Genomic DNA, 72,089 nt, shown 5'->3' on the forward strand with positions numbered 1-72,089 from the left:
TTTGATTAGCGTATCTATTCTCCTTTGATCTGATACGTATATAGTAAACAATGTCTTGGAATTTTATGGGTTGTTATGGCGCTAAAAGCGTCTCAGTTGCCAAGGCGACAGAATACCCAGCTTTGATTGGTCCTCTCTAGCTTACATATTAGGGTCATGGGTCGTCTGATTCTATGCCCTTTTAGGGATTGGACAGTCTGCTTTTTCTGTCCACGGTGGCCGACGAGGACCAAGAAGGGAAGCATGGTTTCATGACTAGTAATTGGTATCTGGAGGCTATGGAAAAACGTGGCGCGCACGGTTCCATACGTTTCACTTCCTATTGCTTCTCTATATCCCTTAAAATGACTGATCAAGATAACAATTACATGCAAACTGTCAAGAAGCGGGTTAGTGGACCCACTAGGCCGTAGTGGGGAGGCAGCTGGCCAAACAACAGGAAACCCCAGCAATACAATGTCCCGCACAAGGGTACCTGGATAGTCGAGACAGTGGCCGCAGCTCTGGCACTGATGGAGATGGTAGCAGCAGATAACGCCAAACGTGGCAGATGACGTGCCGTAGGTTGCGCCAGACATGGTGGATTCCTCCGGACGTGGCAGATTACACAGGACGTGACGGATTCCTCTGGACGTGGCAGATGACACAGGACGTGGCGGATTCCTCAGGACGTGGCGGATTCCTCCGGACGTGGCAGATGACACAGGATGTGGCACGACTCGATACTAAAGGCACAGCACGGGAAACAGGAACAGGGAACAAGGCACGGGTAACAACTGGAACGGGAAACACTAAGGGACCATTTGCAAGACAGACTGGGAAAACTAACAACACTCAAGCAAGGATCAGAAGGCCTGGGGCCTTCTTATAGACCAGGAAATCGTGGCAGTTGATGATGACGATTTCCATTGTGCCCTACGGAACACAGCAGACCGGAGCGGAAGTGAGCGCTGGCGTCTCCTAGGAAGGAGATCGGGACCAGCGCTCGCGGATCCATGGCTGCGGGCGTTGGGAGGTGAGTAAACCCGACGGCCCGCGGCCATGGATCCTACACAAACACTGTATCTATATTGTGATGTTAGACTGTTCTCGCTGTACCGTTTTTCACTGTTCTAGTGTCTGGAAAGACTGTGTTTCTGATAACCAGTGGCGTAACTACCGCTGTAGCAGCCATAGCGGCTCTACGGGGCCGGCTGCGTGAGGGGGCCCGTGCCACCAGCCGGCACGGGCCCCCCCATGCCGCCAGCCGGCACGGGACCCCCCATGCCTCCACGGGACCCCCCATGCCTGGAGGCTCCACTAGCAGCCGCTATGTCTTCTACAGCAGTAGCGATGCCAAATTCAATAGTGTCTGCGTCCTTCGGACGCAGATGCTATTGATGACTATGACATAGCAGGGAGGTATCTTCCTTCTCTGCCATATTCTACTGTAACAGTGGCGTACCTCTAGGGGTCGCAACTATACTAGTCATGAAACCATGTTCCCCTTCTTGGTCCTCGTCGGCCACCGTAGACTGAAAAAGCAGACTGTCCAATCCCTAAAAGGGCATAGGATAGGCGACCCATGACCCTAATATATCAGCTAGAGAGGATCATTCAAAGCCGGGTATTTTGTCGCCTTGGCAACCGAGATGCTTCCAGTGTCGTAACAACCCATAAAAATTCCAAGACATTGTTTATTATATTCGTATCATTTGCTACTTTATTTTGTTTCATCACATGCCCCAATTAATTGTGTAACTACTTTAATACCTCAGTACCTAGTATTTTGTTTTCTTTTAACTTTGTATTAACTCATATATGCTTTTTTTTTTTTTTAAAGAGAACATGTCAGCTCTCCTGACATGTCTGTTTTAGTAAAATAACAATGCTGTTGCATCTTTTCTTAGGGTATGTGTACACGGTAGCAGGCTTTTACGTCTGAAAAGACAGACTGTTTTCAGGAGAAAACAGCTGCCTCGTTTCAGCCGTAATTGCTCCTCCTCGTATTTTGCGAGGCTTCTCTGACAGCCGTAAATTTTGAGCTGCTCTTCATTGAGTTCAATGAAGAACGGCTCAAATTACGTCTGAAAGAAGTGTCCTGCACTTCTTTTGACGAGGCTGTATTTTTACGCGTCGTCGTTTGACAGCTGTCAAACGACGACGCGTAAATGACAGGTTGTCTGCACAGTACGTCGGCAAACCCATTCAAATGAATGGGCAGACGTTTGCCGACTTATTGTAGCCTTATTTTCAGACGTAAAACGAGGCAGAATATGCCTCGTTTACATCTGAAAATAGGTCGTGTGAAACCAGCCTTAGTCATCTGCATTGTGCTGTTCCTCTGTTATTCCTCCTTGAAGTGTACTTAATACATTTTACTACTTGCAACTTGGTTTTGTAAACATAAAAGGTTGAAGGTTCATCACTAAGGCTGAATTCACACTATGTTTGCAGTGTTCGCTTGGCACATGTCCAGGCAAAGCTGAAACTTATTTATAGATCCCCATTTGCATCACATATGCCAAAAGAGTGTCCTTTCGGCCTCCATTGGGCTGGTAAATGTCAGAATAGCTGTTTTTTTCAACTATGGAATAGCTCAGTCTGCTGGACTATTCCATACAGAGGCATCCTGCAAAAAATCATATACAGCGCGGTATGCATTTTTTTTTAACATGGAAGCCTATAGGCGATGGATGCCACTGTTTGTCTATACAATGGCATCTGTCTGAGGAATACATCAGGAAATACCTACCATGATTGGACAGTGTTAGAATGTATAGAGACAGATGCCCTATTGACATGGGAAATGGTAACAGCAGTTGTCAATTTCTTCATACATTTCCAGGAGGGATAACAAAAGAACAGTACAATGCACAGTTCTATGAAAAGATGCTTCATAATTGTTATTTTTTATGGGACATGCATTAGTATTTAAATATATACGAGTCAGAAGAGCTGACAGGTCCGCTTTAAATAGGTGGTTTGTTTGGTAATGGATACAGTCAAAATATTATAATACATTGTTATTTTTGTTAATACATATTTTACATGACATCTCTTTAGACAGGACGGAAAAATTGAATTCATAAACGTTAAAAAATAACTACATAAAAGTTGATATTTTTATTTTAGCTGGTTTAATTCATTAAAAAAACAAAATCCATAAAGTTAATACTGATACTCACTGTTTATGTTACATTGAAACTTGCTTAAATACAGTATTAGCATATTGTTATAAAAACGTTTCATACTTTTCTACTAAACTTGTGCTTTGTAAATCTCTTCCCAAGCAATGACATTGCTTTATTTAGCTTGTCGCAATAAAAAAAGTTTTACATGCACACGTATAAAATTAAATAAAAAAATTATACTATGATGTTTTTGCTTTGAAACCCATGTACTAACATAAAAAGTTAGGAATAGAAGTTTCACATTATATAATATTATATACAGTTCAGCAAAAGATGTACAAGCCCTAGATAGATAGATAGATAAATAGATAGATAGATAGATAGATAGATAGATAGATAGATAGATAGATAGATAGATAGATAGATAGATAGATAGATAGATAGATAGATAGATAGATAGATATATTAGATAGATAGATAGATAGATAGATAGATAGATAGATAGATAGATAGATAGATAGATAGATAGATAGATAGATACAGTGATAAATATTAGATAGATAGATAGATAGATAGATAGATAGATAGATAGATAGATACAGTGATAAATATTAGATAGATAGATAGATAGATAGATAGATAGATAGATAGATAGATAGATAGATAGATAGATAGATAGATAGATAGATTAAGGCTGGCAACACACATGCAGTTTTTGGAGCCAAAGCCAGGAGTGGATACAAAAAGAAGGGGAAGTAAAAAAAGAAAGACTTATATGTTTTCTTCCTACTGGATCTACTCCTGACTTTGGCTCAAAAAACTGCATCAAAAAAGGCATGTGTGATTCCTGGCATACTCCTCTTGTTCTGATATGCATAGTGGTTGATTTAATAAGCCATGTGTACAAGGGCTAATACTTTCATATTGCAGTATGGATCACAAGAAAGCTATAGTAATAATAACTATAATAAATAGTGCTGTTAAAACTTGGCTTCTTCTATAAACACATAACAGCGTTTGTGAATTTTTACAGCATGTAATTAAAGTACAAACCGGGCCAACACCCATATGACTATAGTAAAAAAGTAAGTGCCCCCTGATATGGAAATGGAGAGGGGAGTCATCTAATGTGAAGAACTGCAAGCTTCTCTTCATTCAGGTTCTCTTTGTCTAATGTTACATTTTGTTTAAAGAGGCTCTGTCACCACATTAGAAGTGCCCTGTCTCCTATATAAGGATATCGGCGCTGTAATGTAGGTGACAGTAATGCTTTGTGTATGAAGCTGCACATAGTGATATAACTATATCGCTAGTGCAGTGTAAATGAATGGAGAGGAGTGCATGATGCCGATTGGTCAGCGTCATGCACTCCTCTGTACAACGCCCACTTGGTCGAAAGTAAAAGTACGCACATTTGGGCATTAAGAAAGCTCATTAGCATAAACCAAAATCGCTCCTAACGTTGTGAAAAAAGATCGTTTTTTAAAATAAGAAGCATTACTGTCACCTACATTACAGCGCCGATCTCCTTATATAGGAGATAGGGCACTTATAATGTGGTGACAGAGTCTCTTTAATGATCATGAACCATTTGATTTGCAACAACATCTTAAAAAGGGGAAAACCTCTTTTTTCCCACCACTACATATTCAGAAACTCAGATGAAAATTGATTGCATATTGGTCCTATAGGCATTTTATTTGGTCACCATATCTTTGCCCTATAAGACAAACGGACATTGAATTTATGAATGGAAAACAGTCTGGTCTAGTACAGATAGAAAGCTACACATGGAAACAATACACAACAAACAAATTTATTACAAAATGTTCAGTCTCAAAGCCGGCTTGGTCCCTGATCACTAGAGGCAATAGTCTTACAGTAAAATTGGTTTTACATGGGCAGATATCGCCCGTGTTTACACATTTAAAACGAGCGCTGATCGACTATACAGCTTGTTGATCGGCGGTCGTTTGCTCCCTTCAAACGGAGGCAATGATCGTTTAGTATGGGGACAAATGATCATTACTATGATCGTTGGTCCCCATACATTTTCATCCTGTTGGTAGCACATCTCCCTGTTTACACAGGGATGATATGCTGCCGACAAGCGACCATCTTTTTGTCCTCTTGAAAGATGCAATCATCTTTGCCCTGTTTATACAGGGCAACGTTCGGGAATGAGCATTCGTGTAAAAGGTCCTTTACTGCCAACATGTTACATTCATAGGTGCATATATTATAAATGTAGTAAATTTGATACCTGGCTCTAACAAGCTATATCACAATTTTCACCAAACAACAAGATCACTCAAATTGCATCCAATTCATTAGCAATTAAGAAAACAACGCAGTACGTTAGCTTTTCATATAGAAATCCTGATGATAAAAAAAAATTCTATATAGGCCAATACGATTAGTAACAATTTACCATGTAAACTGTTGCTAGGAAATATAAACCAATGGATCCAATTCCAGTTACTTACAATGATTGTCTGCATCTTATTTTATTTTTTTGTGTTTAGATATTACAAAATATAACCAAATATGTGTTGGAGAAAAATAGATGACTAGATCTGGCTTGTTAACCTGTTATGTTCAAATGACGTTTCCTCATGTTCTCCTTATGATAAGAGGGGTGATCTTGAACAGGAAAATAGACTAAATGATGATAAATAGTGTAGTATGTGGCCATGTAGGAGGAGATTGAGAGTAAGGCTGGATTCACACGAGCATGTTACGTCCGTAATGGACGGAATGTATTTCGGCCGCAAGTCCCGGACCGAACACACGGCAGGGAGCCGGGCTCCTAGCATCATAGTTATGTACGATGCTAGGAGTTCCTGCCTCTCCATGGAACTACTGTCCCGTACTGAAAACATGATTACAGTACGGGACACTTGTCCCGCAGCGAGGCAGGGACTCCTAGCATCGTACATAACTATGATGCTAGGAGCCCGGCTCCCTGCACTGTGTTCGGTCCGGGACTTCCGGCTGAAATACGTTCCGTCCTTTACGGACATAACATGCTCGTGTGAACCCAGCCTTATATTAAAATGATAGTTGATATAGTTAAAGCATCCAAATTAAAAAATGAAAAAACATAAAGCATTCCACAATATAGTAACCCATCGCATACAGCAGTACATGTGGAAGTATAGATTAATCATGTGTTTCATGTAACTATTGTACGTTCTCATAAATGTATGCATAGAAAAATAGGGTGAACTGCTTAGTTTGTGATAATTGTGTACACTTGACTAAATGTGATTATTTGTTCTAATCTCATCCACATAGCTGGGACGTTAATCCGCTGAATATATCTCGCATGGAAAACCTGCAGCATTTCTGTCCAGTATGCAGGTGGCCTAAAGAAAATTTAAATAACTAAAATCTTAATATCCCACAGAAGAAACATTCCAGATTATGTAACGGACCAGATCTGTAAACTGTAAATATGCTGAGTGATTATTCAGTGGTCTTGACACATGATATGTAATAGGCATTCCATTTCTAAATTGTCAATTTCTAGCTAGATACCAGTCTAAATCTCAATAGCAACCTTATAAACTGAATATTATGAGATCTAAAATTTTATTTTTGAAAATATGAAGCTATGTTTTTTATTTAATTCATATAGTCCAGTTCACAACCAGCATTTTGAAACTGTTTCTTGTTTTTGCTTGAACTAGGGACTTTTTCAGGGACTGTATTTTACACCGACTGTATAAGTATTAGGAAAAGATTGCACACTCAACTTCAATGCACAAAAGCTTTGCTTGTAACACACATGAAGTACATTGCATTTTGAGACATACACTGCCAGCTCTGGTACAGCCAGCTCTGCTATATATGAGGGAGAGGCAATTATATGCCTTCAAATGTGTTGTATGTCATCTGTGTGACAATTAAAACTTTTATTCACTCACCCAAAGTGACTAAGCAAACACAGATCCCGTGAAATGAATACACTAAAGGCATATTTATCATCATTTACAGGATTAAGCATATCAGATGAAATTTCTAAAAGATGAGACGGATTTCAAACATATGGACTGAACTTTACATATGCCAATGAAGATTAATATTTATTTGTTTGGTCTGAAATTGGTCCAAAATATTGTGCATGTAAACCAAGCCCTATGAGCGCTGCTTTTGACTATTTTCATTGGGTTTTTACAGGTCTTTACATTGACCAGGATCTTCAGTAGTCTAAATTCGTCCAGTTAGCCAAAAGCTAGCAGCCTTGAGTGCAAGGAATTTGTGGGATGTCACATAGCGGGTGAGTTCATAAACTACATAAACAAGGGTCAATCCATCAAAGGGAAGCACCTAAGACACTGTGTTATCTAAATATATCCGCTTTGGACGGTCTTTTGTTGTTAGAAGGGACCCCCTCTGCTGGGTTCCCAGGAATTAGCTGTAATCTGTGGGTTAGCCCATCAGCAATCGTTCAATTCCCCTGCAGCGCCACCACAGGGGAAATTGAGCATTACACTGTATCCATTGAATTCAATAGGATCTCCTTGTAATGCTTGGACATGATGAGTCCTCCAGCAGAGAGAGACTATTTGTAGCCTCTCTGCTCCAGCTGATAAACGAGAGTCATGAATATAGACAACCCTCTGTTAACTCAAAGTTCCCTAACAGGGTATTTAAAAATATGTTTTGTTAACCGGACAACCCCTTTAATGATGGCGTCTCTGTCCACTTTCATTGTGCACAGTGACAGTTGGAATAGCCTTTGTGACCATCTTGTTGGCTATATGCTTCCATGTTCCTAAACAAAATACCTTATAGTCCGCATACTTTTCTATAACACTTGTAGGTTTATACTTACAGCTCAAGTGCAAAATGTACTGGCCGTAATCTTGTTCAATGTCATACAAAACAAAATAACCTGTCAGTCATACTATAAAATTGACCCAACCTTTCCAGTATTAAACAACTAACCACACCACCCCAAGCATTTTCACCTCTGGACTTTGCTACGAGATAATGGAATAGCTTGTCTAACTTCATGTTGCAGTCCTGCAATAATGCAAAATATATGCAAATGGATAGAACATAAAATGAGAAGTGTATGGCTTCTATACCATATCTGCCGATAACTAGGACTATTTTAGTATGATTAGAACAAAGCTGGTTGTAGTGTATTTCTCAACTGTATAAAAGAACTACCTGAGTGCGTATTTACTGCAGATATTGGCAAGGCTTTTCTATGCATTTCTCTGCTAATTGTCTCACATACATACAACGCATATTGTTTATGTTCAGCTGTATAAAAATATTGATCCATAAAAATGCCAAAAGCTCAGTTTTACCCTGTTTCTCATAAAATATTTTCTGAAATATAAAAACAAATGTCCAGATATCAAAGAGCTCAAGCATCTGTAGTTGTTCCCAGATATTCCATCTCTGTTGATTTCAGCCCCTTGAGTTTTTTCTTGCGGAACTCAGCAGCTATCTCCTCAAAGGACTTCCCTTTTGTTTCTGGGACTTTAAAGTATGTAAATATAGTAAAACCAAACAGAAGAATTGCAAATATGATGAACACATACGGCCCACACGCGTCCTAAGGATAAAAGCAAAGAGCACAGTATATCATATCATGTATTTTATGTATTCTGCTAAAAATGTAAAATAAATAATTACAGTATAAAGCTGGAAGGGATTCATATGCTTTGAAATTGGAGGTATAAATCTTGGTTTCATACTCACTGCGATGTACTGAAAACACATTCCAATGATGAAGTTACATGTCCAGTTGCAGAATCCAGATACCGCCATAGCTGCAGGTCTAGGACCCTGGCTGAAAAGCTCAGCAACAATGAACCACGGGATGGGACCAGGCCCGACTTCAAAGAATATTACAAATAGGAAGATGGCAACCATACAAAGATAGCTCATCCATGCATGGTCATGCTAGAAGAAAAAAATAAGTCTTCATTACTTCATTTTTGCTGACCTTAACTGATATCTAATTATTAGCAGGTAATAATCATTCAAAATCATTTATGTTATATATTCTGTATAGTGTTCATATAGTAATCTGCCTAATTACAAAAAAAATTAATGCCATTTGTTAAGTTTAGCAGTTTTAACATATAGTCCCTAGTTAAATGAGTACTAAATAAATTATAAGTTGGCAATACAAATGAATAACAATTAGTGTTGTCAAAATTTGCTTTTGTTAGACTTTGTTCCCATTGCACTTGAGCCTTCCATCGGAGGTACAGTATATGCTGGGAGGATTTCCAGATGTATACCTCTGATGGAAGGCTGCGACATGCCACTATATAGGCATATATAATCCTATATTAATAAAAACATACTGTGCATTATATTTTTCTGCGGGATGCTTCTGTATAGAAAAGCGTAGTCAACTACTCATTTCTATACATTTGAAAAAAAGGTAGACCCACGTATACAGGTCCAATGGATGCCAAAAGGACCCCTTTTTGGCATCCATCCGGAGAATGGAGCTCTATGGATACGTTTGGCATATGCGCTGGTAGCACTACTGGCGCATACACCGAGCATAGGGCTGAAACACAAAAGGAACAGAGCCTTACCAATAGCAGCCCTCCAGATCACTCATTTAAAAAGATTTTTCAGAAATACAATGTTTTTCCAGGTACATCGTTGTGTCCATACGTGTAGCTTTGTCCGATACTGAAGATCAGTCCTATTTACTTTAGTGCTAATATACAGCCGAGACATATTCATGGCGCCTGTACGGAAGTGTATGGAGTTGCATGACCCCCTTGTGCTGATGTCCAGGCTCGTCTGGTGCCAAGTGTACATTGCTTCTATGGGAGAATACCTAAGTGCATACGGTTTGCAATTCTTTTTCTAATGGATTTATATAGAATTCAACAAAAAAAATCTCTGAATGCCTCTATATAAAATTGAAAACATATGAAGGTAGCCATAAAACAGCATGCGGCCTAAATGAGACCATTGTGTTAAAACTATTGAACCATTTCAAGTCCATATAACTAGTTTCTAATAGATCACGCTTTTTTAGGGACGTATTTTAATAAATGACATTGACTTCGTTTTGGGGGGACAGTATTGCATAACGAATAAAAAGATGTTGTCCAGCACTGTATCCTTGTTAACATGTTTCAGACAGGGTTAGCTCTAACTCATCATGGCTATGAAGTATGACTAAGGGCTAGTTTACCGTCAGATAGATGTATGCTTTAACGTGACTCCCGGGGTCTCACCTCTTTAATAATTCTTCTTCTGTGAGAATAAACTGAACTTACTAAGGAAGTGTTCAATATCATATGTGTGTAAAGTAAACTTGATATGAACTTGATATACATTGTATTTACACTTTTTCATATTTTGTTTTATATTGGAGCTTCCGGTTTCAATGCAGGCAGTTTATATTGATCTTACCAGCAAAGCTAGAGCGATAGTCATGATCACAGCACAAACAGACATTCCTGATAAACCAATGAGATAAAGGGATCTTCTTCCGGCTCTCTCCACAAGGAACACCTGTAATGTAGCATATGGGTTTGTCACCATTATTCCAATCTAATTCATTAACGCATCCTAAGCTGTTTATAGGAAGTGGAGTTAAATAATGAAATTATTTATGTCACCACTAGGGGGAGCTGACTACATGGATTTATTATAACGTTCAATGGAAGCTGTAGGAATTCCGATGCAGTGAACTTCCTCCTAGTGGAATTTTATCATGTAACCCTAGGACTGTGTAAAGGGAAGCAGGTGAATTTGAAGATCTGTATAATAAAGCCATGACCCCAAAAAGAATTGTAAACATATTTAGATTAAATAAAATTGAAATTATGGGTACTTTTTTCTGTCCTAGGCCACTTGTATTAATGTTTGTTACCACCCAAAACAGGGATACCAATCACACGTGAATTTTTGTGCTGTCTGTAAAATATGTGTGAGTGGGGGGGGGGGGGTATTTGGTTGTCTCCATTGTGCTTGGGAACCCCCTTTAAAAACCCTGTGCTTGCCCCTGTTAATCATACTTAAATGAATGAGTACCCAATAGAAAATCTCCAATAATTAAATACTACGATTAAGCCTATTCAACAATTGACCCTTAATCAAAATTAATAGTATAGTACCACATTTTATAATACAGTAATAAATAGTAATGAGTGGAATGAAGCGGAAACCAATCCTTTTTAATACTGTGCACAAAATAATTATTAATATTACTGATTATAATATCGGTTTAGTTGTTATGTATGATATTTACAGCTATAGCCAGCTTAAGATAGACTTTAAGTTTAGCGTGCTTTTAAGTTAGCTAACATAATAGATACAGAGCTTCTTTTTATTCTGTTAGTACCTTCCATGTTTTACTATTCAAATATTATCTAGCTTGTTTGGTAATAAATAACAGGCTGCCAAGTTGCTAATGCAATTTTGTATGTGTCAGCATTTGATTTGCGCTTGACCTTGTATGCCGAGAAAAAAAATAAAAATGCTTACAGGCTAAAATACAAGAGTGCTCTGCCAGGTGAACTTATAATGTCAGGAGAGTACCTAAAACTAATATCAGCAGCACTCATGACCTAGAGTGACAGCTCTCTGTCCTCTTGACTGCCTCAATGTAGCACAACTTGCACAGCTAACTATGGGAATTATTACAATAGCATAAAAAAGCATAATCAGTCATGCCTGTTAATAAAAGAATATGATGTCTTGCAGTAAAACTTAAAGAGGCTCTGTCACCACATTATAAGTACCCCATCTCCTACATAATCTGATCGGCGCTGTACTGTAGGGGACAGCAGTGTTTTTTATTTAGAAAAACGATCTTTTTTTACAACATTATTAGCGATTTTAGCTTTATTCTAATTAGTTTCTTAATGGACAACTGGGCATGTTTTTACTTTAGACCAAGTGGGCGTTGTACAGAGGAGTGTATGACGCTGACCAATCAGCGTCATACACTTCTCTCCATTCATTTCCTCAACGCATAGGGATCCTGCTAGATCAGTATGTGCAGTCACTTACTTACACATTAACGTTACTGAAGTGTTTAGATAGTGAATAGACATTCCTTCCAGCCAGGACGGGATGTCTATTCACAATCCTGACACTTCGGTAACGTTTCTGTGGTACTTACAGCAGAGCAAGCGTAATCTCGCAAGATCTCGCTGTAAATGACAGGTTACAGCGAGATTACGCTCGCTCTGCTGTAAGTACCACAGAAACGTTAATGAAGTGCAGGGATTGTGAATAGACATCCCGTCCTGGCTGGAAGGAATGTCTATTCACTGTCTAAACACTTCAGTAACGTTAATATGTAAGTAAGTGACTGCACATACTGATCTAGCAGGATCCCTATGCGCTGAGGAAATGAATGAGAAGAAGTGCATGACGCTGATTGGTCACTGATTGGTCAGCGTCATACACTCCTCTGTACAACGCCCACTTGGTCAATAGTAAAAATACGCCCAGTTGTCCATTAAGAAAGTCATTAGCATAAAGCTAAAATCGCTAATAACGTGATAAAAATAGATTGTTTTTCTAAATATGTTGGCGCTATATAAATAAAGATTATTATTATTAAATATAAAGCACTGCTGTCACCTACATTATAGCGCCCATCTTCTTATGTAGGAGATAGGGCACTCATAATGTGGTGACAGAGTCTCTTTAATAACTGTGCTAATAAATCTGCGGATATCTGGGCTTTTTGGTTTTGAGACTAGTATTTTTTCACTCCACATCCTTTGAATGACCCTTATGCCAACTCTTGTTTGCGGACTATGAAGTTCCTTTGAGGAGGATAGTCATGCATAGGTTTTTACCACCCATTAGTTAGGGAAAAAGACTAACTAAAAAAGGCCCCAAGCAGCCACATGGTCTGCCACTGGGGTTTGTATTCTTTTTTTTTGTATTATTAATTACATACTTTTAGAAATAAATGTCGGTGGTTAACCGCTTTAAGAATTAACAAAAAAAAAATAAATTCTTACCGAAACAATGGTGGAAATTGTGTTCACTGCACCAACTCCAATGGTTGCATACACAGGTTGGCTAATTCCAGATTTATAAAAAATGCTTGTTGAATAGTAGAAAATCTGTTAAAAGATGAACATGTATTAGGATTTACATGGAATATATGCTTACTGTGTAGTAAATAGGATTTGGAAAAGGCTTTCTTTAATTTAACAGAATCTGTGTTTTAAAGACTTTTGCCCGGTTATAGTCAGTAACACAAAGAGACAAGTTTAGCAATAGCTAAATACAGACTGCACACAAACTTTTGGGTCAAGGGAAACCGTGTTATCTTCTTGTCTCTCAACAAGATTCTTTCAGAAATACATTGAACAATATAATTATATATTGAATCCATTAACCCCTTCCTGCCGCAGCTATTCGGATTTTAATTTTCACTTTTTCCTCCCCCCCTTCCAAAAGCCATAACTTTTTTTCTTTTTCTGTCAATAAAGCTGTATGAGGGCTTGATTTTTTTATTTATTTTTTTCGTTTTTCAAGGCACCATTTAGTGTACCATATACTATACTGGGGAACTGGAAAAAAATTCTCCATTTTGGGTTTAATTTTTACGGTGTTGACCATGCAATATAAACGACATGTTACTTTATTCTGTGGGTCAATCCGATTACGGTGATACCAAATTTATATCGTTTTTTTTATGTTTTACTGCTTTTAAAAAGAAAAAAATAATTGTTAAAAATAATTTTTTTATGGTGCCATATCCTGAGAGCCATAACTTTTTTATTTTTTTCTGTTGATTTGAGCGGCATGAGGGCTTATTTTTTTTATTAGTCCCCCTAGGGGACTTGAACCAGCGATCGCTTCCACTGACATTTTATTGGTATTATTGGATCTACCACTCACCGAGCAGGAGACAAAGTATCCTAAATAAATACAACCAGTCGTTATTATCGTTCACATCCATTTTATATTATCGTCTATAGCCATTTTTATTCTACTCTGTTTACACAATGTATATACATCTACTTTGTTTAATTTTAATGTAATCCCTTTGCATTGTTTTTTTTATGCAAATTAATTGAATTCCCACCTAGATGGCATAGTCCTAAAATTCCTGGCGCCAAAACCAGGAGATATATGTCTTTATTATCTGTCATTGGTCATTCATCTCTGAAGGACCTTTGGTGTTGGCAGCATTCATCCTATATGAAAAAGCGGTACATAGCGATGTTCCTATTCTGCACAACCATCTATGGAGAGCATTTTAAATCTTACAATTTTAGCATTTATGTGCATTTGACTTATTCACCTCCTTCCCTTTCCTTTTTTCCCCCAAGTGCCACTGTGGACACAAGAGTCGTGTACTGAAACTACAGAGGCAGAAACTGGGTAAACATGTCTATAGATGTGTAAAGAGACATATAGATTGGTTAGGGGACAAATAACAGAGATGTTGTAAATGGTACATAATCAAATGGGCTAAAGTTAGCTGTGGGGGCGGCACAAGGATCTGTGTTAGGCCCAATTCTTTTTATTCCCCTTATTAATGACCTTGTGGATAGTATTGATAATAAGGTGTCAGTTTTTGTTGACAATGCAAAACTTTGTAGGATACTTAATACTCATAAAGACATAGATAAGCTGGCAGCATGGGCAAAAACATGGCAGATAAATTTGAATGTTGATAAATGTGAAGTAATGCACCTAGGCCACAGTAATAGTATAAATGCATATACATTAAATGGAATAAGACTGGGAAAACAACAAGAGGAGGACCTGGGTATTCTAGAAGTAAGTTAAGCATCTGTACTCAATATCAAGCAGCAGCTGCAAAAGGAAATAAGATTTTAGGGTGTATAAAAAGAGAGATAAATACCTGTGATCCCAATGTAATATTAACCCTCTATAAATCTCTTGTAAGGCCACATCTTGAATATGGGATTTAGTTTTGGGCTTCACATTGTAAAAAGGATATAGGAGAACTGGAGAGGATTCAAAGTCAGGTGACTAGATTGTTAAATGGAATGGGATATAACGAAAGGCTAGAAAAATCAGGCTTGTTCAGCTTGGGAAAAAAGAGGGCTAAAGGGCCTTTTACACCTGCCGATATTCTGCTGGTGCAGCAAGGGCCGATCAACGAGACATCGTTGATCGGCGCTCGTTTGCTCCTGTCACAGGGAGCTATGGATGGGGACGAGCATTCGTTACTCCGATCTTTTGCCCCCATACCTTATTATAATGCTGGCAGCGCGTCTCCCTGTTTACACAGGGAGATATGCTGCCGACAACGATATATTTAACTTTTTTAAAACGATACGATCAGCAGATGTTCGAGCGTTTGCTCGTTCATCTGCTGATCGCTGCCCTGTTTACACAGGGCAATTATCGGGAACGAGCGTTCCATGAACGCTTCTCTGCCCGATAATTGCCCAGTGTAAGAAGGCCTTAAGAGGTAATCTCATTTGCATGTATGAATATTTGTGTGGTCAATACAAAGAACTAGCACATGATTTATTTATTCCAGGGACTTTACAAAGGACTATGAAACATTAATGCGGGTGGAGGAAATGTGTTTCAGGCATCAATATAGGGAAGGGTTTCTGTACAGTTAGAGTACAAACTTTAGAATGCCGTACCCCAAGGGGTAGTAATGGCAGATGCTATGGCAACAGTTAAAAAATGGCTAGATGTTTATTTAATGATACATGGCATTGAGGGTTGTAACTAATCTAGCAATGAATGACGTGTAATATATTAAGTGTAATTGAACTTGATGAACCTGTGTCTTTTTCAACCTATGTAACTATGTATTCCAGCTATTTATTAAGTACATAGTGTTGTATTTGATTATTTGGATCTAGACAAGGTAGTCATGATAACACTGTGTATGACAGAAATCCAAAGGTGACATCACTTAGCAGTATAGCTCAGGCTTTGGGCCTAAAACTTCAAGTAATCATTTTAAAATAGAAGTTAAAAACGAAAAAAAAGTTTTCACATTTTTAACGTAATTTCATACTAAATATCACCTTCTTCCTCCAACTTCAAACAATTACAGTAAATCTTAATTTTCTTACCCCATTGATTCCAGAAAACTGCTGAGACATGTGTAATACTAGTGAGACGAGGAGCGGTTGTCTGTAATTTGGAGATTTAAAAAGCTGAAGAATAGAAACTTTCTTTTCACTGGCTGCCTCCTCCTTTTCCCTCTTCATCTCCTCGATGTCTTTGGAGGAATCATAGTCTCCCCTCAGTTTTCTCAAAACTACAATCAGAATTCACGAGACAAGATTGGTAAATTACATGAATAATAAAGTAACTAAATATAGTATGTAACATTCAGGAGAACCCTGTACTGAGAATGACATATAGGAGGCACTACTAATCTTGTACTACAAATTAAAAATCAATGATAAATAACTCAAAAACGTCATTATCAAATTACTAAAAGTCTTTGAACCCATTTTATTTATGTCTTAAACAGGGATTGTAATGACTGAAATAAAAGCCATGTTTTCAACGAGTATAGTGTGAAAACAAAATATTACTTCCTTTGTTTTCATGAATCCCTTGTCATGGGCAGTTGGGAACTGAGCAACAGTTAATTTCGCCATAAACATTAAATATTTTACGTCATTTCCACGGGACTCACCGACAATCTAGGGGCCTGTTCATATCAGCATCACCCTTCCATTTATGGGTTCCACTCGACCATTCTGTCGGAGAACCCCATGAACGGAAAGGCAAACCGAAACCATAGCTTCCGTTTGCATTACCATTGAATGCAATGGTAAGGCCTCCGTTGCAGATAGTTTCCGTTTGTCTCCGTTCCGTAAGGTTTCAGTTTTTTTGTCGGAAACACCAGCACAGCCGACTGCGCTATTGTTTCCGCAAAAAAAAGGAAACCTTACGGAACGGTGACAAACAGAAACCAAGAGATGTTGACTCAATCAGAGCCAGTCCTATCAGTGAAGCAATATGGTGTGGCATATTTAACATTCTATATAGAGGAAGGCTTCGTTCACATCTGCGCCATGGTCCCGTTCCGACATTCTGTCTGAGCTTTCCGTCGGGACAGGACCCTGACTGACACAAACGGAAACCCTAGGTTTCCGTTTCCATCACCATTGATTTCAATGGTGACGGATCTGGTGCCAATAGTTTCCGTTTGTCTCAGTTGTACAAGGGTTCCGTAGTTTTGACGGAATTTATAGCGTAGTCGACAACGCTGTTGATTCCGTCAAAACGACGGAACTCTTGCACAACTGAGAAAAACGGAAACCATTGGCACCGGACGCTGACTGAACGAAGTCGAACACTGTTTTTCTCACTTATCTAGTGAACCTGCATTCAGTGAATTACTTTCTAATCTTCACGTTTGCAGATTTGCACAGGATTACCGATCAAATATTTGCTTATTCTATTATTTTTTATCCACTCTACATACCATCACCACTCAACTAGTAAATTAAGAAAATGTAAAAATGTAATGCTCTAGTGGAGCAGGATGTGCTTACATGTGGGTAAGCACATACTAGAATGAACTGTCTGTTTCTTTCTGTTAATTGAAGAAAGCAAGAATTAATGTTCCATACATGACCACATTTCTGTGAAGAATATATTGTAAACTACTAACAAACATCTTCACGAACACTAGAAATGTTCAGTTGTTTTTTGTTTTTTTTTAAAAGGTCTGCTTTGCCTTAACCAGAAACAGCGCCTCTCTTGTCCATGGACTGTGTATAAGATTGCAGCTCAGTTTCATTCACTTGAAAAGGCCTCAGCTTCAGTACCAGATATAGCGCATGATCAAGATAACGGTGAACGCATGTGGTGGGATTGCTGGAGTTTTATAAGCCAGGAATTAACCATCAGGTCTACATTAATTGACCTTGCAACATCTTGAGAAGTTTTTAAAAGGACAGGCAAATCTGACATGTACTCTACTAAGCCAAAAAATCAACTCAGAAATTTCCTGCCAATTACAGCGCCAATAAAACTAAGGCCGGGTTCACACGACCTATTTTCAGACGTAAACGAGGCGTATTATGCCTCGTTTTACGTCTGAAAATAAGGCTACAATACGTCGGCAAACATCTGCCCATTCATTTGAATGGGTTTGCCGACGTACTGTGCAGACAACCTGTCATTTACGCGTCGTCGTTTGACAGCTGTCAAACGACGATGCGTAAATTGACTGCCTCGTCAAAAGAAGTGCAGGACACTTGTTTCAGACGTAATTTGAGCCGTTCTTCATTGAACTCAATGAAGCACAGCTCAAAATTTACGGCTGTCAGAGAAGCCTCGCAAAATGCGAGGAGCATTTACGTCTGAAACGAGGCAGCTGTTTTCTCCTGAAAACAGTCTGTCTTTTCAGACGTAAAAGCCTGCTACCGTGTGCACATACCCTAAGTCTATTGTCATTTGTAGAACCCCTAGTAAATAAAAATAGCCCTCAGATATTAGAAGATATCTAATCTCTCACAATTAAGCATTTGAAAAATGAGGTTAGAGTTCAAAGTATGTTACAGAAAAATAGTCTGTATTTAGTAAAATTATACTGTACAACAGATCCTTACAACTGATACCGGGAGGTAATACTTCCTATCAGCTCTCTGTGGAATGTCACTATTCAACAATAGATTTTGTTTTCATGGGGCTTACATAAAAGTATGGTCTGCTTGGCTTCTCTCCAATTCCTAACATGACTATATACTTATTATGTGGACATAGCTACTAAACAAAATCAATAACATTTCAGTCACTTCATGTTCACGTGGCTTAATGGCAATATATGAACATGATAGGGAGTGGCTCTGCGAGGGAGCATTTAGATCACAATTCCGACATAACTGATAGCAATGTGGAACATTCATGAAATCCTTTACCTAAGGCCTTCTACAAATATTTTCTTACAGACTCTTCATCTAAAATTAGAAAACAAAGTGCTGATAGTGACATATGTGGCCCCTCACAGATGTATTTTATTACTGCATATTTATCACATCAAAATATTTCAGGTATTAGAGAATCTGGATACCATAGAGCGGGTCTTCCATTTGGGAGCCCCCAATTTTAGCCAGAGCGGAGAACAAAGAGTGTCTCTCTCTTTCTGGAGGACTGAAGGCATTTGAATGGGCACCATGTAATATCACAGTTCCTCTAAAAAGTAACCACCTTTAGTATCAATAGGTATAACCAGTAATAGAAATAATAGTATTTCATATGTCTATTGACAAATTTTATAGCACAGCTTTTTGTGCATCAATTACTTTTCCAGTAGAGATAACAAGATATACTAGACTGGTGGAAGATACAAAACTACTAAAGGTGCCCATACACATTTGATGTAAGTTGTCCACACCTGCTGATTTCGGCAGGAGTGTCCCGCCATGAAATGTATATGGGAGTGTCCTGCCAGATGTTGAGGAAAAAAAGAATTGGGCATGTTAAATTTCAACATGCCCCATCCTTTGTTCACACGTGCAATAAACCACTGTCAGAGGTGTCTGGCAGTGGCTCATTCTGCTCTCCCCTTGAAACATGTTCAGCAGGAGTCCGAAAGCCCTATAGGCCTCCCTAATCTGATGCTATATCAGGGTTTATAACTCTATAATAAGACAGTGACTGGTCTATATGTTATTAGGGGTAGAGTAGCAAGGCAAAAATACAATACACATTTGTTAAAAAACTTTCAAATGATGATTGCCCAAATTGGCCCAAATCGGCCATTTTGGATGAATTTCATTCAACGTGTATGACCAGCTTTATGCACATAATGAACTTGAGTGCAGGAACTATCATTGCATTGGCAAGACATCGGAGAATGTTGACAAAACACATACTCCCAATAACAAGCTGAACTACCACAAGTGTACAATGAGTAAAGAACTACCACCATCCATTAGATTTAAGACCATAAGTGTGTGTAATTCACTCACCCATTTTAAGCTGCTTTATAATAAAATCTATTGCCATATAATATAGAGTAGTTATATGCTGTCGTTTATAAATACCATTAGATTAGCAAAGAAGTAAGATGAAGCTGCATACTATCGTTATAATTATTCAGCCTCAGTGGCATAGCTACCCTAGAGGTATACCACATGACTACTATGGGGCCCATGGTGAGAGGAAGCCTGGCGCTGAACTACCTTTCCTGCTTCCTGGCACAGTGCAGCAGCCATTAGTGGGAGTTCAATGCATACAGATTTATACAGCTCCCATTGAATTCTATACTAGCTGAATGAATCTGAATGCAGTGAGCTCCCCTAAGTGGTGGCTGCATGCTCAAATCATTTTATTATTGTAAGGGTATGTTCTCACGCAAACGTAAAATACGTCTGAAATTACGGAGCTATTTTCAGGCGAAAACAGCTTCTGAAATTCAGACGTAATTGCTCGTACTCGCGTTTTTCGCGGCGTCCATTACGGACGTAATTGGAGCTGTTTTTCAATGGAGTCAATGAAAAACGGCTCCAATTATGTCCCAAGACGTGACATGCACTTCTTTAAGGCAGCCATCTTTTTACGCGCCGTCTTTTGACAGCGGCGCGTAAAAAAAAAGCCTGTCTGCACAGAACACCGTAAGACCCATTGAATTCAATGGGCAGATGTTTGCCGACGCTTTGGAGCAGTTTTTTCGGCCTTAACTCCAGGCGTTAAACGCCTGAATTACGTCCGTAAATAGGGCGTGTGAACATACCCTTACAAGCAGGGGATTTGGAGCTTTGTGTGTAAAAAATGCATCTCCTTTAACCCCTTCCCTCCGCACCCATTTTTCGGATTTTCACTTTTGTTTTTTCCTCCCCACCTTCCAAAAGCCATAACTCTTATTTTTCCATCAATATTGCCGTATGAGGGCTTGTTTTTTGCAGGACGAGTTGTAGATTTTCAAAGCTCCATTTTTTGTACCATATAATGTAGTGGGAAACGAGAAAAAATATATACGTGGGGTGGAATAGGAAAAAAACAGCGATTCCTCAACCTTTTGGATGGTTTTGTTTGTAAAAACGACATGTTAACTTTATTTTGCGGGTCAATACGATTACAGCGATACCAGATTTATATAGTTTTGTTTATGTTTTACTATTTTTACAAGGAAAAAACTGATTGTTAAATATAAAATTTGAGTTTTGTCGCCATATTCTGAGAGCCATAACTTTTTTATTTTTCTGTCGATTTAGCCGTGTGAGGGCTTATTTTTTGTGTGGCGAGCTGTAGTTTATATTGGTCCCATTTTAGGGTATGTGAGACTTTTTGATCACTTTTTATTTAATTTTGTTGTGGGAGATGAAGGGACCAAAAAACAGCAATTCTGATGTTTTTAATTTTTAATTTTTTCCTTTAAAGGAGTTGGAGAAAATAATATGACAATCAGCAGAAGAATAATACCACTATTGTGTGTGCTCTATATATGTGTGAAAGGGGTTTTCCACGTTCTGACAACTGATGACCTATCCACCAGAATATGATCAGTGCGTGTCCGACACCCAGACCCCGCATCGATCCGACACTCCGGCTGCCTCCGAGCACCGGACGATATTGCCGGAAGCAGATGGCTCCGGTCAAAGAATAGCGGCCGAGCTGCAGTACTGTATCTCAGCTCCTATTCTAGTGAATAGGAGCATTGCTGCAGTTCTGCCAAACGGCCACTATGCAGTGGTTGGAGCCATCTGCTTCTGGCTCCAACTACTGCATACCGTTCCAAACATCCGATGCCCGGAGGCAGCCGGAGTGGCGGATCGGTGCAGGGTCTGGGTGTCGGGCACGCACTGATCATATACTGATGACCTATCCGGTAGGTAGGTCATCAGTTGTCAGAAAGTGGAAACCCCTTTAATACTATAATCCAATGATTTGAGTTCATATTGGGTCAATACCAAGAAATTCCACTGATTCAAAAGGTCCGCTACTGAGCCAAAAGAATAATAACTGGTCAGTAGAAGAAACTGGTTTTCACTTTTAAATACATTATTATTAATATCATAACATATAACAAATACATTGAAGGTAACATGTCACTAGTCATCCTGTTTTATCTGAAGGCAGCATGAGTTAGTGACAAAGACGTGCAGCATAGGCAGGAGTTGGTGTCGAGTTTGGGAGATATCAGATATGGCAGCTTAAAGAGGCTCTGTCACCACATTATAAGTGCCCTATCTTATACATTATGTGATCGGCGCTGTAATGTAGATTACAGCAGTGTTTTTTTATTTAGAAAAACTATCATTTTTGACCGAGTTACGACCTGTTTTAGCTTTATGCTAATGAGTTTCTTAATGGACAACTGGGCGTGTTTTACTTTGTGACCAAGTGGGCGTTGTGGAGAGAAGTGTGTGATGCTGACCAATCAGTGACCAATCAGCGTCATACAGTACTCCCCATTCATTTACACAGCAGATAGCGTTCTTATTACATCACTATGTGCAGCCACATAAACACACAGTAACGTTACTGCAGTGTCCTGACAATGAAAATGCATTACCTCTAGCCAGGACGCGATGTGTATTCAGAATCCTGACACTTCTATAGCGTTTCTGTGAGATTTAGAGCAAGGCAAACGTAATCTCGTTTTAAAGAGGCTCTGTCACCAGATTATAAATTCCCTATCTTGTACATGATGTGATTGGCGCTGTAATGTAGATTACAGCAGTGTTTTTTATTTTAAAAAACGATCATTTTTGATGGAATTATGACCTATTTTAGCTTTATGCTAATGAGTTTCTCAATGGACAACTCTGCGTGTTTTACTTTTTGACCAAGTGGGCGTTGTGGAGAGAAGTGTAGGACGCTGACCAATCAGTGACCAATCAGCGTTATACACTTCTCTCCATTCATTTATACAGCACATAGCGATATAGCTATATCGCTACGTGCAGCCACATACACACACTATAACGTTACTGCAGTGTCCTGACAAGGAATATACATTACCTCCAGCCAGGACGTCATGTGTATTCAGAATCCTGACCACTTCTGTAGCGTCTCTGTGAGACTACAGCACAGCACAGCGAGATCTCGCTGTAGATGACAGTTTACAGCGTAATCTCGCGAGACTTTGCCTGCTATGCTGTAACTCACAGAGAAGTGGTCAGGATTCTGAATACATATCACGTCCTGGCTGGAGGTAATGTCTATTCATTGTCAGGACACTGCAGTAACGTTATAGTGTGTTTATGTGGCTGCACATAGCGATATGACTATATCGCTATCTGCAGTGTAAATGAATGGGGAGAAGTGTATGACGCTGATTGGTTAGCGTCATACACTCCTCTGTACAACGCCCACTTGGCCAAAAAGTAAAACACGCCCAGTTATCCATTGAGAAACTCATTAGCATAAAGCTAATATAGGTCATAACTCCGTCAAATATGATAGTTTTTCTAAATAAAATACACTGATGTAATCTACAATACAGCGCCGACCACATCATTTACAATATAGGCCATTTATAATGTGGTGACAGAGCCTCTTTAAATGACAGATTACATTGTAATCTTGCGAGATTACGTTTGCCTTGCTGTAAATCTCACAGAAACGCTGATTATTTCAGTTCCCCTGTCACAGTATAGCATTGGGTTGTCAGTGTATCCGCCCAATCCTGCCAATGGCACTGCGTGTCAGAAGTGTGCAGTGCCATCACAGCAAGTAAATTAATGACAGCAAGTAAATTAATGGGCTTCTGGCAAAACAATCCCAGTTGCTCACTGTTGTTCAATGATGTTCCATAATGAAACATGAAAAATTTCAATATAGTATTACTAATATTGCATACATTATATGTGGAACATAATTCAGTATATCATAATTTATTTTTTATTGTTATTAAATTGTATTTATTTAACTTTTTTGTTCTGTAATAAAAATACATGTTAATATTTCTATGGCATCATTTTTGACCATCACTTACTTCTTTTGGCAACTTCTTCTCTTCCAAGTTTTATATAGACATATCTGGGACTCTCTGGGCAAAAGAAGAGTAAAACGGTCTGGATCACAGCTGGGACACCAGAAAGACCAAGAAGGACAGGCCATAGGTCCTTGCTACCCAGAATAAAGTCTAAACCAACAACCTAAGAAAAAGCAACATGAAATATTTAATATCAGTCTGACAGTGGTTGTGTATTAGCAGAAACATAGTTACAGACAAAGAATAACAAAGAAATGTATATTTTAAGAACATTAAATATATGTTGTTTTGGGAAGCATTAGTATTACAATACACAACATACAGCAAATAAATTAACCTTTTATATAAACAATACAGTGAATTTATACATATGAACATATAAAATGCACAATATTTTATTACATTTAATTTAATTTATTTACTTAATGTATATACACTCCTCAACATTAAAATTGCAACACCAAGAAGGAAAAGTTTTGGAATTGTGGAAATCACAGGATAGACAAGTTAATGATATGCAAATGATAAAAAAATGGAAACAAAATATTCGAAACATCTTGATATATTCAGTATCGAGTATGAGCGCCACACGCAGAAATACACATACTAAAACGCCTTGACATGCTATCAATGAGGCTATTAAAGGTTGTCTGAGTAATATTATGCCACTCTGAATGCACTTGGGCACGCAAATCATCAAGATTGGCTGCTGGCAGCTCACTTTGCAATTGCCGACCAATTATGTCCCAGATGTGCTCGATTGGAGACAAGTGTGGAGACGCTGCAGACCAGGGTAGCAGGTTTAGACCATGCAGACTGCTCACAGTAGCACGAGCAACAGTCATGTTGAAAAACGGTTTCTGGGACACTTTGGAGAAATGGCCGTTCCACTGGTTCCACAACAAAATCAATGTAACACTTAGCTGTTAGTATCCCTGAAATGAAGACTAGAGGGATCCAACTACCGTACATTATGCCACCCCACACCATAAACCTGGGAGTAGGATTGGTGTGACATTCACTTGTGAAGGCCTCTTCATGGCATTGCCCATATGGTCTTCCAACCAATCTCCAGCTATCATTGTGTTCGAGAAGCGGGACTCATTGCTGAAGAGGATAGGCCTCCACTCCAGCCTCCATTGCCGTCTTGATGTGTACCATTATAGCCCTTGAGAGCGGTGACGTGTGGTCAATAGAACACTTGTAGCTGGACGTTTGGCTCGTAGCTTAATGTTGTGCAAATGCCTTCTGAGGATTTGTGTCAACACTGGTTGCCGCCCTAGGCTTGGGATGTGACGTCCGATTTCACTTGCAGTACAGAATGTATCACTGCGCGCCATTCTTCCAGTCAGACCATCTGTCCGTGCAGAGGTTTACCTCCGCGCACCTCTTGCTGTTATTCCCGTTCGTTGTTTTCCCAACCCCCGGGACACGCAATATTGAACAGTGCTGACATCTCGACCTAGGCGGTGTAGTAATCTGCCAAGGTCTCTAAGTTCAAGGATTCTGTCCCTCTCAATTTACTACCAGTGGCGATAACTGGCACGTTGACGAATAGGATACATCGCACAATCATCCCACACCACAAGATCCGATTTTTAACGTTTCATGTGGCTAAAACACTTGGCTTTCAATTTGGTGCTTGAAAATGTGATAATTTGCAGATCTTAGCGACACCTGCGACTTCCTCGATTTGCAGAACCTTATGGCTTGCCCTTCTTCGTGTTGCAATTTCAATGTTGTGGAGTTATGCAATGTTAAATATTTTTGTGTCAAAAAAGACAAAAGTATTACAGGTATGATATCTTAATTGGCTAAACCAAAAAAAAACAATGAATGAAAGCTTTCAGAGCACACAAGCTCCTTCTTCAGGCAGTTTACAAATGAATGACTTAAGGCCCTTTCACACCGGCCGACACTCGGCTGGTGCAGCGAGTGCTGATCAACGAGGCATAGTTGATCGGTGCTCGCCTGCTCCTGTCACACAGGGATATGGATGGGGACAAGCGGTCGTTACTCCGATCGCTCGTCCCCATACATTATTATCATGTCAGCAGCACGTCTCTCTGTTTACACAGGGAGATGTGCTGCCGACAACGATAATCTTTAACTTTTTTAAAACGATACAACCAGCAGATGATTGAGCGTTTGCTCGTTCATCTGCTGATCGCTGCTCTTTTTACACAGAGCAATTATCGCCAATGAGTGCTATATTAATGCTTGTCTGCCCGATAATCGTCCTGTGTAAAACCCCCTTTAGAAAAAATCACAACATTTAAGATGTTAAACAAAGACAATTTGTACATGAGGTGATACATCATTAAGATAAGCCGGGGCAATAAAACTGAGGTTATAGGGTTGATGACTTCGGAGTTAAGGCCCTATTCACACGGCAGGGACTGTGCGACAGTCATTTATTTAACGGGCGTCACAGTAAAAACTATAGACCCCAAATGGGGCAATTCACACGGCCGATTTTTTTGACGACCTGGTTTATGTAAAAAAACGGAACATACCCTATTTTGGGCCGTTCTCATGGCCGCACGTCTCCCACAGAAGTCTATGGGGCTGTGTAAAACACGACCGTCACTTGAATATGCTCCGAGTGATGGCCGTGTCTTCCGCCACTTGCTCTCTCCTCCTCCTCACAGTGCGAAGTGCATGTGAGGATTCTTTTTTGCTATAGCTAGTGCCACTGCCCTGTTGTAGATAGCACCCCCTGTAGATGGCACCCCCCTATAGATAGCGCCACTGTAGCCATGGCCGAGGTTTCTGCTCTTAGATGGAGCCCTGACATCACTATCCTTAGATGGACAGTGACATCAGGGGCAACTCCTGAAGTGGAATCACTGGCCAGAGGGCTTCCGCTTCTACAGGGAACTACAGTGGCACTATCTACATCTGGTGGCATCTACGGGGGGTGCTATCTACAAGGGGGCTGTGTGGCACTATCTACAGGGGGCACTGAGGCACTTCCTACAGGGGGCTGTGTGGCACTATCTACAGGGGGCACTGTGGCACTTCCTACAGGGGGCACTGTGGCACTATCCACAGGGGGCTGTGTGACACTATCTACAGGGGGCTGTGTGGCATTATCTAAAGAGGACAGTGTGGCATTATCTACAGAAGGCAGTGTGTGGCATTATCTACAGAGGGCAGTGTGTGGCATTATCTACAGAGGGCAGTCTGTTGCACTATCTACAGAGGGAAGTATGTGGCATCATCTACAGAGATCAGTATGTGGCATCATCTACAGAGATCAGTATATGGCATTATCTACAGAAGGCAGTGTATGCCATTAAATGCAACTATTTTTAAAACGGACAGGAAAAAACAGAACGGATACAAAACGGCCAAGGAAAACAAACCAAAACGGACGTTTTTATCGGCTGACACTTGGACCCTTTTGTGTGAATAGAGCCTTAAACCCTTCCCGCTCCTGAACATACTATTAGGTCATGGTAGCTGTATCATTCGCGCTCCATGACCTAATAGTACGTCACGGGAGTCCCTATTGAACGCGACTTTTAAGGGGTTAATCAGCTCCCACTATGCTTGCTGTCAGTGAGTAGCTGACAGCTCTAATACACTGCACTACGCATGTAGTGCAGTGTATTGGAATAGCAATCAAAGTAATCAAAGTAATAAAGTAAAAAAAAAGTTAAAAAAAGATGTGTAAAAATAAGAAAATAAAAGTAAAAATCCCCCTTTTTCCCTTATCAGTCCTTTATTATGAATAAAAATATATAAACAAACAAATAAACTATACATAATTGGTATCGCCGCGTCCGTAACGGCCTGAACTACAAAATTATTTCGTTATTTATCCCGAACGGTGAACGCCGTAAAAGAAAATAATAATAAACCGTACCACAATCACAATTGTTTGGTCACTTCACCTCCCAAAAAATGGAATAAAAAGAGATCAAAAAGTCGCATGTACCTAAAAATGGTAATGATTGAAACTACAGTTCGTTACGCAAAAAATAAGTCCTCGCACGGCTTTCTTGATGGAAAAATAAAAAAGTTCTGGCTCTTAGAATATAGTAACACAAAAAGTAAATAATTTTTCCCAAGTATTTTTATTGTGCAAACGCCATAATACATAAAAAAAACTATAAACATCTGGTATCGCCGTAATCGTATCACCCCGCAGAATAAAGTAAATATGTCATTTATAGCGCACGGTGAACGCTGTCAAAAAATAGACTAAAAAACAATAGTAGAATTGCTGTATTTTTAGTCAACTCGCCACTTAAAAATAGAATAAAAACGGATCAAAAAGTCGCGTGCACCCCATGTAAACTCCAATGAATTACTCAAGGTGTCTATTTTCCAAAATGGGGTCACTTTTGGGGGGTTTCCACTGTTTTGGCACCATAAGACCTCTTCAAACCGGACATGGTGCCTAATACAAAGGAGGGCTCAAAATCCTCTAGGTGCTCCTTTGATTTGGAGGCCGATGCTTCAGTCCATTAGCGCACTAGGGCCACATGTGGGATATTTCTCAAAACTGCAGAATCTGGGCAATAAGTATTAAGTTGCGTTTCTCTGATAAAACCTTTTGTGTTATAAAAAAATGGTATAAAAAGGATTTTCTGACAAAAAAAAAAAGTTAATTTCACCTCTACTTTGCTCTAAATTCCAGTGAAACACCTAAAGGGTTCATAAACTTTCTAAATACTGTTGTGAATACTTTGAGGGGTCTAGTTTCTAAAATGGGGTGTTCGATAGGGGTTTCTAATATATAGGTCCCTCAAAGCAACTTCAGATCTGAACTGGAACCTAAAATTTTTTATTAATTAGGCAATACTTCGCTTCTTACATTATACTGATAATGAGCCGTGCCCACCCCGAGATGACCCCAGTTTTGACCGTTTGTATAAACGGAGACCTCTATTAGACCGTTTCAGTGCCCGGTTTTCCCAAGCATACACCCCCGAGAAGTGCATTTCTATTGATGAGTCCTTGGTAGATTTTAAAGGCTTCAATTCCGCCAGTACCTGCCAGGTAAGATGTATAAGCTGTGCGAGAGTGCGTCAGGGTATACCTATAAATTTAGGATATATGAAGGGAAGGACACCAGTATTCAGCCCCCAGAATGCCCCCCCTTACTGGGAGTTAATGCAAAAATTGTGTGGGATTTGGTGCACCCACTGCTGGACCAGGGTTGCCACCTCTACCTGGATAATTTTTATACCAGCATCCCACTTTTCAACTGCCTCGCTTCCAGAAGTACTGCGGCATGCGGCACTGCTAGAAGAAATCTGGGAGACCTCCCTAAGACTCTGCTTGGGCAAACACTCAGAAGGGGTGAGAGCAGGGCACAATCTAGCAGCAACATATTGTATGTCAAGTACAAGGACAAGAGAGATGTCACACCAGTACCCATGTACCTGTACGAGGTACCAGTACAGAGACCCCCAAACCGGACTGCATCCTGGACTACAATAGGTACATGGGAGGGGTGGACTTCTCAGATTAAGTCCTGAAGCCCTACAGCGCCATACGGTGTGGTATAGGAAGCTGGCCGTGCACATCATACAGATGGCATTGTACAATGCGTATGTGCTACGTCGATGTACAGGCCAGAGGGGAACTTTCATGGAATTTCAAGAGGTGATTATCAAGAACCTAATCTTTAGGGACCAAGAAGGGGGCACCCAGTACTTCTGGAAGCGAGGCCACACGCATCGTACCAGGGCAACACTGTCCAGGAGAAGTTCCCCAAACTGGCAAGAAGGGAAAAAGTCAAAAGAGGTGCAAAGTCTGCTATAAGAGGGGAATAAGGAAGGACACAATATATCAATGTGACACATGTGCCCCGAAAAACCAGGGCTCTGTATGAAAGAGTGTTTTAAAATTTATCATACATTCCTTGATTTTTAATCTACCCCAGTTTTACTTACCCTGATGCACTCCGCACAGTTTATCCCCCCTCGTCTTTCCCCTCTGGGCCCTGCTGTGTGCCCAGGCAGCTGTTAACAGCCACATTGAGGGTATTGCCCTACCCGTGAGAACCCACATTACAGTTTATGGGGTGTATGTCTCTGGTCAAAATGCTCACTACACCTCTAGATGAATGCCTTAAGGGTGTAGTTTTTAAAATGGGGTCACTTCTTGCGGGTTTCAACTGTACTGGTACCTCAGGGGCTTCTGCAAACATGACTTCGCACCAGAAAATCCCCGGTAGGCCAAATGGTGGTCCTTTCCTTCTGAGCCCTCCCATGGGCCCAAACGGCAGTTTATCACCACAAATGGGGTATTGCCGCACTCAGGACAAATTGCGCAACAGAATGGGGTATTTTATTTCTTGTGAAAATAAGACATTTTCAGCCAAAACTACATCTTATTGGAAAAAAATTATTTTGTTTTAATTCCCAGCCCAATTCAAATAAGTACTGTGAAAAAACTATGGGGTTAAAATGGTCACAACACCCATAAATGAATTCCTTGAGGGGTGTAGTTTCCAAAATGGGGTTACTTCTGGTGGGTTTCCATTGCTTCGATACCTCTGGGGCTCTGCATATGCGACATGGCACCCGAAAACCAATCCAGCAAAATCTGGACTCCAAAGAACAAATAGCGCTCCTTTCCTTCTGAGCCTTCCCATGGGCCCAAACGGCAGTTTATCACCACAAATGGGGTATTGCTGCACGAAGGACAAATTGGGCAACAAAATTGAGTATTTTATTTCTTGTGAAAATAAGAACTTTTGAGCTAAAACTACATATTATTGGAAAAAATATATATATTTTTTTAATTCCCAGCCTAATTCAAATAAGTTCTGTGAAGAAACTATGGGGTCTAAATGGTCACATTACCCATAAATGAATTCCTTGAGGGGTGTAGTTTCCAAAATGGGGTCACTTCTGGTGGGTTTCCATTGCTTTGATACCTCTGGGGCTCTGCAAATGTGACATGGCACCCGAAAACCAATCCAGCAAAATCTGGACTCCAACAAACACATAGCGCTCCTTTCCTTCTGAGCCCTCCCATGTGCCCAAACGGCAGTTTATCACCACAAATGGGGTATTGCCGCACTAAGGACAAATTGGGCAACAAAATGGGGTATTTTGTTCCCTGTGAAAATAAGAAATTTTGATAAAAAATGACATCTTATTGGAAAAAATGACATTTTTTTCATTTCACAGCCCAATTCAAATACGTGCTGTGAAAAAACTGTGCGGTCAAAATGGTAACAACCATAAATGAATTCCTTGAGGGGTGTAGTTTCCAAAATGGGGTCACTATTGGGGGATTCCTACTGTTTTGGCACCTCAACACCTCTTCAAACCTGGCATGCTGCCTAAAATATATTATAATAAAAAAGAGGCCTCAAAATGCACTAGGTGCTTCTTTGCTTCTGGGGCTTGTGTTTCAGTCCACGAGCACACTAGAGCCACATGTGGGACATTTCTAAAAACTGCAGAATCTGGACAATACATAGTTAGTAGTATTTCTCTGGTAAAACCTTCTGTGTTACAGAAAAAAAATTGAATAAAATTGAAATTCAGCAAGAAAAATGAAATTTGCAAATTTCACCTCCAATTTGCTCTAATTCCTGTGAAATGCCTGAAGGGTTAAAAAAACTTTCTAAATGCTGTTTTGAATACTTTGAGGGGTCTAGTTTTTAAAATGGGGTGTTTTATCAGTGTTTCTAATACATAGGCCCCTCAAAGCCACTTCAGAACCGAACAGGTACCTTAAAAAAAAGGCTTTTGAAATTTTCTTTAAAATATGTTTATGTTCTAAGCCTTGTAACGTCAAAGAAAAATAAAAGAATGTTCAAAAAACTATGCCAATCTAAAGTAGACATATGGAAATGTGAACTAGTAACTATTTTGGGTGGTATAACTGTCTGTTTTACAAGCAGATGCATTTAAATTCTAAAAAATGCTATTTTTTAAAAAATTTCTCAAAATTTTGCAATTTTTCACCAATAAACACTGAATATATCGACCAAATTTTACCCCGAACATGAAGCCCAATGTGTCACAAGAAAACAATCCCAGAATTGCTTGAATAGGTTTAAGCATTCCGTTGTTATTACCACATAAAGTGAAATATGTCGGATTTTAAAAATGGTCTCTGAGCCTTAAGGTCAAAACTAGGCTGCGACCTTAAGGGGTTAAGGGATGTGTAGTCAGTCTGGTGTGGGGGGGGGGGGGGGGGGTTGTCCGTGTAATGGCTCATAAATCCAGCTGTTAGATCGACTCCTTGTTTCATTGACTGGAATGTTATCATCAACTTAAATACCCAAATTTTTCTTTCTCTGTCATACTTAAAATGACCCTTCAGTATGAGGACTTTAAAATCTGCCATAATGGGGTCTGAGGAGTGTAATATGCAGTCCCCAAGCTAGTTGTAGTGAGCTGCTTTATATTGTTTAACCATACTCATCTGTATGCCCAGTTTATACACCTGCTGTGTACATTGAGGTCAAACTGTGCCTACATAGACTAAGTTTACAGATGTGCACATGTAAACAATACAAAGGCATCTAACTAAATCTGAAGAACTTCTTCCTCCAATATTTTGGCTTAAATGGACACTAACTTTTCAAACAACTTATGCTAATCTTTTAGTATACCTGACATAGATCAACTTTGTAATTTACGGACTGTTAAAATTTAGTTTTTTTATTATCAATGCAAATTCTGTGTGAAGTTACTGCCACTAGGTGTCTCTCTAATCTGCTGTCCACCCGTGTTGTCAAGCTGAATCCGGGCCTAGTTACAGAAGAACTACAAAAGGTGGGAGTGTGTCTCTACACTGCCTACCAATGTAAGTCTATGGAGAGGGGAGTGAGAGCAGCAGGAGGGAGCAGAGAGAGAGAGAGACAGAGACAGAGAGAGAGAGAGAGAGAGAGAGAGAGAGAGAAACAGATGTGCTACCCATAGAAGTCAGCTTCCTGGTAAGTGTTACTGTCTCACCCCATGCTTGAAAAAAGTCCTAATGTTGGACTGAAACGTCGCACTTTTTCTATGTTGGCTTGAATAAAAAAGCCACAGTTTTTCATCTATTCTATCGGAGTGCTGCAAGATTTATTTCTTTGGGATATCGATATAGTCTCTGGATCTGGACTACTTGCTGGCACCAGTTTACATATCAATTTGACTGTGTTAGAGTGCTGCTGTCTTTTCTGCTGGTGTATATATATATATATATATATATATATATATATATATATATATATATATGTGTGTGATAGACAGAGATAGGAGAGCAGGATTCTTCTATTCTATGTATGCTGTGTATAGGAAACATGATAACAGTTCGGATTCACCCAGTAGCTCAGAGACCACTGAGAATTAGAGATAGAGCCTTCAGAGGGAAAAACTGCTAAAAATTCAGAATACAAGTCATATAATGGCCAGAAACAGCGTTATTCCTCATGTACACACTTATGACAGCTTATTCTGAAAAGTCATCTGAAAAGTTAGGTCTCTCACTCTGCTCCTTCTCCCCCTTCCCTCAACATCGACTTGTTTTGGCAGCATGTCTGTGTCTGATACACTCTGCTCATGTTTCCTCCTTTTCCCTACCCTCTCCATAGGGGACGTTTGTAACTAGGGACGGACTTTGCTTGACAACAGGGGTTGGACAGCAGATTACAGGAAGAGAGACATCTAGTGGCAGTAACTTCACACAGAATTTGCATGGATAACACAACTATATTTTAACAGTAAGTAAATTCTAAAGTTGATATATATCAGGTATACTATTAGATTAGAATAAGTTGTTTGAAAAGTTAGTGTCCATTTAATAATTCTCATATATTATTCAGTATGATTCCAGCAATGTGTAAAGAATCATGACTTTATATTACATTTAAAATGTTTGTGCTGTGATACACTTTATTGGTGAAATATGTTGATGATCATCAAAAAGAGTCTATTACGGTCAATTCCTAATAGATTAGATGTTGCGATTTGTTACAGACTATTTTAATGAATCTGTGGGATACAACTGCAATCTGATGGCACATCAAATGATATGGTGGCGTTAATAGGTTCTCCACCAAAATTTTATTTTACAAAATAATAAGGTGAGGAATGGGATGGAGTGACTGGTGGCAAACTTATTTTTCCCTTTCCTGCTGTCAATTAAGTGCCATTGTTACTTTGACCCGAATAGCTGACTCATACCTAATGAAACAGACTCGTAGCAAAGGATACACTGCCTAACAAGTACAGCCTTTTACATGTGGACATCAAATCACACATCCCTAGCAATTAGTCTGGTCCTCAGCTCAAAGCTAAATTGGCAGAAATGGGTCAAGGAGGCTACTCAAACCACATCCCTTATGGCCATTTTAATCAAGAATGAGGGTAGAAAACCAAGTTTGTTGTTTAAACAGTAGATGTTTTTCGTTATGTCTTTACTGACCTTTGGGAGAAAGAACGTGAAATAAAAGAAAGTAAAAAAAAAAAGTATACACCGCAAGCCAGCCCTACTTCTAGCCCTGGTCCAACTACCTTAAACTGAACATGTAATTTATCAAAATTAACATTGGATAATGACAAATGCAAATATCACATCTATTTTAATGTTCCAATATATGATTAATAGAAAAAAAAGCTAGAATTTAAAATTTATATTTTCTTTACTACTTTTACAAACTGTAAGCCTAATATTTATATTAAAAAAGCAAAAACCATTTGTAAAAATTATCTAACAAGATATCAATATATGTCAGGAAAAAAACTAAATGTGTCTCGTCCTGAAGGACCAAAATGCCCTGGACCTGATCCGTTTAGGCCAGGATCACACACACACACACACACACACACGCAGTTTTGATGCAGTTTTTAGCCAAACACAAAAAGAAAATAGTGGGTACAAAAGAAAGGAGATGCACCCAGTCTTTTCTTTATAACTTTCGTTCCTGTTGGATCCACTTCAGTCTTTTTTTTTTTTTTTTTTTTTTTTTTTTTTACACCAAAAACGGCATCAAAACTGCATGTGTGATAGATATATAAAATGTGCTGTTTCATTTTGCAGCCAATATCTAATTTTATTAATTAACATTTTATATATTATTCTATAGCACAATTTTTTATTCTTTGTAAATTAGTAACTTACCTGACTGATAAGGATCCCAGTTACAATCCCAAGCTGATGTAATGTTCCAAGAGCTCCTCGTAGGGAAGTAGGGGAAATTTCACCTATATAGATAGGTACTAGTCCCGATGATAGTCCTAAATAACAAAGCTTTTTGATTATTATTTACAGCTTTCACATGAAGCATTCTTCTGAACATTGCTGATTTGTTCTGATAATGCCTATAATTTCTATTTGGTAAGACATTACTTTGCACGTTTTAAAAGGTAACTAAACGTTTGACAAACTTCTGACATGCCGTAGTGACACGTCCGAAGTTTTGATTGGTGGGATCTGACCACAGAGACCCCACCTATCACTAAAACGAAGCGGCAGAAGCGCTCGTGCAAGCGCTCAGCCGCTTCATTTCTGTTTGGCTTTCTCCGGAAAGCCGATGTATCGAAGTAGGGGCTCATAGGCTTTCTATTGAGTCTTTACTCTGATACATTGATTTCCGGAGAAAGCCGAACAGACACGAAGCGGCTAAGCGTTTCTGCCGCTTCGTTTTAGTGATTGATGGGGGTCTCAGTGCTCGGACCCCCACCAATCAAAACTTCTGACATGTCACTATGACATGTCAGAAGTTTGTCAAACGTTTAGTTACCCTTTAATGTACTTTTTCACTAGGTAAAAAAATCCAAACACTGCCAAACTGAATCTTTTTTTTACATTTTACACCATATTTCTATTTCACCATTTTCAGTGTGTGTACGCACGCACGCACGCACACACGCACACACGCACACACGCACACACACACACACACACACACACACACACACACACACACACACACCACACACAAAACCCTAGCTGTACTGTGTAATGTCTATCTGGGCAGAGCAGGGTTGCTGCTCGCAAGTTGCGTGCAAACTGAAGGAACAGGATGCTGCTATATTGTATGTAAGACAGAGAGGGAAGTTATACTGTTTAGTTAGTGTTTGGACAAGCAGGATTTTGTTTATGTTTTGTTCCGTATCGTGCAAGCTGTATAGTTGTTGCATGTACCTGCCCTGCCAATAAAAGCCAGAAAGGACCCGAACTTTGGACATTTGAAGCCAGTCTGTGTCTTTGTAAAGCCTGGCTTCGCTCTGACCAGTGAGCCAGTATATATATATATATATATATATATATATATATATATCCCCACTATATATACGGTACTGTGCAAAAGGTTTAGGCAGTTGTGGGAAAATGCTGCAAAGCAAGAATGCTTTCAAATATAGAAGTGTTATTAGTTTTTTGTTGTTTTTTTTTTTTTTTTATCAATTTGCAAAATGCAACGTGACTAACCAGAAGGGAAATCTAAATCAAATCTTTTGCCTTCAAAAGAGCATCAATTCCTCTTGGTACACTTGTACATAGTTTTTGAAGGAACTCGGCAGGGAGGTTGTTCCAAATATCTTGAAGAACTAACCACAGATCTTCTGTGAATGTAGGCTTCCCCAAATCCTTCTGTCTTTTCATGTAATCCAAGACAGACTCGATGATGTTGAGAGCAGGGATAGTTCTTAATAACATTGTCTGTACGTTTGGGGTCGTTGTTCTGCTGCAGAATAAATTTGGAGCCAATCGGACACCTTCCTGATGGTATTGCATGATGGATAAGTATCTGCTTGTATTTCTTAGCAATGAGGACACCATTAATCCTGACCAAACCCCAACTCTATTTGCTGAAATGCAGCCCCAATCATACAAGGAACCTCCACCATGCCTCACGGTTGCCTGCAGACACTCATTATTGTACCACTCTCCAGGCCTTTGGCGAACAAACTTTCTCCTGTTACAGCCAAATAGTTCAAATTTAGACTCAATAGCCCGGAGCACCCACTGCCATTTTTCTGCACTCCAGTTCCTATGTTTTTATGCGTAGTTGAGTAGCTTGGCCTTGTTTGCACGTCAAAGGTATGACTTTTTGGTCGGAATTCTTCCATGAGGACCACTTCTGGCCAGACGTCTCCGAACAGTAGATGGATATACCTAGGTCCCACTGGTTTCTGCCAGTTCTGAGCGGATGGCACTGCTGGACATCTTCCGATTTCGAAGTGAAGTAAGAATGATGTGTCTTTGATCTGCTGCACTAAGTTTCCTTGGCCAATCACTGCTTCAACGCTTTTCAGCATTGCCCGTTTCTTTGTGTTTCTTCAAAAAAGGTTGAACAGCACATCTTGAAACCCCAGGCTGCTTTGAAATCTTTGCCTGGGAGAGATCTTGCTGATGCAGTACAACTACCTTGTATCTTGTTGCTGTGCTTAGTCTTGCCATGGTGGACCTGTGACATAAAACTGGATGTTTCTAACCCAGTTTTAAGCCTTCTACAAAGCTGCTTGTGTTACAGTTAATAACTGTGTTTCAATCTACATATGAAAATGATGATCATTATCACTTGTTTTGCAGTTTGTGCAACTGTACCTAGAAGAATTAATGCTGTTTTGAAAGTAAAGGGTGGTCATACCAAATATTGACTTGCTATAGATTTCTCTTATGTTCATTTACTTTGCATTTTGTGAATTGCTAAAAAAAAACAAAACTATTAACACTTCTATATTTGAAAGCATTACTACTTTGCAGCATTATTACCACAAAAAACTTAGGCAGATATAAGTATAGATATATATAAGTGTTGATAAGATCTGCAAATTATCACATTTTCAAGCACCTAGCTCCAATCTGTGGCATGTTGGAGGGGCATAAAAGCCAGATTAAAAGCAAAGTTTTTTTTAGCCACATGAAACCTCAAAAATCGGATCAAGTGGTGTGGGATGTTTGTGCGATGCCTCCTGTTCGTCAATGTGCCAGTTATTGCCACTTGTCGCGAACTAAGAGGGACAGAATCCTTGAACTGAGAGACCTTGGTTTATCACTCCAGTAGATCGCTATGCGCCTAGGCCGAGATGTCATTACTGTTCAACATTGCGTGTCTCGTAGGCTAGGAGAAGAGCAACGAACAGGAATGACAGCAAGATGTGCGCGGAGGCGAACCTCTGCACGGATGGATCGTCTTATTAGAAGAATGGTGCGTAGTGATCCATTCTGTACTGCAAGTGAAATTGGACCACATCGCAACGCCATGAAGAGGCCTTCACAAGGGAACGTTACACCGGTCCTACTCCCGGGATTATGGTGTGGCGTGGTATAATTTACAGTAGCCGGACCCCTCTAATCTTCATTCCAGGTACAATAACAGCTCGATGTTACATTGATTTGGTTGTGGAACCAGTGGAACGGACATTTCTCCAACTCTCCCAGAAGCCGTTTTTCAACAGGACAACGCCGGGCCGCATGTTGCTCGTGCTACTGTGAGCAGCCTGCATGGCCTAAACGTGCTACCATCGAGCACATCTGGGATGTCATTGGTTGGCAATTGCATAGGGAGCTGCTAGCAGCCAATCTTTATGATTTGCATGCACAAGTGCATTCAGCGTGACATAACATTACTCAGACAACCATTAATAAATTCATTGATAGCATGCCAAGGCGTGTAAGTGCATGTATTTCTGACCATGGCGCAGTGGTGTAACTACCGCGGTAGCAGCAGTAGCGGCTGCTACGGGGCCCGGGGCTTGAGGGGGCCCGTGCCGCCAGCCGACACGCCCACCCAAATGCCCGGTGGCGCCGCTAGCAGCCGTTATGGCTGCTACAGCGGTAGCACCGATACTGTGGGGCCCGCGCCGCCGAGCCTTACACAGGCCCTCTCATCATGCCTGTAGGTGTCGCTAGCACCGGAGGGGGCCCCAGTGCTAGCGGCAGCCAAATACATGTGTTAGCACTGAATGGCCGGGCATGTTCCGTGCCTGACCATCCAGTGCCTTACAATGACACTGATTGGCTAGCGGCGCGATGACATCATCGCGCCGCTTCCATGCTTGGAAGGTGCTGATTGGCGGGGCAAGTCATTCTGCCCCGCCAATCAGCGTCATTGGAGGACGCTCGTTCAGCTCCTGCAGACATGCTCAGAAGAGAGCATGTCTGCATCGCCAGTGAACAGCGTGGGAACGGGATCATGTGAGTATGTCAAGTTTATTTATTTTTTTCTTCAAAAATGTGAATGGCATTATCTATAATGGGGGGGGGGGTCGTCTTTATGTGGGCTATTATATATAGGGGGGTCTATATGTGGGGCAGTAGCTACAGGGGGGTCTATATGTGGGGGTGTGGGCCACTATATACAGGGGGCTCTATATGTGGGCCATTATATACAGGGGGCTCTATATGTGGGCCAATATATACAGGGGGGTCTATATGTGGGCCACTATATACAGGGGGGGTCTATATGTGGGGCACTAGCTACAGGGGAGGTCTGTATGTGGGGATGTGGGCCACTATCTACAGGGGGGTCTATATGTGGGGCAGTATATGTGAGACACTATACAAGGGTGGGCTATATGTAGAGCACTATCTATAGGGGAGCTATTTTTTAGGGTACTTTCTATAGGCGTGGGCTATGTGTGGGACACTATATACAGGGGTGGGTTACCTGTGGGGCACTAGCAACAGGGTGGCTATATGTAGTGCACTGTCTACAGGGGTGGGCTATATGTGGGACACTATATACAGGGGGAGCCATATGTGAGACACTATCTACAGAGGTGGGCTATACGTGGAGCACTAACTATAGGGGAAGCTATATGTAGGGCAGCACGGTGGCTCAGTGGTTAGCGCTATTGCCTTGCAGCTCTGGAGTCCATATGTGGGCACTATCTACAGGGGGCACGGTGTGTGTGTGTGTGTGTGTGTGTGTGTGTGTGTGTGAGAGAGACCGTTATATTTAGATGTGTTGAGAATTGTAACTTTGTTTATAGGTGCAGAAATGTTTTAAAAGTGAGAAGCTGAAGACATCTAAACGGAAAACTGCAGAAATGGGTCATGGCCAGGAGAAATCCATCATAGATGTCTGAACCGGAGGGAGAAGAAAAGAACTAGAATCTGAGATGTCACCGGTGAGTCACTTAATGTAAATGTTTATTCTGCCTCTAATCAGTATTGTAGTCACTGTATGATCTGCAGCGAGATGATGGTGGTATGATTTTTTTTTTGTGAAACCGCATCTCCCAGCATATCCTTACCATTGTTCCGGCCATGCTGGGAGCTGTAGTTTTACACCGTACAAACCTATACGCAGTGGCGTAACTACCGCTATAGCAGCCGTAGCGACTTCTACGGGGCGTGCAGCATGAGGGGGCCCGTGGCACCCACCGGCACGGCCCCCTCCCATGGCCGCAGGCTCCGCTAGCAGCCGCTATGGCTGCTACAGCGCGACGCCACTGAAGGGGTTGTTCCTACAAAAGACATGCATCCCCTATCCACAGGATAGGGGATACAGGTGGGATCGCTGGGACGCCCAGCGATGAGGAGAACGGGGGACCGAAAGTCCCCCCTAAGTTCTCCATGACAAGCCTCGGACTTCCGGGGTCTGTGTCGGCAGCTCTGTAGAAATGAATGGAGCGCCGGTCGCGCTTGTGCGCATGCGTGACCAGCGCTCCTTTCATTTTTATTGAACTGCGCAGACGCCAGATGTCCGAGGTTAGTCATGGAGAACTTCGGGGGACTTTCGGTCCCCCGTTCTCCTTATCAATGCCAGCGATCGCACATGTATCCCCTATCCTGTGGATGCATGTCTTTTGTAGGACAAACTATAGGCCGTTTTTTTTTTGGGGGGGGGCTTATATGGTGTTATCTACAGAGGGGGCTGTATGGTGTTATCTACAGGGGGTCTGTATGGCGTTATCTACAGGGGGCTGTGTATGGTGCTATCTATAGGGGGGCGCTGTGTGGTGGAATCTATAGGGAGGCACTATCTACAAGGGGGGGGGGGTTGTGTGATACCCAGCAGAGGGGGGGCCCCAGTCAAAAGTTTGCTATGGGGCCCAGTCTTTCCTAGTTATGCCCCTACCATGGCGCTTATACTTGATACTGAATAAGTCAAGATGTTTGGAATATTTTGTTTCCATTTTTTTGTTATCATTTGCATATAATTAACATGTCTATAAATCCTGTGATTTCCACAATTCCAAAACTTTTCCTTCTTGGCATTGCAATTTTAATGTTGAGGAGTGTATATTCACCCCCTTTGCTATGAAACCCCTAAATAAGGTCTAGTCAAACCAATTAACATTAGAAGTCACATAATTAGTTGAATAAGGTCCCCCTGTGTGCAATAAAATTGTCACATGATCTGTCACATGTTGTCAGTATATATACATCTGTTCAGAAAGGCCCCTGAGTCTACAACACCACTAAGCAACATGAAGACCAAGGAGCTCTCCAAACTGGTCAGAGACAAAGTTGTGAAGTATAGATCAGCGTTGGGTTATAAAAACACAAACAAATATCCCAAGCTTTGAACATCCCAAGGAGCACCAATAAATCCATTATAACGAAATGGAAAGAATATAGCACAACTACAAACCTGAAAAGAAAAGGCCGCCCACCAAAACTCACAGACTGGGAAAGGAGGGCATCAGAGATTCAACTAGCCAACCCTAAAACTGAAGGAACTCCAAAAATCTGCAGCGGAGTTGAAAGTATCGGTCAATAGGACATATAAGCTGTACACTCCACAGAGTGGGGCATTATGGAAAAGTGGCCAGAAAAAAGCCAATGCTTAAAGGGACAGTGTCATGATTTTTTTTTATTCATTTATGTGTTTTTATTTAATAAAATATTATATTGACTTTATTTAATTTTTCACACACAAAGTTTATTTTTATTAACACTTTCTTACTTGACTGGGGCTGGCATGTTTATTTAATCTGTGTATGTGTCTCTTAACGACACATACACAGATGGAATACGGCAGCACAGTGCATAGGACACAATGAACGGGAGCCGTTCATTGCTTCTGCTATCTGGCTCTGTACTGCGCAGCCGCAGTTCAGAGCCACACAGCAGAGAAGCTGGTTTGTAGGGAGATAGCAGGCGCCATTATGAAGACTGGCTGCACTGCAGGTAAGGTGTGTGTATCCTGGTCTGTCCCTCTCGTGACCCCCCTTGGGCCCCGCCCCTCGTGACTCAGCAGAGTTGAGTGTGTCTGTGTGTAGCAGTGCTGTGTGTGTGTCTGTGTAGCAGAACTGTGTGTGTGTCTGTGTAGCAGTGCTGAGTGTGTGTGTGTAAAGGATCTGCCACACACAGCTTCTGTGTCGACGCCCGTGGTTAATCAGTCTGCATCTGCTCCTAGCTCTGATAGAGTGACTTGATCTGCTACCACTCAGGCTGGTAGGCTGAGGAGTGGGAGAACCTACCACTGCCTGGCCAGACGGTTCTAGCTCCCGCCCTCGGTCTATGTATACCTTCATTTACTTCTTGTCTTTGCCTGTGATTCTCTCTTGTTTCCTGGCTCTGCTGTTCCAGCTATTACTATTGACCTCAGCTGCATATTGACCCTGGCTTTACGGACTACGCTCCTGCTCTGCGTTTGGTACCTCGTACACTCCTGGTTTGACTCGGTTCGTTCACTACTCTTGTTGCTCACGGTGTTGCCATGGGCAACTGCCCCTTTTCCCTTAGCTTCTGTGTTCCCTTGTCTGTCGGGCACATATTGAGCATAGGGACCGTCGCCCAGTTGTACGCCGTCGCCTAGGACGGGTCATGCAAGTAGGCAGGGACTGAGTGGCGGGTATATTAGCGCTCACCTGTCTGTCTCCCTACCCAGTCATTACAGTGTGTCTGTGTATAGCAGAGCTGAGTGTGTCTGTGTGTAGCAGTGCTGTGTGTGTGTGTCTGTCTGTGTGTAGCAGAGCTGAGTGTGTGTGTAGCAGAGCTGAGTGTGTCTGTGTGTGTGTGTGTGTGTCTGTGTAGCAGAGCTGAGTATGTGTGACTGTGTGTAGCAGAGCTGAGTGTGTCTGTGTGTAGTAGTGCTGTGTGTGTGTAGTAGTGCTGTGTGTGTGTGTGTGTGTGTGTGTGTGTGTGTAGCAGAGTTGAGTGTGTGTGGAAAGGAATTGACTTAACATTTCTTTATTTACACAACGCGTTTTTAAAAACGCGTGTGTAAAAAAGCGCGTTGCATGTACTAACAGTGCACTTTACCAATTATGTAAATAAAAAGCGTAATCAAGCATTTTTTGGAACGTAAAATGAGCAAAAAATCGTGTCAAATACATGCCATGTGAACCAGTCAACTGAAAAGTCATTCACTTCACTTTCATCATTCTAATGGTATGTTCACACGCAGTGTTTTCAGCCGTTTTTTTAAATGTCCCAAAAAACGGCTGAAAATTGGAAGCAGAGCACCTACAAACATCTGCCTATTAATTTAAAAAAAAGGTTTAATTCGCGACACATTCCCTTTAAAGAGGCTGTCACCAGTTTCATACTTCCCTATCTCCTACCTAATCTAACAGGTTTTGTGTTGTAAATAACTACTGTGTTGTCAATCAGCGTCATACACTTCTCTTCATTCATGTCCGGCTTTAGTCACAGTACAGCGTGATCTTGCGAGATCACGCTGTGTTGCCACTTACTCCCGCAGTTCCTTCACCGGAGCGATGGGAGAATGACCAACATCGCCTCCAGCCGCCTTCTGGCTGGAGGCGATGTCTGGTCATTCTCTTGACGCTCTGGTGAAAGAACTGCGGGAGGAAGTCAAATCACAGCATGATCTCACGAGATCACGCTGTGCTGTGACTAAATCTGAACATGAATGAAGAGAAGTGTATGGTACTTTTCTTTACAACCCCCACATGGTTAAAGTAAAAAAAAAATGTCCAGTTGGGCTTTTACAAAAAATTAGCACAAATTAGCATAAATGCTAAAAAAACAACAACGCAGTAGTTATCTACAACACAACACATTATATTAGATAGGAGATAGGGAAATATGAAACCCATTTTGAGTTTGCAAAACAGCATGTGGCAGACTCCCCAAACACATGGAAGAATGTTCTCTGTATATGACATGAGACTACGTTGAATTTTTTGGTCATCATGGGAAACGTGATGTGTGGCGCAAAACCAACACTTTTTATCCCCCACCCAACAAAACCATTTCTACAGTGAAGCATTGTGGTGGCAGCATCATGCTGTGGGATGCTTTTTCTGGGCAGGGACTAGAAAACTGGTCAGGATTGAAGGAAAGATGAATAGGAGTAATTACTGAGCAATTCTTGTGGAAAACTTGTTTCAGTCTTTCAGTGATTTGAGACATACCCCTAGAGCCTTGCATCTGTAATTGCAGCAAAAGGTGGATCCACAAAGTATTGACTTTCATGAGCTGAACGTTAAAGTTCTTTGTTTTTTGTTTTTGTTTTAATTATTGTCACAGTAAAAAATATTTTGCACCCTCAAAGTTGTAGAAATGTTCATATCAAATAGTAGGAAACCTCCAAAAAATGTCCAATTAAATTCAAGTTTATAATGTAACAAAACAGGAAAAATACCAAGTGGGTTGAATACTTTCACAAGGCACTGTATATATACAGTATATATAGATATACACTATATGGACAAAAGTATTGGGACACCTACAAATTACACCTACAGTAGCTTTTATGACATTCGATTCTAAATCAATAAGCATTAATATGGAGTTTGTGCTTTCACTCTTCTGGGAAAGCATATCTGGATAAGATTAAAACAGCTTCCTACAAGATTTTTGGATTGTGTTTTTGGGAATTTTTGTCAATTCATCCAAAAGAGCATTTGTGAGGTCAGACACTGATGTTGGACAAGAGAGTCTGGCTCACAATCTCCATTCTAGTTAATTCCAAAGGAAGAGTGGCCTATTGGTCGACTACGCTATTGTTTCCGTGAAAAAACAGAAACCTTATGGAACGGAAACAAACGAAAACCAATTGCAATGGAAGCATTAATTGAAATCAATGGTAATGCAAACAGAAGCTATGGTTTTCATTTGCCTTTCCGTTCATCGGTTCCTCCGATGGAAAGGATGAACGAAATCCATGAACGGAAGCCCGACGCTGATGTGAACACAGCCTAAGAGGTGTGTCCCTATTCTTTTGTCCATTTAGTTTGTATATAATTATAGATATATATATTAGTTCTTGGTCTACCCAAATATTATATATATTTCAAGATAGACAATAACCTCAATTTATATATCAAAAACATATTCTGCAGCATTTACAATTGAAGAAACAATAAACAGGTAAAATTACAGTTTTGCATAATTGTTCATTTTCGTACTCTGACATTTTCCCCACATAGGGGTGTCAATCACAACAACCCCTTTTTTCAACTTAAGATGGCCCAGCGACCAGCTGATCAACACGGGTCCACTTCTGTAAAACTCAGCAATTAGCATTGTAGTATTACAGGCCGGTCATTCATGGCCCTTTGTTGGCAGCTCTGCACTCTAGCTAATAAAGGGACCCCCTAATAGGGCACATGGAGAGGAGGTTGTCTTATTAAGACAACCCCTTTAAACCTCCAATTCTCCCTTGAAGTTTCGGCTACTTTTAGTACGGTAAATAGAATCTTTCTCGACCTGTCAGTTATATACTGATAATAAATCAATCACATGTGATTTTAATCATAGATGAAAAAAAATATTAACATTCGGGCTCTAAATTCACATAAGCATGATTGTATATGCCCTACTTACCACAATAAAGACCAGTTATAAGTCTACCAGCAATAACTAGAGCATGAGCTTGGCCCAAAGGAGCCAAGCCCATGAGAAGGGCTCCAATGACGGCCAGAGTATTCACAACCATCATGGCTTTAATCCTGAAATACATAAGATCTGAAATCAAGGAGGATATATACCGATAGATTGTATAACATAACAGAGAACGACCTTTCATATGGCAATATTGTTCTTACATAGGATCCCTCACTGATCAATAACAGTACAGTGAAGGAAATAAGTATTTGATCCCTTGCTGATTTTGTAAGTTTGCCCACTGTCAAAGACATGAACAGTCTAGAATTTTTAGGCTAGGTTAATTTTACCAGTGAGAGATAGATTATTTAAAAAAAAAATCACATTGTCAAAATTATATATATTTATATGCATTTTGCACAGAGAAATAAGTATTTGATCCCTTTGGCAAACAAGACTTAATACTTGGTGGCAAAACCCTTGTTGGCAAGCACAGCAGTCAGACGTTTTTAGTAGTTGATAATGAGTTTTGCACACATTTTAGATGGAATTTTGGCCCACTCCTCTTTGCAGATCATCTGTAAATGATTAAGATTTCGAGGCTGTCGCTTGGCAACTCGGATCTTCAGCTCCCTCCATAAGTTTTCGATGGGATTAAGGTCTGGAGACTGGCTAGGCCACTCCATGACCTTAATGTGCTTCTTTTTGAGCCACTCCTTTGTTGCCTTGGCTGTATGTTTCGGGTCATTGTCGTGCTGGAAGACCCAGCCACAAGCCATTTTTAATGTCCTGGTGGAGGGAAGGAGGTTGTCACTCAGGATTTGACGGTATATGGCTCCATCCATTCTCCCATTGATGCGGTGAAGTAGTCCTGTGCCCTTAGCAGAGAAACACCCCCAAAACATAATGTTTCCACCTCCATGCTTGACAGTGGCGACGGTGTTCTTTGGGTCATAGGCAGCATTTCTCTTCCTCCAAACACGGCGAGTTGAGTTAATGCCAAAGAGCTCAATTTTTGTCTCATCTGACCACAGCACCTTCTCCCAAGCACTCTCAGAATCATCCAGATGTTCATTTGCAAACTTGAGACGGGTCTGTACATGTGCCTTCTTGAGCAGGGGGACCTTGCGGGCACTGCAGGATTTTAATCCATTACGGCGTAATGTGTTACCAATGGTTTTCTTGGTGACTGTGGTCCCAGCTGCCTTCAGATCATTAACAAGTTCCCCCCGTGTAGTTTTCGGCTGAGCTCTCACCTTCCTCAGGATCAAGGATACCCCACGAGGTGAGATTTTGCATGGAGCCCCAGATCGATGTCGATTGACAGTCATTTTGTATGTCTTCCATTTTCTTACTATTGCACCAACAGTTGTCTCCTTCTCACCCAGCGTCTTACTTATGGTTTTGTAGCCCATTCCAGCCTTGTGCAGGTCTATGATCTTGTCCCTGACATCCTTAGAAAGCTCTTTGGTCTTGCCCATGTTGTAGAGGTTAGAGTCAGACTGATTAATTGAGTCTGTGGACAGGAGTCTTTTATACAGGTGACCATATAAGACAGCTGTCTTTAATGCAGGCACCAAGTTGATTTGGAGCATGTAACTGGTCTGGAGGAGGCTGAACTCTTAGGGTATGTTCACACGTAGTCAACAAAAACGTCTGAAAATCCAGAGCTGTTTTCAAGGGAAAACAGACCCTGCTTTTCAGACGTTTTTTTACCAACTCGCATTTTTCGCGGCGTTTTTTGCGCCGTTTTCGCGGCGTTTTTTACGTCCGTTTTTGGAGCTGTTTTCATTGGAGTCTATGAGAAAACAGCTCCAAAAACGTCCAAAGAAGTGTCCTGCACTTCTTTTGACGAGGCTGTATTTTTACGCGTCGTCGTTTGACAGCTGTCAAACGACGACGCGTAAATAACAGGTCGTCTGCACAGTACGTCGGCAAACCCATTCAAATGAATGGGCAGATGTTTGCCGACGTATTGTAGCCCTATTTTCAGACGTAAAACAAGGCATAATACGCCTCGTATACGTCTGAAATTTGGCCGTGTGAACATACCCTGAATGGTTGGTAGGGGATCAAATACTTATTTCTCTGTGCACAATGCAAATAAATATATATAATTTTGACAATGTGATTTTCTGTTTTTTTTTTAAATATAATCTATCTCTCACTGGTAAAATTAACCTAGCCTAAAAATTCTAGACTGTTCATGTCTTTGACAGTGGGCAAACTTACAAAATCAGCAAGGGATCAAATACTTATTTCCTTCACTGTATATTCCATCCTGCTAAGAGATTAATCTGGAACTTCCAATAGAAATTTAACTCAGTCACTTTGTCCTTTTAACAATTATAGAGCTGTGAAATCAAATGCTTTATTGTATTGTCCATAGTTCATAGTACAGAAAAACAAGTAAGACCTTACATAACTGGTTCTACAATACCCGTAGTTACTATCTGTGTGACTTTTTACCAATATACACTCAAAATCCTGACAAAAATAATATCTCAACCAAAATGACTTTGCACAGAATGTTTCCAACAACTAAGTTGCCTGAACTAATATTCATCATGACAATAGTGATAATAATGAATTAGTAACATTCATATGAATCAGTCCCTATGAGTTAGGGTATGTGCACACGGTAGCAGGCTTTTACGTCTGAAAAGACAGACTGTTTTCAGGAGAAAACAGCTGCCTCGTTTCAGCCGTAATTGCTCCTCCTCGCATTTTGCGAGGCTTCTCTGACAGCCGTAAATTTTGAGCTGTGCTTCATTGAGTTCAATGAAGAACGGCTCAAATTACGTCTGAAAGAAGTGTCCTGCACTTCTTTTGAGGAGGCTGTATTTTTATGCGTCGTCGTTTGACAGCTGTCAAACGACGACGCGTAAATGACAGGTTGTCTGCACAGTACGTCGGCAAACCCATTCAAATGAATGGGCAGATGTTTGCCGACATATTGTAGCCCTATTTTCAGACGTAAAACGAGGCATAAAACGCCTCGTTTACGTCTGAAAATAGGTCGTGTGAACCCAGCCTAATAATCAGACACGGTTTTAAAGATTTCTTTGCTACTGCATGTTCATAATATTTTATCATGTCAGATATAATTATGACAGCTGCTAACATTTACCAAGAGAACGTTATATACTCATATAGTGGAGCTGAGCTTGTTTAGAAGCAACAGAACTTATCACTTAACTCAACTCAATTTATTAACTGTGTTGGGTTTGTCTATAGGAGGTTAAACTTTTATGCATCAAAGGGTTAATTAGGTCCATTTGAAGAACGTACACAAATTTTTGTCCAGTCTGCAGTGCTATTTTTGCTAATCCCCAAACTATTCATACACAGAGTGAACTTATCCATATGTCGGATTTAGCTACACCACCGTCACTATAGATTTCTGGTTTCTGTCGTAATTGCATTATCATATAATCACCAAGTCCTATGTCAGATGGTCACTTTATGCACACAGGAGTACTACCAAAATAAGTACCCTGAACACTTTTGGTGCACCTGCACAGTGCAACCCAGAAAGATTGCAAAAGATGAAAAACTTAGTTCTGCTCTATCTGTTCCTATATCAGATAGAAAGCTACAAAGGCACGAATAGTGCTTACCTTCCCAGTTTGTCTGCAATCCATCCAACAAAGAAGGAGGACACCAAACCACCCAGAGAGAAAACCGATACTGAGAGTGACCAGTACATGGTGACAGATGGGTGTACAGATTCAGTTGTCTCATTTCCACTGTTAATTATGTCATTGTCCAATGACAGACCCAACGACTTTGTATAGTGTTTTTCAATGACCTAGGTGACAGGATAGAATAGATAAAATGTAAACTAATAATGGCGATATAATTACACAATATAAACATTCAGAGGTTTCATTTAGCTATAAAAGTCTATGGGCATGTTGGCGCATATGTCGGGAGATTATTCCCAGAGTATACACCGAACGTGCACCATATATGTGGTGTGAATTTAACCTTCTTCTGCCGCTGTGCAATAGTGGTAAAGTTAACATTTAAAGGCCGCATCCTTTCTTTTATGCCAGCTAATGGAAGAATTGCTCAATCAGGTGCGCAAGCCCACCTAAATGAACAGATTATCCTCCCTGTCATGAGATTAAGAGGAAAGAACGTTTAGACTGATCACATGCATATAATGTCATTATACTACACCGATGTGTGAAACAGTAATATGTTTACTGAAATGAAGAACTTTACCTCTTTTACTCCATCTCTCTTCTTATGAGCTGTCAGTTAAATAGAAAATGTAGACATAGACTTTATGGCCAAAAGTATGTGAACACCTGACTATCACACCTATATGAGCTTGTTGGGCATCCCATTGCACAACTATTGGCGTTAATATGTAGTTGGGCTTCCTTTTGTGGCTATAACAGCCTCCACTCTTCTGAAAAAGTCTTTGGAGTATGTCTGTGGGAATTTGTGCCCAATCAGCCAAAAGAGCCTTTGTGAGGTCAGGCACTGGGGTCTGACCCGCAATCAGTGTTCTAATTAATCTCAAAGGTATTCAGGGCTCTGTGTTGACCAGTCGAGTTCCTCCAAAGCAAACATTAAACCATGTCTTTATGGACGTTACTTTGTACACGGGCACAGTCATTCTGGAACAGAAAAGTGGCCGCCCCAAACTCTTACCACAAAGTTGACAGCATACAATTGTCCAAAATGTTGTTGTATGATGTAGCATTAACATTATCCTTCACTGGGAAAAGGGTGCCTGGCCCAAACCCTGAGAGACAACCCCAGACCATTATCCCTCTTCCACCAAATGTTACAATAGGCACAATGCATTTCGGTAAGTAGCGTTCTCCTTGCATCCACCAAACCCAAATTAATCCATCAGATTGCCAGGTAGTGAAACATGATTCATCACTCTAGGACACTTGTTTCCTCCAGTGGTGGTGTGCTTTACACCACACCAGCTGACGCTTGGCATTGTGCACAGTGATCTTAGGCTTGCGTGCATCTGTTCAACCATTAAAACCCATTTCATGACACTCCTGACGCATAATTCTTGTGCCAATGTCCCTTTCAGAGGCAGTTTTAAACTCTGTAGTAGTGATGCAACAGAGCACTAGAGATATATGTGCGCTACCTGCTTCAGCAATGCTCTGTGAGTTTGCAGGGTCAACCGCTTTGTGGCTGAGTTGTTTTTACACCTAGACATTTCCACCTTACAATTATAGCACTTACAGGTCAGATCTAGCAGATCAGAAATGTGACAATGGTGGCATCCTTTTGAGAATGCCATGATTAAAGTAAGTGAGCTCTTCAGTACAACCAACACTACTACCGATGTTTTATCTATGGAGATTGCATGGCTGTGTGCTTGATTTTATGCACCTGTTTCCAATTGGTGTGGCTGAAATACCTGAACTCAATAATTAGGAGGGGTGTCCATATACGTTTGGCCATATAGTATATCAAAAGCAGAGAGGATTATTTTTAATGTCACTCAAGTCTGTTACCCATAGTGACCAGATTCCAGCTGTTGCTTTGTTGTTGTATCACTGTTATAAAAAAAAAATGTCCTCTAATATACAGGGTAATGGATATTTTGAGAAGCCATAAAGAAATGCTGAAATGTCACAATATATAACAGTTTCTTTAAATTTAGCAGCAATACACTATTATATTTTACCTTTTGTGGAGCATTAATAACTCCAATACCATATCCATATTGCAAAGATCCCAGCACAGCCGTAAACACAGCGAAAATCAGAGTTCCTGTCAGGTTCTAGAATAGAGAAACAGGAAATTATTTATTGTTCAATGCATTTCTAACTTCCTAAACATCCAACTCTGATCTCTACATGCATGTTTTGTTTAGAACTAGCCCACCATTGTGCTATTTTTTTATTTGGATACACCCTTAGGCTGTGTTCACATTTTTTAAAAACAAAACCAAGACTGGATCAAGAAAAAAAACTTAAAAAAGAGAAAAAATATAAAACTTTCAACCTATTCCCTAATGCTTTTGATGCATTTTTTTTTTTTTAGAAAAAGCCAGGAGTGAAACCTGAAGACCAGATAAATATAATGGAAAAACTTGTATGTGACCCTCTATTTTTGGATGAAAACACTTACAAGACTGTATCAGAACTGCACTGCTTGAACACGAACAATCACATTGTGATATTGGAAAAGTCTGCGTTTAAACAGCACAACACAATATGTATGGTACTCTAACATTTGTATAACCCTAAATGAGGAATTCTGCGCTGATTGTTATTAAACTCTGACATTGTCGCAACAGAGTATAAAATAGATTGGATATTATCATTTCTATTCTAGTTTAAGATAGTTTTGTCACCATAGAAATGGCTCTTTTCAGTTTTTGCTCCAGTTTGAACATAATGAGACGTGGTAAAATGTATTGAAAACATTGGAAATATTTACTTTATTTAATTCTATATTTGTTATTAGTGCTATTGCTAAGACTAATTACCTAATAAACATAATATGTTGATAAAATATGTACATTTGCAAAGTTGTAATGATAAAGAACATGAAAACTATTTTTTTTTATTATGCTAAGCAATTAGTTTGGTAGTCAGTGAAATAGATCCCCTTGTTACCAAGAGTGACCACAAGCTATCCAGTATGCGTAACCTGCCAAACAGCTACTCATATCTCAGCTGCCTTGACCCATGTTAGTGTGTTATGGTAAGCTGTGTGATTCTAGAGTTTGGTTTAAGTAGACTCAGACCTTATGCACACACTACGTGGATGGTATGGCGGAATTTGTCTCTGTACTAGCATGGATTTTATGTGCTGCCATACAGTGGTCTATCGAATGCCATATGAATGGGGGTTTCCCCCCTTCAGAAGTAGTGAGGCCCGTAAAAGCAATGTGAGCATGAGGCCTAAAGTTGGCCATATACCGTTGATAGCGGTCAGCCAAGAGTGCATGATTATTCCTATAGGAAGAGAGGGACATAGGCTGGCAGACACCACTGGTACCAGTTATGTTCTAAGGGAACATTCAGGCTGTCCTCCTACATATTAGATTATTGTTGGATCCACCTAGCATGGACATATTTTTATCCTTCAGCCAATAAGTCGGCAGATTGCTGCCCTGTTTGGGGACGAGCGTTCGTACATTGGATCATTGGCCCTTGTGAAAGGGCCTTAACATAAAGTTCTTATCCGCCAAACATACATCGCTAGGGGAGATGGCCAATTTCCAAACACATTTGGAGCCAGTTATCTGCATGAGAATAATAGAATTAGACAGGAAGGAAAAAAAGGGGAAATCCTGTATTTAATATGCTCTTCAGATTATTCAGGACATGAAAATTCTGTCCTCGAAATCCATGCATTCCAGAATTCCAACCCAAGCTCCGTATCTGACTATTGTTGGGTGGGATAGTGGAATCTGCAATAGATTGGGACCCCTCATGCTAGGAACAAGACGACAATCATGTCTGGCTAGGTTTAGATAGGAATGATTTTTTGCACGGTACATTACTTCAGTCATGATAAAAAGCACTACATTAGCATGTTTCACTTTCCCTAAAACTTTATGCCAGTTACGGTAGGCCTAGTAACAATCGTTTGCAGAGAAAGAAATGTAAGCGTATCCAATACATTTTCCAACTAAAAAGCCTAATTTTATTTTAGATTTTGTTTTGTTGCCATAGATACGCAGATTATTAGCACAAATTCTGTATCTATGGCCAGTTTACCATGTGCATGGAGACCTACAATGGTCCACATTACAGACCTACAGTGCAAATTAGTGATAATTGGTGAGAATACACCTCAATTTATCTCTGTGTAAAATCGGAGGCATACAGACGTACAGAATAGGCTCAATAGCAGGCTATAAGTGTCGTATTTCGGGTCCTGTTGACACAGATACAAAATATGTCCATGTGCAGAAGGATACATAAAGACCACAATACAGTCAACCATCAGCATAAACAGTTTAGTTCGTAAACACATTGCTTTACTTGTGTTTTACTGATCCGGAGTTACACACTGTATTGTAAGGCTGGGTTCACACGAGCATGTTACGTCCGTAATGGATGGAACGTATTCCGGCCGGAAGTCCCGGACCAAACACACTGCATGGAGCCGGGCTCCTAGCATCATAGTTATGTACGATGCTAGGAGTCCCTGCCTCTCCGTGGAACTACTGTCCCGTACTGATAACATGATTACAGTACGGGACAGTTGTCCTGCAGCGAGGCAGGGACTCCTAGCGTCGTACATAACTATGATGCTAGGAGCCCGACTCTCTGCAGTGTGTTCAGTCTGGGACTTGTGGCCGAAATACGTTCCGTCCATTACGGACGTAACATGGTCGTGTGAACCCAGCCTAATCCTGAGCTGCATTGACAAATCTGCAGGCTTCAGAGCTAAAATTTCTCAGCATTCTTGTCTGCACCTAGCTTGCTCAGGTGATTTGCATTTTGTCTTCTCTATACACAAGGCACTATACAGCAAGGGAAAATTAACTGTCCTTCAGTATTATGGGAGCTCAGCTAAACTGTTAGGGATGTGTCTAATAACAAGCTGTCAACTAATTCCAATGAAAACCACCAGAATTGTAAATACAGCCGTGGGCTATAATATAGGATGTAATTCAAGATTAGTACAAGATAATTAATGCAAAGTTACTTAATTTTATGTTGATTAATTCTATATGTCAACTGTAAAATGGTGATCAACAGTGAACATATTCTTTTAGCCAAACATTTTAATTTCTGCTTTCTTGCGCAATCTTAATGTAAAAAACCTGGAACCCATTTGCCTAGTGTTTCGTATACTAGTGGAATTCAGCATGTGTGGCTCCCTGCACAGGTATGTGTACACACAGTCTTTCTATGTATTGTACCTTTCACCCATCACTTGATAAAGTCATCATTGCCCTCATGGAGACAAACGTACAATGGAGACAAAGGCAAGAAGGCACTATATTAGGGCCTGTTCACATCACCGTTGAGGGGTTCTGTCAGAAGCTCCATCAGGTTAACCCCTCAATGGAAAGGCAAACGGAAACCTCAGCTTCAACCGTTGTGACAGAGTTCCGTTCTTTCAGATGGACTCAATAGTGCAGTCGACAACCGTGAAAGACAGAAACCATTAGCGATGTTTCTGTCACCATTGAGTTCAATGATGAGGGAACGGAAGCTGATGTTTTCGTTTGCCTTTCCGCTGAGGGGTTAACCCGACGGAAACCTCCGACGGAACCCCTCAGTGGAAACGAACGCTGATGTGAACACACCTTTAGAAGACCACCCTTACTTGTTACACTGTTACATGGAGTGACCAAACACCATATCCAAAATTCGCCAATAGGGAAAGAGCTGCAGCAACAACCCAAAAAATATTCACCAACCATTTTCCATGAGAGGTGTTAATCATATTTCCCTGATAAAGGATTTTCTGCTTTTTTAAGCCTTTCCTTATTACTGAAAAATGCAAGTCATGAAGAAAGACAGTGGCCCACTAAGCAGTTCACACCAGTTTTTGGGACATTCAACAAATTTGCGGTAAAATGTTGAACTTTTCTCATCGCTCGTCAAATTTAAAAAGTGAAAAGAAATATTGGTGTTGTCTCCAAGAAGTTTAACCTGGACTTGTCAAGTTTATAATCTTATGATATGAGTAAGAGCTGAGATCAGATCGAAATATGTAAGCTGGTTTTTAGACGCAATAAGATGTCCCTTCTTTTTTAATTGATTTACAATAGACTTATTATTGGGACGTGCTGGACGCCACTATTCATTTTGTACGTTTGGATCTGGATACTATACCAGGGAATTGGACATGTCCCATGAACCCGACTTATTACTCCTGTGTGGACACAAAATAAAGCCGATTAACTTTTTTTGTCTACACAATAATTTTTTAACTTTGAAAAGGCATATATTTGATTTTCCCCCTGATTGACAGGTCAAAATGAACCAAATTAAGAGGTGTGCCCCTTTTAATAAATTTGGCGCAAATCAATACTACTATCTCCTTCACTGAGGCTTCGTTCACATCTGTGCTAGGGCTCTGTTCCGATGTTCCATCGGAACGGAGCCTGACAGACACAAACGGAAACCATAGGTTTCCTTTTCCATCACCATTGATTTCAATGGTGACGGATCTGGTGCCAATGGTTATCGTTTGTCTCCATTGTGCAAGGGTTCAGTCGTTTTGACGGAATCAATACCGTAGTCGACTACGGTATTGATTCCATCAAAATGACTGAAACCTTGCACAACGGAGACAAATGGAAACCATTGGTACTGGATCCGTCACCATTGAAATCAATGGTGATGGTTTCCGTTTGTGTCTGTCAGGGCTCCGTTCCAACGGAAAGCTCTGTTGGAACAGAGCCCTAGCGCAGATGTGAACGAAGCCTAAGACTGGCATGAAAAAACGCTGGTTTTCGTAATTGTGGGTCAATATGTCTCATTGTACTGATTTATTTTATGTTATTGCTGAACAAAGATTCATAATTGCACATATCAATAAATTAGCATCCCTAGCCGAAATGTGCCTACAGTTTTATATGGAAGCACGCAGAGGGTTGTTTTTTTTTACAGAATCCACATGCAGCACTGCATGCCATATCACAGAAGGACCCTTTGTTGACACAAAAAAATGCCCTAGAGGTGAGCCCATAGGGACTCCATGTGCTGCTGTATAGGGGCTGTGTATGTAGGTTTGCTATAAATATATATGAGCCTTAAGGGCATTTCAAATATAAACAATCTCTAAACACATTTTTAATGGCTCCAAGTAGTATACTAACAACTTTTGCCAAACCAAATACACTACAAATTGGCATCCCGAGCTGTCACTATTTTGATCCAGCATTCCTTTCCAGGTCTCTCTATAGTTTTTGATGACATGAAATAAAAAGTACATCGAAAATATACCTATTAAATAAACATTAGGAAATGCAACACTAAGACCTCATCCATATTGTACCAAGCAAGAAGAGCTAGGTGGACTAACAGCAGAACTATTATTATATTATCAGTAGCATTAACCATCAAAAAAACTTTTCACTGTCATGTCTGTATGACAAAGTATATTTTTGCTCTCTAGACATTTGGAATTCTCCATACTCTCCAAAAGTACTTGGAACCAGTAGTAACCCTGACTCCAGCATCATTTAGTTTTATTTTAACAATGATAATAGCACATTACTAGCAAAATGCTCCTTTTTTTCTAAAGTAAAATTGTTGATAAATGAACATAATCAATAATAGTATATTACAAGGCTTTAAAGAGAGTGCAATATCCAGCTGTACATGTGGAAGTCTGCCGGGTCATAAACCTGCTAACTTGCACTTGCGTCATTAGAAAAAGTGCTTATCCCTGCAAAATGTGCACTTGTAGCAGAGGGCCAGGCAGCTGTTGAGTGCAGAGTTTACTGTTATACAGGTGCCTCTTTCCTAATAATAATAATAATAATCTTTATTTATGTAGTGCAAACATATTCCACAGCACTTTACAGTTCAGGGGGTACATTGTACAGACAATATCAGACATTACATATTGACACAACTAATGTGCAATTCAAACAAGAGGAGTGAGGACCCTGCTCGCAAGAGCTTACAATCTATGAGGATATAAGCGAGACACAAAATGTAAAAAATGCTTAAAGAGGCTCTGTCACCACATTATAAGTGGCCTATATTGTACATGATGTGATCGGCGCTGTAATGTAGATTACAGCAGAGTTTTTTATTTAGAAAATCGATCATTTTTTACTGAGTTATGACCTATATTAGCTTTATGCTAATTAGTTTCTCAATGGACAACTGGGCGTGTAATGTCAGGATTCTGAATACACGTCACATCCTGGCTGGAGGTTGGTCAGCGTCATACACTCCTCTGTACAACGCCCACTTGGTCCAAAGTAAAAACACGCCCACTTGGGCATTAAGAAACTAATTAGCATAAAGCTAAAAATCGCTCATAAAGTGGTAAAAATAGATAGTTTTTCTAAATAAAAAGCACTGCTGTCACCTACATTATAGCGCCGATCTCCTTATGTAGGAGATAGGGCACCTATAATGTGGTGACAGAGTCTCTTTAAGTACGGTCCAGCCATCTTTTATACATATGGGTAGTACACATAAAGCTACATGAGCCGGTCACCAGCCAGTGTCTGTGTATGACAGACATGACATGTATTGGGGTGCAAGGAGTGCGGTGGATTATTCTGAATGAGGGGGTCTAGTTCTCATGACTAATGGAAAAGGGGGGGCCAGGGAAAGTAGTCAGATTAGGGAATGTTACAAACTGAGATGGAGACATTTCCTATGTGTCTTAATGATATTTTCCTGCCATAAGTGATCCCTACTCCTCAATATCAACTGAGCCTATATAGCAGTAATCTGTTAATGAATGAATTGATAATATCGAATATTTCCCATGGTCATATTCATTGGGTCAGTGTTTCTGGTCCCTTAATACCAAACAACGTAAAGCTTGAAGTACACTCTCTTTGTAATGTAGAAGGATATACACATATATATATATATATATATATATCACACAGGGTATTTCTGTGGCAAATATACAGTACACCTATAACATATGTGTCATGTGTAACCATTGTGCCTCAAGTGTCAAAATGTAAATGTTAACTCTTAGCATAATTGGTGTAATCCTGAGTTTTTCTGATTTCCCCATCTTTAGATGTTATTACCATGACACAGCTAATATAATTAAATGACTGTATCTGAGACAAAGTGGCATGTCTATACAGGGGGCATATGGGGGATGGGATGCAGAGTGACTCCATTGTTTTGCTGATTATCCCTGTAATTGAATTGCAAAGTTTAGAGTTGATTAGCTTTCATGTGTGCTGATAGTGTGCTGATAATGTGTCATAGCTTGGATGGCAACCAAACAAAGGGATTCATTAAACAAAATCTTTACTGTTTTGTGGGTAGATAATGATGGCAGTAATTGTAGGGATAATAGTAATGATGATAACAATAATACTTTAACTTTGTATTGTACAAATATTCATAATGGTGAGTAGATATTAGTGTCAGTTGCTATCATATATAACACAACAGGTTCATCATGCCACACAATAGGAGTTATTTTTCCAATAATGTGTTTGGTAAAACAATCTACAGAAGATTTCATTGACAAAACATGCCATAAATGTTTCTATGGTTTCTGTTTTTATTACTTTTATGTGTTCATATACTTCTAAACAGTGTTTTTTCTTTACACAGCATGACATGTGTGATATTAGCTATATTCTTAGATAGAGGATAAGTCAACTAGTGAGTGTCCTGAGGCACGAAATAGGTTTTACAAGTTTAGATGTCAAAATATAGATGATCTTGCTATTATTTTAGAGTCTATTAATGTTATACATAACAATAAATGTATGTATATACAGTATACATAACCTCGAATTAATGGAGCTTTACAATAAATAAATAATATACACACACATGTATTGCTTTTTGTAATAATAGTATATATATATATATATATATATATATATATATATATATATATATATATACACACGCACACACATTTAAACACCTCTCACTTCAATGATAATATATGGAGAGTACAATACCTTCTGCTCTTGCATTTTCCTGTCCATTGCAGCTTTGTCCAGTGAGCTCCAGTAGACTGAGTGTTGCTGTGTGTTGTCAATGACCTATGGCTTTATGCAGGTATTACAGAGGGAAGTCTTAGGGGAGGGGAGATGTTGACTAGCTAAAAGGAAAAAAGTGTTGTGAAACAGCTAGGGGGCAAAGGGCTATTATTGCTGGTGTCTTCCTTCACAGTCACAGAAGATTTGTTCTGATTTTACAAAAGAATAATCTCTTGTCTGCATTTTGCATAATTTTACAATGTAGTACAGTGGATAATCTTTCCTATGAGAGCACCAGACCAGACATTTATTGGAATTTATATATGTAATGTGACATATAGATCATATATAGTCAGTGGGCATTATTGTAAAAAACCGAGCATTACTATGTAATCATATTTATCACAGACAGTTGTCTAAATACTGCATCACAATTTTACCTACAAAACTCTCATCCAGCCGTGATGTGCAAATGTTCCTCATAATCAGCCATACTTCCCAACCGTCCCAGAATCAGCGGGACAGCCCCGGATTCCGGGTGGTATGTCCCACACTCCTGGTGTCAACTGTATCTGCATCCTCAGGACGCAGATACAGTTGAACACAATTCTAAAGCAGGGAACCCTGCTTTAGCATTAGTTCAGAGCGGAGGAGCAGAGGGAGGCCACTCATGAAGCGGAATCCCCTTCCAGAGCATTGCCGACGCTCTGGCCATGGATTTCACTCCTAGAGGTAACCCCTGATGTCACTGTCCATATATTTATACACCGCGTTCCAAATTATTATGCAAATGGTATTTTTCGCTGATTTTCCTAAATAGTCGATGCAAATGACAGTCAGTATAATCTTCAAGCAATCAACCGTTGGAGTATAAAGTGAATTTTATTGTACAAATCTCCTAATGATAACAGATTTTTTTTTAGAAGTAAAAAACTCAAAATGCACGGTTTCAAATTATTATGCACAACAGAGATCAAAACATTTTAAAGGTTGTAAAGAGAACTAAAATGGTAATTTGTTGAATTTGCAGCATCAGGAGGTCATATTTACAGAAATCAAAAGCTCTTTCAATCGAAAAAAAACTTAACAGGCCAAGTTACATGTTAACATAGGACCCCCCTTCTTTGATATCACCTTCACAATTCTTGCATCCATTGAATTTGTGAGTATTTGGACAGTTTCTGCTTGAACTTCTTTGCAGGATGTCAGAATAGCCTCCCAGAGCATCTGTTTTGATGTGAACTGCCTCCCACCCTCATAGATATTTTGCTTGAGGATGCTCCAAAGGTTCTCAATAGGGTTGAGGTCAGGGGAACATGGGGGCCACACCATGAGTTTCTATCCTTTTATGCCCATAGCTGCCAATGGCACAGAGGTATTCTTTGCAGCATGAGATGGTGCATTGTCATGCATGAAGATAATTTTTCTACGGAAGGCACGGTTCTTATTTTTGTACCACGGAAGAAAGTGGTCAGTCATAAAATCTACGTACTTTGCAGAGGTCATTTTCACACCGTCAGGGACCCTAAAGGGGCCTACCAGCTCTCTCCCCATGATTCCAGCCCAAAACATGACTCCGCCACCTCCTTGCTGACATTGCAGCCTTGTTGGGACATGGTGGCCATTCACCAACCATCCACTACTCCATCCATCTGGACCATCCAGGGTTGCACGGCACTCATCAGTAAACAACACGGTTTGAAAATTAGTCTTCATGTATTTCTGAGCCCACTGAAACCGTTTCTGCATATGAGCATTGTTTAGGGGTGGCCGAATAATAGCTTTATGCACACTTGAGGTTCGCGGGACTCCAGAGGCACCAGCGGCTTCAAATACCTGTTTGCTGCTTTGCAATGGCATTTTAGCAGCTGTTCTCCTAATCCTATTAATTTGTCTGGCAGAAACCTTCCTCATTATGCCTTTATCTGAAAGAACCCGTCTGTGCTCTGAATCAGCCACAAATCTTTTCACATTACGATGATCACGCTTAAGTTTTCTTGAAATATCCAATGTTTTCATACCTTGTCCAAGGTATTGCACTATTTCACGCTTTTCGGCAGCAGAGAGATCCTTTTTCTTTCCCATATTGCTTTAAACCTGTGGCCTGCTTAATAATGTGGAACGTCCTTCTTAAGTAGTTTTCCTTTGATTGGGCACACCTGGAAAACTAATTATCACAGGTGTCTGAGATTGATTACAATGATCCAAAGAGCCCTAAGGGTATGTTCACATGGCAGCGTCCGTAACAGCTGAAATTATGGGGCTGTTTTCAAGAGAAATCAGCTCTGTAATTTCAGCCGTAATGGCATGTTGAGGCGCTTTTTCGCTGCGTCCATTACGGACGTAATTGGAGCTGCTTTTCCATCGATGGAAAACGGCTCCAATTACGTCTGAAGAAGTGACAGGCACTTCTTTGACGCAGGCGTTTTTTTTACGCGCCGCCTTTTGACAGCGTCGCGTAAAAAAAATGACCGTGTGCACAGAACATCGTAAGACCCATTCTAATAAATGGGCAGATGTCTGCCAACGCTATCGAGGCGCATTTTCAGACATAAATCGAGGCGTAAAACGCCCGAATTACGTCCGTAAATAAGCCGTGTGAACATACCCTAAGACACAATACCATCCATGAGTTTAATTGAAAAACTAATAATTAAATGCTTATGCACGGTGTATATATACAGTGAAGGAAATAAGTATTTGATCCCTTGCTGATTTTGTAAGTTTGCCCACTGTCAAAGACATGAACAGTCTAGAATTTTTAGGCTAGGTTAATTTTACCAGTGAGAGATAGATTATATTTTAAAAAAAACAGAAAATCACATTGTCAAAATTATATATATTTATTTGCATTGTGCACAGAGAAATAAGTATTTGATCCCTTTGGCAAACAAGACTTAATACTTGGTGGCAAAACCCTTGTTGGCAAGCACAGCAGTCCGACATTTTTTGTAGTTGATGATGAGGTTTGCACACCATTTAGATGGAATTTTGGCCCACTCCTCTTTGCAGATCATCTGTAAATCATTAAGATTTCGAGGCTGTCGCTTGGCAACTCAGATCTTCAGCTCCCCCCATAAGTTTTCGATGGGATTAAGGTCTGGAGACTGGTTAGGCCACTCCATGACCTTAATGTGCTTCTTTTTGAGCCACTCCTTTGTTGCCTTGGCTGTATGTTTCGGGTCATTGTCGTGCTGGAAGACCCAGCCACGAACCATTTTTAATGTCCTGGTGGAGGGAAGGAGGTTGTCACTCAGGATTTGACGGTACATGGCTCCATCCATTCTCCCATTGATGCGGTGAAGTAGTCCTGTGCCCTTAGCAGAGAAACACCCCCAAAACATAATGTTTCCACCTCCATGCTTGACAGTGGGGACGGTGTTCTTTGGGTCATAGGCAGCATTTCTCTTCCTCCAAACACGGTGAGTTGAGTTAAAGCCAAAGAGCTCAATTTTAGTCTCATCTGACCACAGCACCTTCTCCCAATCACTCTCAGAATCATCCAGATGTTCATTTGCAAACTTCAGATGGGCCTGTACATGTGCCTTCTTGAGCAGGGGGACCTTGCGGGCACTGCAGGATTTTAATCCATTACGGCGTAATGTGTTACCAATGGTTTTCTTGGTGACTGTGGTCCCAGCTGCCTTCAGATCATTAACAAGTTCCCCCCGTGTAGTTTTCGGCTGAGCTCTCACCTTCCTCAGGATCAAGGATACCCCACGAGGTGAGATTTTGCATGGAGCCCCAGATCGATGTCGATTGACAGTCATTTTGTATGTCTTCCATTTTCTAACTATTGCGCAAACAGTTATCTCCTTCTCACCCAGCGTCTTACTTATGGTTTTGTAGCCCATTCCAGCCTTGTGCAGGTCTATGATCTTGTCCCTGACATCCTTAGAAAGCTCTTTGGTCTTGCCCATGTTGTAGAGGTTAGAGTCAGACTGATTAATTGAGTCTGTGGACAGGAGTCTTTTATACAGGTGACCATTTAAGACAGCTGTCTTTAAAGGGAATGTGTCGCAAATTAAACCTTTTTTTTTAAGTGTCGTTACTTATTTCTATTATATTTTTTACGTTTTTTGCGGTATTTTTTTTCTTCCGTATGGTGGAAAGTATTAAAAATTAAATAATAATTTGACATGTTTTCCAATGTTGGCCACCAGGGGGAGCACTTCCCAGAATTACAGCAAGGTGAATAAGGCAAAGCAACCTGACTCACAGCTGCTGTAAATGTGGGAAGGAACCTCACCCCCCCTCTCACAAGCCAGGTAAAGGTGTCTTCAAATTGCTAAGCAGTGTCCGGCAGCCATATTTGGTGTGATTCTGCAGCTGGAAGAAGTTATAGGACACACCAAAAGGCTAAGGGTATGTTCACACGCTTACTAAACAAAGGGAAAACAGCTCCTGATTTTCAGCCATTTTTTAATCAAATTCGCGTTTTTTAACGGCCGTTTTTGGAGCTGTTTTTCTATAAAGTCAATGAAAAACGGCTCCAAAAACGTCCCAAGAAGTGATGTGCACTTCATTTTGGTCAGGCGTCTTTTTACGTGCCGTTTTTGGAAAACGACCACGTAGAAAACGCCCTGTCGGAACAGAACACCGTATTTTCCATTGAAACCAATGGGCAGATGCTTGTAGGCGTTCTGCTTCCGATTTTTCAGCTGAAAACATTGTGTGTGAACATACCCTTAGGGTATGTGCACACACTAACTGCATTTACGTCTAAAATGACGGAGCTGTTTTAAGGAGAAAACAGCTCCGTCATTTCAGACGTAATTGCTCGTACTCGCGTTTTGCGAGGCGTCAATTACGGCTGTAATTTGGAGCTGTTCTTCATTGAATTCAATGAAAAATGGCTCAAATTACGTCCCAAGAAGTGTCCTGCACTTCTTTGCCGAGGCTGTTATTTTACGCGGCGTCTTTTGACAGCGACGCGTAAAATTACAGGTCGTTGGCACAGTACGTCGGCAAATCCATTCAAATGAATGGGCAGATGTTTGCCGACGTATTGGAGTCGTCTTTTCAGGCGTAAAACGCTTGATTACACTTGATTTTGCGTGTTTGGGGGATTTGTGTGTGTGGGGGGGGGGGGGGTGCTCGCCGCTGATTCTTCAAAACAGCTGATAAGCGGCTATGAAGTATCAGCGGCGCCCGTGCACACTCCGCTCTGCCACACACACACGGGAAAAGTCTTAAAGGGGTCGTCCAGGAAAACAAAGCGCCGCACCTGTCCTCAGGTCGTGTGTGGTATTACAGCTCTGTCCTATTCACTTCAATGGAGGTGAACTGCAATACCAGACACAACCTGAGGACAGGTGCGGCGCTGTGTCTCCAATCCGGACACCCCTTCTGTCCTGAGATGACCCGACGGGGGAGGCGGGTGTCAAAGCCACCCACCGCCATCACTGCAGACAGAACCACACAATTACGGCAGGAGGACAGGGCTTGTCCTGAGTGCACTGTCTCTTGTTATGGACAGATTTATAGTCATATGAACCCCGTCTGATGAACCGGTAACCTAGGTCCGATCACATGACAGAGGGGGATCACCAAAAACCCTGTGCACCCTCAGCCCGTCCATCCAGCCCTTTCCTGGTTATATCTGCGTCTGGGAAAGCTGGGTGACCACCATTACCCCTCCTACTGGAGTGTGTTTAGGGATGTGACTAATGAACCTCTCACACTCCAGTAGGAGGGGTAATGGTGGTCACCCAGCTTTCCCAGACCCCTGAACGGTAAATCTCTCTAGTTGTGCTGAGACTGTTTGAGAATGTGACTAATGAACCTCTCAGTCTCAGCACAACTAGAGAGATTTATCATTCAGGGGTCTGGGAAAGCTGGGTGACCACCATTACTCCTACTGGAGTGTGTTTGGGGATGTGACTAATGAATCTCACACTAAAGTAGGAGGGGTAATGGTGGTCACCCAGCTTTCCCAGACCCCTGAACGATAAATCTCTCTAATTGTGCTGAGACTGAGAGGTTCATTAGTCACATCCTCAAACAGTCTCAGCACAACTAGAGATTTATCGTTCAGGGCTTTCCCAGTACAGTTGCATCATGTGTCCTTCATACAAGGGGGGGAAGCCGTTAGGGGGGGGGGCGTTAGAGGGGGCCGTCGGGGGGGGGCCGTCGGGGGTCACGAGAGCGGGGGTCTGTGAGATAGAGAGTGGGACATGCAGAGACACAGACGTTACCTGCAGTACAGCTGGTCTTCAAGATGGCGCCTGTTCTCTCCCTGCAAACAGCTGCTCTGCTCTGTGTGACTGACCACGTCTGCGCAGTACAGAGCCAGAGAGCAAAGTCAATGGAACGGCTCCCGTTCATTGACTCCTATGCACTGTAGCTGCCGTATTCCATGTCTGTATGTGGCAGCCCCCATAGTGAAGTAAAAGTTAGAAAAAAGAAAAAAGTAAAACACAAACACACAAATAAATAAAAGATTTTATAATAAAACACTAAATGCAAATTGATATCAAAATTGTTTTTTTCGTGACACTCGTCCTTTAATGCAGGCACTAAGTTGATTTGGAGCGTGTAACTGGTCTGTAGGAGGCTGAACTCTTAATGGTTCGTAGGGGATCAAATACTTATTTCTCTGTGCACAATGCAAATAGATATATATAATTTTGACAATGTGATTTTCAGTTTTTTTATTTTTACATAATCTCTCACTGGTAAAATTAACCTAGCCTAAAAATTCTAGACTGTTCATGTCTTTGACAGTGGGCAAACTTACAAAATCAGCAAGGGATCAAATACTTATTTCCTTCATTGTATATGTATATATATATATATATATATATATATATATATATATATACACATACTATCGTTCAAAAGTTTGGGGTCACCCAGACAATTTTGTGTTTTCCATGAAAACTCACACTTATATTTATCAAATGAGTTGCAAAATGACTAGAAAATATAGTCAAGACATTGACAAGGTTAGAAATAATGATTTTTATTTAAAATAATAATTTTCTCCTTCAAACTTTGCTTACGTAAAAGAATGCTCCATTTGCAGCAATTACAGCATTGCAGACCTTTGGCATTCTAGCTGTTAATTTGCTGAGGTAATCGGGAGAAATTTCACCCCATGCTTCCAGAAGCCCCCCTTACAAGTTCGATTGGCTTGATGGGCACTTCTTGCGTACCATACGGTCAAGCTGCTCCCACAACAGCTCTATGGGGTTGAGATCTGGTGACTGCGCTGGCCACTCCATTACAGATAGAATACCAGCTGCCTGCTTCTTCCCTAAATAGTTCTTGCATAATTTGGAGGTGTGCTTTGGGTCATTGTCCTGTTGTAGGATGAAATTGGCTCCAATCAAGCGCTGTCCACAGGGTATGGCATGGCGCTGCAAAATGGAGTGATAGCCTTCCTTATTCAAAATCCCTTTTACCTTGTACAAATCTCCCACTTTACCAGCACCAAAGCAACCCCAGACTATCACATTACCTCTACCATGCTTGACAGATGGCGTCAGGCACTCTTCCAGCATCTTTTCAGTTGTTCTGTGTTTCACAAATGTTCTTCTGTGTGATCCAAACACCTCAAACTTCGATTCGTCTGTCCATAACACTTTTTTCCAATCTTCCTCTGTCCAATGTCTGTGTGCTTTTGCCCATATTCATCTTTTCCTTTTATTAGCCAGTCTCAGATATGGCTTTTTCTTTGCCACTCTGCCCTGAAGGCCAGCATCCCAGAGTCGTCTCTTCACTGTAGACGTTGACACTGGCGTTTTGCGGGTACTATTTAATGAAGCTGCCAGTTGAGGACCTGTGAGGCATCTATTTCTCAAACAAGAATAGACTGTGGAGTTTCACATGAAAGCTCTCTTTTTCTAGCCATTTTGAGAGTTTAATCGAACCCACAAATGTAATGCTCCAGATTCTCAACTAGCTCAAAGGAAGGTCAGTTTTATAGCTCCTCTAAACAGCAAAACTGTTTACAGCGGTGCTAACAATTACACAAGGGTTTTCAAGTGTTTTCTAATCATCCATTAGCCTTCTAACACAGTTAGCAAACACAATGTACCATTAGAACACTGGAGTGATGGTTGCTGGAAATAGGCCTCTATACACCTATGTAGATATTGCATTAAAAAACAGACGTTTGCAGCTAGAATAGTCATTTACCACATTAACAATGTATAGAGTGTATTTCTGATTAATTTAATGTTATCTTCATTGAAAAAAACGGTGCTTTTCTTTCAATAAAGGAACTTTCTAAGTGACCCTAAACTTTTGAACGGTAGTGTATATGGCTGGTTATTCCGCTCCTAGAGGGAGTCCCAATGGCGCTATCTTCAGGGGTGGGTAGCGCTATCTACAAGGGCGGTGGCGCTATCTTCAAGGGGGTGTGTCACTATCTACATGGCCACTGTGGCACTATATAGGGACACTATCTACAGGGTTGCACAATGGGATGAAAAAGGTGAGGGATTAGACGAAGGGACCAGTCCGGTCCAGAAACGAAGGGACCAGTCCGGTCCTGAAACGCATCGTCGTTCAAATAAAAGATCGGCTTAATCAAACATACCTATGAACTCGTTCCTTGTCCTCCTGTGCCTGGCGCCGTTACCCGATACTACACTGCTTTTTCCCTGCTCATTTATCCACTATATACAGGGGACACTGGTGCTATCTACATGGGCACTGTGGCACTAGCTACGCGTGCACTGACACTTTATATATGGCTCTGGCACTAGGGGTAGCTAAGGGGGCATTATACTGTATGGGGGAAGCTGTGGGGGCATTATACTGTATGGTGGCCGCTAAGGGGGCATTATACTGTATGGGGCAGCTATGGGGGTATTATACTGTATAGGCAAAAACTACAGGGGCATTATACTGTATGGGGAAGCTGTGGGAGCATTCTACTGTATGGGGGCAGCTATGGGGGCATTAAGCTGTATGGGGCAGCTTTGGGGGCATTAGGCTGTATGGGGCAGCTATGGGGGATTTATACTATATGGGGGCATCTGTGAGGGCATTATACTTTATGAGGGCATTATGCTGTATGGGGCAGCTATGGGGCAATATGCTCTATGGGTGGAATTTGTTTGGGCATTATACTGCACGGAGGCATCTGTGTGGGCATTATACTGTATGGGGGCATCTGTGTGGGCTTTATACTGAATGGTAGCAGCTATGGGGGCATTATACTATATGGTCGCAGCTATGGGGACATTATACTGTGAGGGTGGCACTATGGGAGCATGATACTGTCTGGGCTGAACCGGGTGTGTATGGGCGGGGATTGGGTGGGATTAGAGGCGTGGCTTAAAAGAAAAACATTTCCGTGGTTGTCCCTTTTTGTGATACTTAAAAGTTGGGAGGTATAAATCAGCTGAAGATGCAGCCAGTAAACTTTAAAGCTGGATTCACCACAGCATTTTGGCGTGGTATTTATAATGGCATTTTTTGTTGCATTTTATAGTGCAGTCAGATGTGACAAAGTATATAGTGAAACATAAAATGCACTATATACAACTGTGTTTTGGTTTGTGGAGTTCTTGTTGCTTTTTTATGGTCAGTGGCGTTCCTTTTTACAAAATGCAGCATGCACTGGGTGTGGCGTTTTTCCCATAGATTTCAAAAGCGCCAGAAAAAAAGCATGTACAAAATCACACTAAATAAATAATACCACCAAAATCTCAACTGAAAATACTATAAGGCCTTATTCACACGACAGGGTCTGAGCGTCGTCCGATAAAAACGGCCGTTTTTCCCGGACGCTTTGCATCCGTTTTTCATCCGTTCCGAATCCGGGCCGTGTTGCCGTTTTTAACGACCGATTTTGACCCGTTTTGCATCCTTTTTTTTCCCTTCTTGAACTGTTTTTGGAGCCATTTTTCATTGACTCTATAGAAAAACAGCTAAAAAAACGGCCGTAAAAACGTTGCGAAAAACGTGAGCTTGCTTAAAAAACGGCTGAAAATCAGGAGCTGTTTTCCCTTGAAAACGGCTCCGTATTTTCAGACGTTTTTTGCTAAATAACACTGTTAGATTTTATAAAACGCTGGCATTTTAACATACGTTTTTTCATGCAGTTTAAAATGCACCCAAAAAATGCACGCGTTTTTCACATCCGAGGTGCGTCAGTGCTATGCGCTGTGGGACGCAATATCACGCATCCCCCATAGACTAGTCTATGGATGGATGCGTGAAGTGTGAAAAAATAGGACGTATCCTATTTTCTCACGGACCCATCACACGGTCCGTTGAAACAACGGCCGTGTGAACGGCCACATTGAATTATAGAGGTCCGTGTGATGGCCGTTGTTTCAATGGCCGTCACACGGACGTTTAACACATTAGTCTGAATAAGGCCTAAGGGTGTATTCACAGGCGGCAGATTTGTTGCCAAAATTTCTGGGACTATACCATTCATCTGAATGGGGATCGCAGAAATCCATGTGCAGAAACAACCTCATTCACATGAATAGAACAGATTTTTAGTCACAGATACACACACAGATATACACTAAGGACCTTTCACACAGTGCAGTTTTGGTGCAGATTTTTTATGCCGTTTTTAATGTTATAACCAGGAGTGGACCGCAAGTTTAGGGGTAGTGTATAGGAAAGATTCTACTTCTCTTTTTTTTTAATCCACTCATGTCGTGGCTCAAAAACTGCTTTAAAATTGGACTTTGTGTGAATATATTCTAAGGCCAAGATTACACATGCAGTTTTTTTTATCGTTTTTTTTTCCAAAAATTTGTTTATTGATTTTACATTTTTATATCCAAACATTGTGATATAAAATGACAAGTGTAAACAAACAAATGCAGTCATAAATACACACGCAGTTCTTTTAGCCATAGCCAGAAGAAAAGTAAAAGAAGAAAAGACTTGTCTAAATCCTTACATAGTCTGCATTCACACTGCTGAAGTCCACCATCAGGGCTTTGACAATGTCGTTTTCACTTCTCTTCATCTACTTTATTATTTATTGTTTCTACTGCTTTTAATATCTTCATCGATCTCTTGATGAACCCCCAAATGCTTGGGGGTGAAACGCGTAGAGATAACAGTTCTATAAGATGAGATAATGGTCTAATCACACATACAATACATTCGGAAAGTCTTCAGACCCTTTAAATTTTTCCACATTTTGTTATGTTGAGGTCTTGTGCTAAAATAAAATAAAAATTCAAGTTTTTCCCCATCATTCTGCACGATTACCCGATATTGACAAAGGGAAAACAGAATGTTAGTAATCTTTACTAATTTATGGAAAAGCAAAAACTAAAATATTGCATTGACATAAGTATTCAGACTCTTTACTCAGTACTTAGTTGAAGCACATTTGGCAGTGATAACAGCCCCCAGTCTTCTTGGGTGTGATGCCACAAGGTTTGCACACCTGGATTTGGGGATTTTCTTCCATTCTTCTCTGCAAATCCTCTCAAGCTCTGTCAGGTTGGATGGGGACCATTGGTGGTCAGCTATTTTCAGGTCTCTCCGGAGATGTTCGATTGGGTTCCAGTCAGGGCTCTTGCTGGGCGACTGTAGGACATTTACACAGTTGTCCCTAATCCACTCCTGTGTTGTCCTGGCTGTGTGCTTAGGGTCATTGTCTTGTTGGAAGGTGAATCTTCAGCCCAGGCTGAGGTCCAGAGAACTCTGGATCAGGTTTTCATTAAGAGTATCTCTGTACTTTGCTCCATTCATCTTTCCCTCAACCTTGGCCAGTCTGCCTGTCCCAGCTGCTGAAAAACACCCCAAAGCATGATGCTGCCACCACCATGCTTCACTTTAGGGATGGTATTGGGCAGGTGATGAGCAGTGCCTGGTTTCTTCCAGACATGACACTTAGAATAGAGGCCAAAAAGCCCAATCTTGGTTTCATTTGACCACAGAATCTTGTTTCTCACAGTCTGAATCCTTCAGGTGCTTTTTAGGGGTTTTCCTGTCTTTTACTGAATAGAGGTTTCTTTCTGGCCACTCTATCATAAAGCCTAGATTGGTAGAGTGCTGAAGTCATAGTTGACCTTCCGGAAGTTTCTCCCATCTGAACACAGGATCTTTGGAGCTCAGCCAGAGTGACCATTGAATTCTTGGTCACCTCTCTTACCAAGGCCCTTCTCCCCCCGATTACTTAATTTGGTGGTGCGGCCAGCTCTAGGAAGAGTCCTGGTTTTTTCAAGCTACTTATATTTAATAATTATGTAGGCCACTGTGCTCTAGAGAACTTTCAGTGCAGCAAAGAAAAATTATACCCTTCTCCAGATCTGTATATCTTCATAGATATAGAAGGGAAGAAAAAATAAGTGGAAGTGGCGCTCCTCTAAGTTTATATTGTTTCGTGCATGGCATATGAAGAATCCTCAATAAAATTGACTCACCTAGTGCAGTTGTGCTGTAGTAATCACAACACATCCGTGAGTATATGTAGTAACGATGATATCCGGCTGCCACCCACTGCGGTCCCTTGGTGGATAAGTCCTTGGTTCAGGGATGAAGATATGGTTTGAAGAAGAGGAGAAAATAAATGCAGGGTTCTGGTCACCGCACCTGGCTGGTAAGTACTGATTAGACGTAAATTATCATAAGATAGTTTATTTCCACAGACTTCGCGTTTCAGGAACGACCTGGTACCTTGACATGATGAAGTTCGGTGATGAAACGAGTAGTCTGTGGAAATAAACTCTCTTATGACCATCTACATCTAATCAATACATTAACAGCCACTGCTTGTATTGTTTTCCTCTTCTATCCACACAATCCTGTCTCTGAGCTCTACAGGCAGTTATTTCCTCCTCATGGCTTGGTTTTTCCTCTGATATGCATTGTCAGCTGTGAG

General features: G+C 40.7%; 1 protein-coding gene across 1 annotated transcript; it reads right to left on the reverse strand.

Moving 5' to 3' along the window:
- Window positions 1-6,705: 6,705 nt before the first annotated feature.
- Window positions 6,706-59,329, reverse strand: SLC2A2 (solute carrier family 2 member 2). The gene is made up of 11 exons (XM_075861600.1): window positions 59,252-59,329; window positions 51,329-51,424; window positions 49,278-49,468; window positions 45,658-45,782; window positions 35,083-35,198; window positions 23,995-24,157; window positions 16,160-16,347; window positions 13,097-13,201; window positions 10,524-10,625; window positions 8,835-9,038; window positions 6,706-8,688 (listed from the first exon to the last, which is right to left on the reverse strand). Exons 1-11 carry the CDS (start codon window positions 59,276-59,278, stop codon window positions 8,497-8,499), a joined length of 1,509 nt encoding a protein of 502 aa, XP_075717715.1. The 5' UTR covers window positions 59,279-59,329; the 3' UTR covers window positions 6,706-8,496.
- Between the last annotated feature and the right edge of the window lie 12,760 nt (window positions 59,330-72,089).

This window comes from Rhinoderma darwinii, chromosome 4, assembly GCF_050947455.1.
Source record: "Rhinoderma darwinii isolate aRhiDar2 chromosome 4, aRhiDar2.hap1, whole genome shotgun sequence".
Taxonomy (NCBI): domain Eukaryota; kingdom Metazoa; phylum Chordata; class Amphibia; order Anura; family Rhinodermatidae; genus Rhinoderma; species Rhinoderma darwinii.

What these genes read in the sequence shown, in the direction of transcription:
- SLC2A2 (XM_075861600.1), bottom strand. Translation starts at nt 59,278, where the DNA reads ATGGACAGGAAAATGCAAGAGCAGAAG. An exon ending in AGAAGAAGTTGCCAAAAGAA is followed by an intron (nt 16,348 to 23,994) that starts GTAAGTGATGGT and finishes TTCTGATTGTAG; the next exon opens with TTTTGAGAAAACTGAGGGGA. An exon ending in AGTTTTCTGGAATCAATGGG is followed by an intron (nt 13,202 to 16,159) that starts GTAAGAAAATTA and finishes ATCTTTTAACAG; the next exon opens with ATTTTCTACTATTCAACAAG.